The sequence below is a fragment of the Sorex araneus genome, chromosome X, assembly GCF_027595985.1.
Source record: "Sorex araneus isolate mSorAra2 chromosome X, mSorAra2.pri, whole genome shotgun sequence".
Lineage (NCBI taxonomy): Eukaryota > Metazoa > Chordata > Mammalia > Eulipotyphla > Soricidae > Sorex > Sorex araneus.
In genome coordinates this window covers 365763653-365835741 of record NC_073313.1, presented here as the reverse complement: position 1 = coordinate 365835741, position 72089 = coordinate 365763653, and positions in this window count along the sequence as shown.

The following is a 72089-nucleotide window of genomic DNA, read 5'->3' as shown; positions in this document are numbered from 1 at the left end:
TACCATGATACAGATTCTGTGGTCCTATAACTGGATCTACTTCCCATGAGTAGATGGTCACTGTTTGGGACTCTGCTTCTCCCTTCCTCTTGTTCTCTAGGCCCATTCTCTGTCTCTGGCCTCGGCATATGGATTTTTCTGTCAGCCTCCCAAGCCTAGTGTGTCTTAGTAGCCATTCCCATCATAGAGCCTTCTTGAACTCCCTTCCGCAGCCTTGACTCAGTCTTTCCCTCTGTGAGGTGATAATATCTGAATATGATTTCTCTGAAAATGAAAGTAGAATCATGCCCTTTAATCTCCTACCCTTGGGCTCCACCCAGCAGGAAAACCCACTGTTTCCAGAAAAAGGAAAGCTGAGAGGTGGGGAAGGGAAGAAGAAATTATCTATATTGTCCTCTGTGTCCTTTCCCCAGTACTTTTTGGCTTAAGTTATGTAATCTATATCCCAGCTCTGTTCCCTGGGTACCCCTGTGATGGGTGGGAAGAGAGTATTGGTATTGTGAGCTGGGTAAATCTATGCACATATCTAGAATAATGTATCATTTTTGTTTGGGGGACTGAAACTGTCATAAGTGGGGAGATGAATGGTTTCTAGTGGCCTTAACCACTGATCTTTCTACATATACAGATGCAACCCTACTTCTCCACCACAAAGAACAGTGGTAAAATATACAGAATCTGGATCCTGAGTGCATTTATCCTATTACTGATCATCATCATAATTATCACCATTATACTAGTGTTTTTTAGAAGGATTCGTGAGACACCTACACAGAAGCCGTAGAGGCAGCATGCAGGAAGGAAGAAGAGGCCTAAACGTGAGCATAAGAGGAAGACAGGCGCTTAGTTTTAATGACCTGGACACTACGACACCTAGGATTTTGTGAAAGTGCTCCTGCTCATCCCTGCCTCATTCCTCACCAGTTCTCTAACTCAGCCACCTTGACTAGCAAGAGAGCCTGTTTCCATAACCAGTGACAAGAGAAACCAAAGGGACAGTCACAATATATTGGGGCCTGGAGTCAATGCTTGTCAGCTGGCAAATTAAAATAAAATCCAATGTTTATTTTTATCTTGTGTGGTCCCGTTTTTGAAGCTTTCCTCTTTTGAAGCTTTCCTATATTGCTTTTCTCTTTCCTTTATGTCATATGCATGGTTTACTTAGAAATGTCCTTTTCGTATAGACACAGGAAGACAATTGATGTTATCCTATGTAACATGGGAGTTAAGGGACTCCAAAATAATATTTTCTTTTGAACATCAGTATTTACTTGAATTAAACCTCAGTTGCCCTTAGTTCCTAGCCCTCCAAGAGCAGTGTCTCGCAGAAGGACTGATGAACTGAGGGCAGGTTGTGAGCTACCCTTTCATCGAAATGTACCTGGCCAAGTGCCATATTACTTAACTCTAAGTTAAGAGCATGTTCATTGACAAACTGGGTCATGACCCCAAAGAGGTAACTGAATAAAGACCGTACTGGGGTTGGGAAGACTAACCTGGCCTGAGGACTGTGGCCTGGAATATACAATGGTATGTCCTCAGGAAGAACCAAATGTTAAGCTTGCCATCTCTTACTGTGCTCATACAAAAAGACATTGCTAAACAAACCATACAAATGACAGGAAGGGAAGAGAAAAGCAGGATAGGATTATTAGTTGTGCCTCAGTTGCTCTCTTGTACGAGTGGCTCAATAAACCTTAAGCTCCCTGTGGGAGCAGCAAAGTACTACCCAACAGAGAAGAATGAAAATGACAGGAAAATGGTGAGAGTGGAGGTGGTGGGATTGCTGGACTATAAAGTGTCTGTTTTGATTTCCATGAAGACGAGACGCAGTCTAGATTCCCAACAACAGGGGTAAGGGTGACTTTTTTTTGGGCACATCTGTATCAGGACTGTTTATTTTTGTTCATTTTTTGTGTTAGCCAATGGAATGCGGTGATATATTCTAGTTTGCTTTTCACTTACATAATAAGTAACTTACAGGGATTTTTTTCCATGTAGCTGTGGACATCTGTAGTCAGATGTCTACTTTCGTGTAGAAGCTATTTGTTGTAATTTGAAATCTATGCTGTTTGACATATGCGTTGTTACCCAAAGCTTCCACCACCACCACCCCCTGCTTCCTTATCCCATTTGGTAGTTATTTTCCTATAAGATGGTTTTCCAGACTTTTTCTTTGTACCTATATTTACCCCCATTATTCAGATGTGTATCTCGTAGGGAGAAGAACATTGGGTTCAAATGTCTGATCCAAATGCCACTTTGTGTCACTTCTTTGGTGAGTTTAGCTATTGATTTTGATGAGATTATTGATATCTCAAGATTTATCATCATTTATACTGCAATGATTTGTACATTCTGTTACTATTATCTCTGTTCTACTCATTCTTTGTTCTGGTGAGTTTTTATTACTTTCATATTAATTTATCTGTCACGATAATCTTGCATACACTAATTAAAGGATTGAATTATTATTTTTAAAAATTTTATAAGCACAATGATTTACAAAGTTTTATAGTTGAGTTACAGCACCAATCGCCCCACTAGAGTCAATTCCCTCTGCCAATATTCCCGAATTCTCTCTCATATTTGCCCTCTTTCTCTCAACTTCACCTCTTGGCAGGCAAGTATACACTTACTTCCACTTTTGATATTAGTTGAAGATGAAAATAGAGGAGAAATTTTAAGAGTGATATTTTCAGTAAGTTAAGATAATTGAGTTTTTTGGAGGGAGTAGACTTTGACAAATGTGGCTGAAATTGGAAGAAAATGAAGACAGGAAATAAAATCATTGTATCTGGCAACGTGGCGAGTATTGCTGACCTTGATCAGAACTGGAGTCAAATGATGGAGACTAAAGCTGGGTTAGAATGACTGATAGAGGAGATTGCAAATTTCAGCCAGGACTACTAACGGCTCTTACTGGAGTTGTCAGAAGTGATTACCAAGTACCTTGAGAGAATACTGAGTGAAGGAAAGGGCAAATAATTGACAAGAGTTAATAGGTAGGCTGTCCCTGAGGTCAAGGTGATAATGAAATGATAGATTGATAGGCTATCCATCTAAATCATTTGATTTTTGCACTCATGGAAAAACACTGTAATCTAATAGCCTCTCCTGTAACTCATCTATTTTTGTTACTAGATGTCTAATGATGTTAAGTTTGCCAGTTTTTTTCAGATCTAAAGAAGTGTCGGTGAAACTATATTGAAGTTGTGAACCAACTTGTGTTTGTCCATGCCTTAGTTTCTTCCAACCCTTGGTTCTCAAACAACTTACTGCTGAACTGCAAGCACAGGGTAGAATGAGTGACCCTGATTTGAGTCAGTTCATTTGCTTCCCTTGCTCCATACAGTTTACTTTCTGCAGGTCCAGGGCTCAAGATGATGTGTTACTTCATTCCATTTTCTCTCCTAGTGTCACTAAGGGACATGAAAATTGTACTTCTCCAAGTAAAAAGAAAAATATGGGACAGGAGTGGTTATTAGCTGACAGGCAATCTTTCCCTGCCCTCCTGGGAAGAACCTGGGGATTAGGAGCTGAGAGGGTCAAGATATCCAGACAAGAAAAATACAGGATGGACAGAACAGTAGAACACATAGCATTCAGAGTGAATTTTGCAAATCATTGATATGAGGCCAACCTCCCAATCTTGGTCATCTGCCAGGGGTTCTCCTACATGTTTATATGCTGCGGACTGGGTTGGGAAGCAGCTTCTGGATAATTATTAGAGTGTTTCAGTTCTCTTTGAATTTTAATTGCTCTCTCATGAATATTTCAAACAACCCCCAGCATCATTGAGACTAAAGAGTGCCACATATCCAGACAGAACACTCTACCATCAAACTTGAACTTCCAGAACCTGTGTCACTGGGAAAGTCTACGAGACCCTCTAGCACAGATTGGGAGGCCCAAGTTAAAAGCAAAAATAATATGTAAAAGTGCTGAATCCCTCAGAGTCTACTTGAATTTTGGTAGGGGAGAGGGAGGACTGTCTGAAACAGTGACTTTACTCCAAAGCTCATTTTCTTTTATAGTATGTAGTGAACACTCCGTGGGAAAGCCAAGGGTTGCAAGTTGATTGAGCTACATTATATGTTATTCTGCTTTGCAGCTGTGTATGCAGACAGTCCCTTGAACTCTCTCAGGAGTGGGAATCTGGCTCCTGGCCCGGCCAAGGTGAATCAGGTGCAGCCTTCCCTTCAGCCTCCCCCTTCATAGGGTCAGCTGCCTGTCAGGGCATGGTGCTCCCACAAGCCTAGTTTTTCCAATGCTCATTCCTTTGTCAGGGAAAGCAAGCAGGGGTTACAAGGCCTGTGCCCAACATAGAAGTCTATGAGGAAGGTTCCATCTCGTGAGGTTGACAATCCAAGTGTCAAACATGTTATGGTAGTAAAGTTTTCAGAGTTTTTCTGAACTTGACTAGGCTACACTGTATCACTGTGTCACTGTCATCCTGTTGTTCATCGATTTATTTGAGCAGGCATCAGTACTGTCTCCATTTGTCCCAGCCCTGAGATTTTAGCAGCCTCTCCTTACTCGTTTTTGCCAAGGATTGGAAGCTTTTTTCAGGGTCAGGGGATGAGACCTGTTAGTGTTACTACATTTGGCATACTGAATATGCCACGGGGAGCTTGCTAGGCTCTTCCATGTAGGGGCCATACTCTTGGCAGCTTGCCCGGCTCTCTGAGAGGCATATATATATTTCCTTTTATGTCGCATGGCCCCTCATGCATGATGTTCGGCCCAAGCATGTGGAAGAAAAATTAAATTGTTCAAAATTTAAACCAGTGGTCATTCCAAGAAATTGTTCACTTGTATCACTTGTGGTCCCATTGATCTTTGTGCTCGCGCGGGCGCCAGTGACATCTCCATTTGTCCCTGTCTCGAGCCAGTGTAGCCCAATGATACCTGCTTGCTCCAGGAACAGGAAGAGCCTCAAATCTTCCATTCAGAATGTTGATGAAGAAATCTGACCATCTAGTTGGTGGACGGCCACAAGGTCTTCTTACGTCCCATGGAATTCAGTCGGTAACAGCTCTAGTCCAGTAGTCGTCTCTGAATTACATTACATGACCGGCACATCTGCTCTTTGATGCCTTGGCAAAAGAGACAGCATCGCTGATTTTTGACCATCGATGGAGGTCAGAACTCTTCCATCTCTCACTTGAGTGAGACATGATATTCCCAGAATAGCTCTTTTGATTCCTCTTTGAGATGCCCTAATAGCGTTCTCATCCTGTGTTTGCGTAGGGCTCAGGTCTCTGAGGCATATGTTAGTGCAGGAAGAACGGTGAATGTGCCCGGAGTCGGAGGTTCTTCATTCTCTTGACCACCTCTTTGACTCTCTTGAATGCATTCCACGCTGCTCTCTTCCTCCTGCACAGTTCTGGCACCAAGTTCATTTCAAAACATGAATACATGAACACTTAATTATTGGTAACATTTCTGTACCAAATGGAACATCACATTTTATAAAGGAACTAAAAATCAGTGCTGACAAGCTCTATTAATATCAAAACTATAGAGATTGATAGATACACATAGATAGATATTAATAGCTGGTTAAGTCCAGCTGGTTTTGCCCCTGAACCCAGATAACTAAGTTTTCCAATCTATGTCTTACTGTGTTTATTCAAATAGCTGAAAATAGTAATAAGAAGTAAACTTAATTGTCTAATGTGTATTTGTAGTAGGGAAAAGAGAAAAGCAATATAGATGCTTGTTGCTTCTGAGGGAATTTCTCAGTATAGCCCCTGGGAGACAAGAGTGTCTCATTGAATTAGTCCCCACAAAAGAATAGTCTTTGTTGTGTGAATATTCTTTCAGTAGGGGGCACTGAGATAAGAGAAGCCAGAGACATGAGATTTGCTGGAGAGGCTCCTTGCTCGCTCTGGCAGAGAAGTGCCCAAGAAGCATCTCATGGCCTCTTTTATTCACTATCCTCAGTACACAGCTCTAATGCACTCAGTTCAGACAGCATTAATGGGAAAAGGGGTTACTGGAAGATATCAGGACAGCAAAGCTACATTGTTCTTGTCACTTTTGCAAGTCCAATGGTCAAAGCCTCAGGAAAGGAATCCAAGGACAAGCAGTCTGGCAAAATGAGCGACAGCCCTTGCACCTAGAGTGATAAGGGGATATGGGAGAATATCTGCATTCCAAAGCTGAGCTGGGTGAGGGATCAGTGAGAGAGGGAAGATTGCTCTATGTAACACTAAAGGCTACAAGGCAGCCAAGGGAAGAGATGTTAACCCTTTCCAAACCAGTCCGGACACACGACTCATGGCTCGCCCATTTTCATGGGGCTCGTGCTCCTGCCCACTTGCTGGTCAGTCTCCATGGGCTCATCCTAACAGTCTGGTTAGGCAGCCCCCTTAAACTTTACTGTATATAAATTTCGGGGCGACACTTCTTCCACACTGGTTGGAAGTTTATTTCTAAAATAATTTCAAAAGGTAAAATAGACCTAGAGCCAGTACAGGTTTGCCAGGATGGACATCCATAACAGTCCTTCCCAGAAATGCCCCATCTAGGTCTAGATTTATCCTAGATTACTATTTTATAGGCCCAGTTCTAATTTAATCATAAAGTCTCTTACTGAAAATGTGACCGCAGGAAATGAATCCAAGTTGGGATCCTTCTGAACAGGAAAGTGAATGTGATTCACAGCACACCTGCTCTCAAAGGTTCTTCCTAGCTCCTTGACTGCTCTTCACTTGCCAGTGCTGGAGTGACATGGTGCCACTGCATCCTGTCTGTGGTGAGAGGAGAGGGTTGTAGACAGGGGTTTCAAACCCTCCTATTGGGAGGCACCTATAAGATCCTCAGTGTCTGGACAGATCACAGGATTTGCTTCTCCAAAGAGAACCACAGAGAAGTTTTGTGTTTTCTATCTGTTGAACAATAGCTCATTATTTATCTTTGTGAACCATAAGACTGATGATAACATTATCATCATTGGAGGCCTCACTCCAAACTTTAGCATAGAGTCTTATTTTTAGAGTAACTTTTACATATGGGGGCACATCATGTTGGTGTTTGAAATACCTGGGGAGATGGAACATAAACAGGTCCTGTTTATTCCCAGGAAATCCCTCTTAGAAGGTCACCCATGTGTCTATTTACTGAGTCACAGCACAGGCAGTATAGAGTCTCTCTGCTATAGGAAATCAAAACATCTTTATTAAAACACCCGTATTAAAGCTGTTGTAATTTATGTACTTTTCAAATCTTTTCTTTGGCAGATAGTATACTTGTAAATAATATAAGTATATAATATAATAGGACTGGAGTGATAGTGTTAGGGTCAGGCAGATATCTACCCAGGGGAGGCGCGGAGGAACCAGAGAGACAAATCTTTCTGCAAACTCACAGGGTTTATTCAAGCCAGCATGCTGTGACCCTACAGCTTGCCTGAGAAGCAGGTAGGGTCTGAGAGCCTCGAACTCAGAAAGCAAGCCGTTTTTGTACCGTTTTGGAAAAAAAAGGGGGGGGATCACATATTGGATGAAAGAGAATCATACATATTGGAACAAAGGGAATAACACATAGGTCACTTAATTGCCTAATCTCAACATTTGTTAACTGTTAACTGTTTCCCCTGCGCAAATGCGCAAATATTTGCTTACAGTTACTAGAGCAATTTGTTGGCCCATTTGGTGACCATTTGCTGCCAAGAGGTAGGTCGTGAAAACATCTTTCAAAGCAGCCAAGCAGTTAAAAAGGCAAATTCAGAGGTTATCAGAAGAGAGGTTTTAACACTTAAACTGCCCTCCTCTTCAATCCCCACTTCTTGTTGTGAATATCTCTAATCTTAGAGATTGTGAAGGGGGTCGTCTCCCATTGTCTGGACATGCCACTAGTCAATGTCATTCTGATTCCAAGAGGGGAGACAGCTTTTTTATTCCATCCTCCTTCAAAACAGTTGGTGTGTTCAGGATCACAGTTTGAAGACCTCTCCACCGAGGTTCTCTGGTGGCAGTTTTTATCACCTGATTCAAACCAGATATCTCAATGCATACGAATGAGGAGTTCACTCTGGCAGTGTGCTCTAAGCCCTCATGGAGCTGGGCCTTGATACCTGTAAAGGCTAGTAATAACTGGAAAAGAGAGAGATCATACATTCTGGCCTACACTTCCTTTTCAAGGCTAAATTGGAACAGTGGCAGTTGACCCCCCAAAAATTTTAAAAGGGAACAGAGTTCCTCCATTAATGGAGTTCACACTCACAGCAGGGCAGTTGGGATTTTCAAGGTGGGAGGGGCTTCCTTAATGTAGCTACCTACTTCGTATTCCCCTAGAGATTCCATCACCTTTAATCCTTAAATAGAAAATGGTCGAAGTTCTGTCTTCTGGAGCTGCTTCCTGCTGACACAGAGACGCTGAACCTACCCTGCACAAGGGGTGAAATCTCAGACTACCTTAGTTTTTAGTGAACACCAGGAAATGAATTTGTTGGGTTCCTCAAGTTATCTGAAAGAAAAGATCAGATCAATTAGGCTGAGGGATGGCACTTGGAAATGATTAGATCCTGGAGATGTGGAAGGTCCTTTCTGACCTAGTAAGAAAAAAATAGTTTGCTATCTTAGAAAACATAAGAGTTAAAGCAACAGAAACCAAAGCAATGTAATGCCATACCCATTTCTATCATAAAAGCAATGGAAAGGAATAACTGCTTCACCCATGGTTGATAGAAAATGACTTCTTACATCCAGATTTTTCTAGTAAGATAGAAACACTAAGCTACTTCTCAGATAGGAAAAGCTATCCATCCACTGAAACTATCAGTTGGAACCAGTAGATATTTATACCTTGAATATGAGCGTTTGATCATTTGTATGTCAAGCTGCCAATCCTATCCTTGATAATTTACTTGAAGTTACAAGTGTTAGGAAAGGAGACCTGTGATTCATTAACAAAACAGAAAGCACAGTTCTGAGTTCCTTCCCATGAAAGATGGCATTCACTAATGTTGGAAGCTTAGTGTAACCCTTTATCAATTCCTTTTGAAAACTTTGTTCCAATGCCTATTGTTCCTCTTTTGCAGAGTATCTTAGATGAGTATTCTCTGGATGGGGTATTAAAACCATGATGGAACGAGAATTAAGAGCTGTTAAAATTCTAGTACTCTCCAAATGACTGTGTTCATAGAACTAAAAGTGAATACTTAGATGTCGACTCTTGGCACTGTAGCCAATTGACAGGTTGGGGGAAAGCAATTAATTCTGTACTTTGAGCTGAGGTTCCCCCCACTAAAGCTCTGGCTCCCAATACCCTGGTCAGACTAGTGACAGCATGTTCAATATTGAGTCCCAAAGACTAGGCTGCTCACTTTACAGTCAGCAAAACACATTTTACCTGAATTACTCAAAAGGGATACCTTTTAGATCAAGATTAGAATATATTTACTAGATCACTCTGTAGAATTTGAATCTGATTCTTTAAAAAGCAAATTACAGAAACATGGTTTTCTCTCCAACTTCATTTTAAAATTTGCCCTGATGGCTTAACAAATCTGACTTGTTCTTTTGCATAAATACAGCAAGATTAGAGAACTCTCCATTTGGGGTACCCCAGTTATTTACTGAGAAGTTCTGGGGGTTGGCTAAAGACAGGAGGCACACCAATAACGTCATTAATCTTATGTAGCATGTCAGAGTTACCCAGGCCTGGCCAAAAGTGTCCCACAATGAACTGGATGGCCTCAAGTCTTCAGGTTGAACTGGAGGTGGCCTTGGGCCTCGTTTTCCGTAGAGGCATCCTGGCAGAAAGGAGTCCCTCCCCTCCCTTCTTCATGGCTAGGAGAGATCCTAGTTTCCAGGAATTTTCTTGATGCTGAGAGTAGGCCAGACTGTGTCAGTCACACAGATTTCCGGATTCCTCATTCTCCATAGCAATGTTGATTTCCATTCTTTCCTTGAGCCAGCCTGCCTCTAGGGTCACCCTGAGGTTTGTAGGGTATATGAAACAGTACCTGTTAAATACATGCTCCTGTCATTTAGACCCATCCCTTGACTGTTTCCCTGGAAGAGGGTGTTAGGGTCCCATAACTGATTTTCCTGTCTGCATGAGGGGTAGACCCTACTACAGAGAGGAAAGACTTTTATCTGGATTTATGCATACCAACATAGTGCCATGAAGCATCAAAAACATACTGGATGTACAAAAGAAGAGAAAAGCAAACATTTCACTTTACTCACAGTGAGATGCAACACACCCATTTGTTGTGGGTCCTAGTCAAAAAATGCTAAAATCTGTAGAGGAAAAAGTGTACAATTTAACATCATATTTAACACATTCAATCCCATGTTGAAAATCTTGACTTCCCATTAATAAAAGCACTGTATTGGGAGTCAAATGTACAGTTAAACGTGTCTAATTCATATAATCCCATTTGAAAAACCCTTGATTTTCCGCAACTTTTGAAGAATTCAATTATCTAAGACTTGTACTGTAACAAGAGTCCAGATACTTCCAATATCAAAGATACTTCCACTATCTTTCCCATAGATCCGTAAATCCCAGACTAAGTCCTCAGGCCAATTCAGCCTGTCCTTCCCCATAGGAGTCCAATGTTGTTGACTCTTCCTCAGATTTCCTTGTGACTTCCAGCTGAGATCTGTTTGAGGTTGATGTTTGGAGGGTTGTGGAGTCTCAAGTGGTTTGGGGTCTGTATCAGGAGGATGAAGTTTATTCCAGATGAAGCCATAGCAGGCCCAGAGTCCATTATTAGGTGTTATCTGTTAAAATATAAGCATAGAGTCTTCCTACTACAAGGAGGTTTCACACTATTTCTTTTCTGTGTGTTTGTCAGATTTCAATGCAACTATAAGAATCAATTGTTTTCCCAAGCCCTTTCTCATTTACAAAGTTGCAAGAACCAGATTCCTGGAAGAGTTAAGAAACTGGATTAGTAAGTCTTATCTGCTGGGCAAAAGTGTGATTAGAATTCACTGTTGAGGTTAGGGAGGGTCTGCATATCCAGTCTGAATTAAGCAGAGCTTGCTGAGCTGGGAATGCAGGGGGATGGGTAGATCCAGGGAAAATCTTTAAAAAATTCTCAAGCTGACATCTGAGATTAACCCCTCATAACCCTGAGCTAAGTAGCTTTAAAATTTTTTGTTACCAGAAGTCTCAGAGATCAAATAAAACACAGGTACAAAAAGTTTTTCAACCAATTTTGCAACTCTAGAAAATAATATTTTAAACTGAAGCATTACTCCTTGAACCTGTTTTCATATATCACAATTATTTCAACTCACAAGATTCTCTAGGTCGAATAATTCTGATCCAGTGCAGATACAAATATATACATTGGTATAATAGCATAAGACCTCTGGACCATCAATTTTTGTGAAAAACCGTAAGACCTTCTTTGACTTAAGTTCAATAGTTCTCGTACCTTAGTTAGTTAAACTCATGAACTTTCTAATACAGAAAGAGCCTCCCCTTTTTTGTTTTTTTTTAAATCAACCTTTGATATTAGCATAGAAAAAAATCACTTGGACCGTCAATGTTTATGGAAACATAAGAAAACTGTTTATTTTGATGGTTTCTGTACCTCTGTTGCTTTAAAAACAGCTAAATTCCTCATTAAAATTGGCTGAGGCTTGTAAGATAAAGCTTTGCATCCTCTGAAATGTTATTTCACTTTAGTTTTAGACGCTACTTCTGAAGCTCTTCCTAGATAGTACAGATTACGAATTTCAGAAGAGTTACAACTGTTAATAACCATTAATGTTCTTCCAATAAGAAATCTAGATTGAGAAATTCAATTTCTTTGTAGGTGCCACATTCTGATTAGAAATCTTTTTAAACCTGATCTAGCAAGTTCCAAAGATACCTAGATCTTTTAAATTGCTGAGCTACATATCACTCTGATCTCCCTTGATTTTGTTTGCCCGGGTCTAAACAGTGCTCCTCGCTTCTCTGCCTGACCAGTCAGTTCCCTGCTTGTTAAAAACAGGTCAAGAAAGCGCTTTTGTTCATATACGCCGGCAAAACAAATTATGACAAAGTTGTTGAAACCTAAGGTTGTCAGATGTCACCATTTTAAGGTCAAGGCTACTTTTGAAGCAGGGAGCTAGTCTCTTCTTATCAACCATGGGTGTAGACTGCCTTCCTTTATAGGGAGAGAGGTTATGAGTCCTAGCCCGAACCTCAGACCAATGGGCTAGGGTTAGGGACAGGGGAGTTGATGTGTTTTGTCACATCTTGAAGTACAGGAAGATTCCTGCGATCACCAAACCTAGAAAAAAGCAGGACGCAAGTCCCCTTAGGGGACTTTAGAAGGAGAGAGAAATAGTAATAAGATCAGTAAGGCTGGAAGGATCCTCTGAGAATGAAGGATAAAAATCGGAGGAGGAAAAAGGCCAATATTGAAGAGTTGGCATTCGCCCGCCTGCCCCATTGGGGATGCCTGGGCCAAAAGGGCATAAGGGGAGAACAACAGCCTCTGCCTCATTTTGATCATCAGGGGATCGGGCGGCCCGCCCATGGGTCCCGTAAGCTGGTCCTGATGGGGAAACAGAAGAATCGGGAGGCGGTGCAGAGGCAGAGAAAGGGGGATCTGTTGGAATGGGAATCAGCGGAGGCAGAGATTGAGGATATGGAGGCGGCTCCTCAAAAAGGAGGAGGTCCTGAGACTCCAGCCGAAGGGGTTTTAGTTGAGGATATAGAAGTTGCTGTGGAGGCTGTAAAGCGGCCAATGTCAGAATCCAGGTAGAAGCAGAAGCAGGTATGGGAGTCAATATGCCAGAGGGGGGTAAGAAAGGTTTAATCCAAGAGGGTTCCTGGTCTGGATGCCCCTCTGGTCCAGGTTTATAAATGACTCCTTTCACCTGCAAAATAAGGGGGAGGTGAAAAGACCCCTCAGGGGGCCAGTTAACCTTAAAAGAAGGCCATTAGGCAGAACAAAGGGTTTGCCATTTACTTCTCTTAACTATGAGAGAGAGATTCTGAGCCCTTGAGCACATTTCAGACCAGTGAGAGAGAGTCAGAGACAGCGGGGTGGAGGATGACTGCCCCATGCTCAGGAGATCTCTGTGGAGAAGGATTCTGAAGATGATCCAACCTAAAACAAAACCAAATGCCAGAAGGAGAGAGAAATAGTAAAGTGGCCGATGTTCCTGGGATAGGCCAGACGTAGATCCTCTGGATCTACCAGAAAGGAGGCAGCCAGGCGTCCCTGGGCCTCCTCATCCACCCTTGGTGTGTCCCACAGGGCTGTAGCCAGTGTCACCTGGACACATCTGTCAGACACAAAGCTACTTCAGATCCCAGGAACGGTATACAGAATACACAGATACAGAATAATTGTGCACATAAAGTAACGGTACCGAAAAAAAAAAAATAGCCGCCAATATTTACACCAAAGAGAAGAACGAGGATCAAGCTGGTTGCTGATTAGTTACCGTTTACTCAATCTTCCATCTTACTCATCTCCTGCACTCCTAGCTCCTGTCTCTCTCTGGATCCTCCTTCACTGGTCTGTCCCCCTACTTGTCTCTCCCACCTTGCCCTCTAGGCTACACACAGTCAGGTAGCAAAATCAACATAAGAAAGCCCTTCCTGACTGCTAGCAGACCAAATACCTCTTAAGGTTTTTCTCCTTTCCTTAGCCCAAAAAATTATTCACATCTTAATACTAGTTATTTTTTTATGGACCTAGCAAGAGATACATTGAGGCATGCAAGGCAGCTCTTGGCAACATCTTGCTACAGACTCAGACAACAGCACTCAGGCCAGATTAATCATTCCTAACCCTATCTGGGTCTGAATCTAGTTATTACTTTTTGGATCATGACAGCCTTTGTCCATGACCAAGCTCTTCACTAATAGTTAAGCATTAGGTGCTTTGGCCAGGCCCATCTCGATGCCAGGGTAGCACATAACTCACTACTTGCCCTGGGTTCGTCCTGTCCCTCTTCAGGACCCTGCTTTTGGGGGTGCTAGGAAGTAAGGGCAGCTGAGGCTTAGGTCGAGAGAACAGATGGCCAGGAGGAAAATACCATGTAGTGTCAAATGACTCCCAGGTTACAAAAGCATAGCAGTTGCTACAGTCTTCCTGTGTTCATACAAAAGGACATGGCTCTGAATGAACTATGCAAAGGACTCAAGGAGAAGAGAAAAACAGTATATACAAGTCAACAGAACACTAAGAAGCTACAAATAAACACAGAGGAATGGGAGCACTGTGATGGGATTAACCCAATAAACCTAAACTACCTGAGGCTATGTTGTCTATAGGGAGTGATGGTGAAGATAAAGAATAGAAGCAACTGATAGGGATTTGGGCCCTTCCAGCACATAAAACTGTGTATGAATGACCAAGCTAGCAGAGAGGGAAAGGGACATAAGGAGCACAAAGAGCCATGTACCTAGGGGCATCCACAGTCTGACCACCTTTGATGATGTGCAGGTATCCATGCCGAACTCAAGGCTACAAAGGGGTGAGCAGGAACCTAAGGAGGACTAACAATGCCTTGAATTTGGTCCCTCTGGGCACCCAACTCTTCCTGACTGTGATTACTGACAGGAAGATCCCCAGGGGGGAGGCGAGTTGTCTAGCATATGCTTGTCAGTAGAAGAGCTGAGGGGTAAATCCCAGTTCCATATGGACGTTTCCCTCCCCCTCCCCCATAGGGTTCTCAGGGACAGTTAAACAACTCCCAGTGGCAGTTGCTTGGGATGGTTGGAGCGCCTCTCAGGGAGTTGCCTGAGATACTGACTCAGATCTTGTTCAACCCTGCTGGCTCCCTAAAGGAAGGTGAGACAATGTCATCACGGACTGTGAGGCTCAGTGTCGGTGCTCCACCCCTTATTTTCAGGTTTTCTGATGATTTTGCATGGCCTTGGGGAAACAAACCTGTCTTCAGCATCTTTCTTGTTAAACCATACCTATGATCCTTTTTCCTTTGCTTGCTTGAACTGATATTTAGTAGTAGTATTTCCCTTTTCCTTGTCATTCTGACTCTATTTATCCAAGTACTGCTTGACAAGTGTTTTCTGTGAAGACAGCTAGCAGAAAATGCTGTCATGGCAAAGAAAACTCAGGTCTCAGTGAATGCACGCTTTCCTGGGACTCAACAAGTGTGACTTTCACACTTTCATGATACTGGAAAGTATCATTTTTTTTTCTAAATTCACATCACTAGTCCCTTCTCTGTTTTATGCGTGTTTCTAAATACTTAAACTAGTCTTTAATGCTTTGATTTTAGCAATGATTATGCCAAGATGAAGTGAACTGCTCAAGTTGCTTGTGTTGGAGAATGTTTGCTCATGTGTGTGGGTTCATGAGCATTATGTACACATAAGAGTAAGGGCACCTGGACATCATAGGAGTTTAGACAGTCCTAATGTGGGCATGCTTTCACTTCCTTCCTTAGGAAGGATCTTGTAAAAAAGAGGCTTAATAATACCTTTTATCCCTGGAGAACTCAATGAATAGAAGACTTATGGAGAGCCTGATTTGTTCAACATACTAAAGTTGGTCGCAGGTGGGATGTTCTATGGATGTTAAGATGGGAAGAAGAGAAAAGCCATCTTTTTCCTTAGTATACCCAGCAGGAATTGGGATAATTTCCAAGAGTCAGGAGGGAACAATTCAAGACCACTGTGATGGGGGTGAGAGGTGGTAATACTCTTGAAAATCTGTAGCTGGGGCAGACAGCTCCTGGGTCTTTCCTGATAGCAGTGTAGGTTATGGTGCAGTCAACACTGATGCGGGAGCTGTGCAGATGTGTCTCTTTTCCCTTTTGGTTCAGTGTTTAGGATATTTTTATGAATTAAAAAATGTGTAAAAATGATACTAGAGGGGCTGGAGCGATAGCACAGCGGGTAGGGCATTTGCCTTGCACCGGCTGACCCAGGTTCGATTCCTAGCATCCCATATGGTTCCCTGAGCACCACCAGGAATAATTCCTGAGTGCAGAGCCAGGAGTAACCCCTGTGCATCGCCAGGTGTGACCCAAAAAGAAAAAAAAAAACAAAAAACAAAAAAAATGTTGCTAGATTCAGAGTTGGAAAATAGAAAAGTTTATTGTAATGTAGAAGAGAAAGGAAGAAACAAGTCCCCAAGTGGGGAGAAACTTAGTATTGGACTAAGTGAAAGGTAAGGTAATTTCTGATGAATTGCCAAATGCTTCAGAGGGTGCTATGGAGTTAAGGGTAAAGAGTCTTCCTGTAGACCCTTTTAAAGGTAAATTGGGATCTTTACATTTCTTGTCAATAGGCAGTATGTTAGAGAGAATGTAGGGAAGTTATAGAGGGTCTAGCTCATCTGTCTTTGTGGCCTCAGGTTTTGTGGGCTTCCATGAGCCTAAAGTCTTGGGCAGAATTTTTTTTAATTTATTGTATTGAATCACCATGTGGAAAGTTACAAAGTTCTCAGGCTTATATCTCAATTATATAATGCTCAAACACCCGTCCTTTCACCAGTGCCCATATTCCACCACCAAATATCCCCAGTATACCTCCCACCCCCCATCTCCCCAATCCGGCTGCATAACTGATAAATTTCACTTCATTTTCTCTATATCTTGATTACATTCCATATTTCAACACACAACTCACTATTGTTGTTGGAGTTTACCCCAAAAAATATGACCCTACTGACAAGAAAGCATTTGATAATTAGTTTTCCATTGATGAGAATGAAGAGATATGAAGTCTCTTAAACCACAGCCACGCGGTTTAAGATTTCTGTATTTTAGTAATTAAGTACAGGGCAATTTATATTGGAAATTGCATCATTTCCCTTCCTGGGGCACCATGGGGAAAAGGCTTAGTTCACAGTCTGGAGACATGGCTGCAAGCACTTGCTGGGACCAGAAGTACTGTAGCTGGTTTCTGGATCTTGGCCATTCAGCAGCAAAGTGGCCATGCAAGAGCATGGCCTCGGGGGTCAAATCTCAGCAGAGCGTGAGCTGGTATCGGCCAGGGCCCAAGACTTGGGGCAGAATTTTATGATCCTGGAGAAGTCCTGGAATGTTAACATAGGATGCTGGGGATGAAGTGTGTCCATAGGAGAGGGATGGGATATCTGGCATGAGCAAATTTTGGGTTCCGCTCTACTAGCACGGGAAAACAGATTTCTTCTTCAATATCCATCTGTTGCACCAGTCCTAGTGTTTTTTTGTGGACACTTCCTCTTCCAGCTTGTAAAATGTAAAGATGGACAGACACTGTCAGAGTACAAATTTCTGGGCTATTGGCAGGATCTCTAGAAGCCAGGGAATTTGTTACCTGTTTTTATTTTTTTAATCAATTTACTGTTACCAACGTAAAAGGGAGACTAAAATGGAGCAACAAGTCTAGTTTTTTAGAAGCTTATTTATTTTTTAGCTGACTTAACTATTTCCTTCCATAAGTATCCTGAACTTTCCCCAATGGCCCAAAATTCTGTCATGTATTAGGAAAATGCTCACACACTAGGGTTTCAAAGGGATATAGTTAAAGATGACTGATATTTAGTTTCATATACTCTAGCTGTAACTGCTTCTTCTGACTTCTGTAACAATTCTTGCTTTGCTGAGCTTGAGTGAATCTACAGAACACCAGGATGTGAGTTTGGGGGCTCAAACAAAATATGAAAATGCTTACGAAAGTCCTCAGGCAGCAGGATGTGATTTTTTCTAATAAAAGGGGAGTGCTTCTGCTATGGAGTTGCTGTTCTTGCTAAGGCAGAGAGTCTGCCAACTGCCAGCTGGTATAAATAAAGATTCAGCCCAATTTTTAATTTGGCTCTGGTGGTTTATCCATTGTGAACCCATAACACCAGCATTAAGAACTTGCTCGTGGAGCACCCCGGGCTTCCCTCCCCTCCGGCACGCCACCCCCAGCCCGTTGACCGCTGTCGGGTTGTTGGAAAGGGGCGTGGCCTAACCGCCAGGGGCGTGGCCTAAGAAAAGTGGGCGTGGCCTCATTGCCCCCCGCCGCTAGTGCGGCAGCAGGTAGTTTCCTCAACATCCTATCCAAGACTAACATCCTAGCTATTGGCAAGCAGTAGGACAATAATGCACAAGACTTCACATAAGGATTGAAGGAAACATCTCAGTAGGAGATCAGGTTCTACAAACGGCAAGTAAAAAGCCAACCACTATTAACTGAGCCTATCCACAATCCTTTTGCTCAACAAAAGGAGAGAGGGATACTCATCTTCAAGGGGCCTCTTTCATACCACCACAAACAACATGAAGAAACAGCGAAAATCCCCATTGCAACCAGAGGACGATCAAAGGAGTCCGGAAACCTCAATGGGCGCTTCCTACAAACTTGACCTCTATGAGAAAGAATTCAGAGTTGAAATCCTCAACATGTTCAATGAACTCAATGCAAAGATGGACAACTTCAAGGAAGACCTGGCAGAAACAATACAACAGACAGCCGACAAAATACGGGAAGAAATGAGAGCAGAAATAAAAAACCTTCAAAAAGAAATGAAGGATTCCATACATGAAATCAAAAACTCTCTGGCTGCCCTCAACAATAGGATGACTGCAGCCGAAGACAGAATCAGTATGCTTGAAGATGAGCTGCAAGAGGCCTACAGGCAACAACAAACCATGGCAAGAGACCTCAAAATAGCTCTAGCCAGAATCAGAGTCCTAGGGGATGAATTCAAGAGGAACAACATTAGAATCATTGGACTACCAGAACCACAGGGAACCGCCCACAACGAAAAAGACACAGTCAAACAAATCATTGCGGAAAACTTCCCACAGCTGGACAATGCGGGCATGCAGATTCAAGGCGCCCTAAGAATGCCAGCTAAAAGCGATCCTAACAGAAAAACCCCAAGACATATCATAGTTACAATGATGGACATCTTCCAGAGAGACACAATACTCCAAGCAGCAAGGTCCAAGAAGGAAATCGCATACAAAGAAGCACCCCTTAGGCTTACAGCAGATCTATCAGAGGAAACCCTCCAAGCTCGAAGGCAATGGTGGGATATAGTGAAAAAACTCAATGAAATCAACGCTTCACCAAGAATACTTTATCTGGCTAAACTCTCATTCAAACTAGAAGGAATCATACACTACTTTGGGGATTAACAACAGCTCAGGAGCTTCATGAACTCAAAACCAAACCTAAAAGAAGCACTAAAGGGGCTATTGTAAGACAAGAATTACCCCTACAAGCACAACAAACCCTTGCACAAAGACGGCACAAAATCCCATAACAATAATCTCCCTTAATGTCAATGGTCTGAATTCACCAATTAAGAGACACAGACTGGCAAAATGGATTCAGAGACTCAACCCAATATTCTGTTGCCTACAAGAAACACATCTGAATAGCCAGAACAAACACAGAGTCAAAGTCAAAGGATGGAAAACAATCCTGCAAGCAAACAACTCCCTCAAGAAAGCCAGGATGGCTTTACTAGTATCGGACAACATAGACTTCAGGTTGAAAAAGATTAGAAAGGATAGTGAAGGCCACTTTTTATTAATCAAGGGATGTGTACATCAGGAAGAAATCACACACCTAAATGTCTACGCACCCAATGAGGGACCAGCTAAATACCTACAACAGCTGCTAAGAGACCTTGAGAAGGACATCTCAAGCAACACAATAGTAGTTGGAGACTTCAACACCGCACTGTCTCCTCTGGACAGATCTAGAAGATTAAAACTCACCAATGATATACTGGCTTTGAAGGAAGAAATAGAAGAGAGAGGACTAATAGATCTATACAGGGCTTTATATCCCCCCAAAAAGGAATACACATTCTTTTCCAGTGCACATGGAACATTTTCCAGAATAGACCATGCGCTGGGCCACACAACATACCTCAACAGAATCAACAAGATAGACATTGTACCAACTATCTTTTCAGACCATGATGCACTGAAGATAAAACTTAATCGTGGACAGATGCAGAAAACCAAATCAAACACCTGGAAATTAAATAGCTCGATATTGAACAATGAGTGGGTGAGGAAGGAAATCAAGGAAGAAATCAAAAGGTACCTAGAAACAAATGAGAATGAAGACACGAGCTACCAGAACCTGTGGGACGCAGCTAAAGCCATTTTACGGGGAAAATTTATAGCTCTGCAAGCATATCTCAGGAAGGAAGAAAGGGCCCACACAAATAACTTGACTTCACAGCTCAAGACCTTAGAAAAGGACCAACAAAAGGAGCCAAAACCAGGCAGAAGGAAAGAGATAATAAAACTTAGTGCAGAAATTAATGACATGGAAACCCAAAAGACAATCCGGAAGATCAATGAAACCAATAGCTGGTTCTTCGAGAAAATAAACAAGATTGATAAACCACTAGCAAGACTCACAAAGAAAGAGAGAGAGAGAACCCCTATAAGCCGAATCAGAAATGATTCGGGGGACATCACAACAGAAACCAATGAAATTCAAAAGATCATCAGAGACTACTTTGAAAATCTCTATGCCACGAAACAAGAGAACCTAGAAGAAATGGATAAATTCCTCGACTCCTATTATCTCCCAAGGCTGAACCAAGAAGACATGGAGTACCTGAATAGTCTAATTAACATCAAGGAAATTGAAATGGTAATCAAAAGTCTTCCCAAAAACAAAAGCCCAGGTCCAGACGGATTCACTAGTGAGTTCTTCCAAACATTTAAAGAGGACCTTTTGCCAGTCCTTCTCAAGCTTTTCCAGGAAATTGAAGAAACAGAAACCGTCCCAAACAGTTTCTATGATGCTCATATCTCCCTAATACCAAAAGCAAACAAAGACACCACAAAAAAAGAAAACTACAGGCCAATATCCCTGATGAACACAGATGCGAAGATTCTCAACAAAATATTAGCAAATAGAATTCAACAACTCATCAAAAAGATCATACACCACAACCAAGTGGGATTCATCCCGGGGATGCAAGGATGGTTTAACATCCGGAAATCAATCAACATAATCCATCATATCAACAAAAGAAAAGATAAAAATCATATAATCATATCAAGAGATGCAGAGAAAGCATTTGACAAGATCCAGCATCCGTTTATGATGAAAACACTTGCAAAAATGGGTATAGAAGGGAGCTTCCTCAATATTGTCAAAGCCATTTATCACAAGCCTATAGCAAGCATTGTCCTCAATGGGGAAAAACTAAGAGCCTTCCCTCTGAGAACAGGGATGAGACAAGGATGCCCACTCTCTCCACTTCTGTTCAATATAGTACTAGAAGTACTTGCAATAGCGATTAGGCAAGAAAAAGACATTAAGGGCATTCAGTTAGGAAAGGAAGAAATCAAGCTCTCACTATTCGCAGATGATATGATACTATACTTAGAGAAGCCTAAAACCTCTACCAAGAAACTCCTAGAAACAATAGACTCGTATAGTAAAGTTGCAGGCTATAGAATCAATACCAAAAAGTCCATGGCTTTCCTATATGCAAATAATGAGAGAGAAGAAAGTAACCTGAGAAAAGCAATCCCATTCACAATTGCGCCTCAAAAAATCAAATACCTAGGAATCAGCTTAACAAAGGAGGTAAAGGACTTGTATAATGAAAACTATAAAACACTACTTCAGGAAATAAAAGAGGACACGAGGAAATGGAAAGACATCCCCTGCTCATGGATTGAAAGAATTAATATTGTCAAAATGGCAATTTTCCCCAAAGCATTGTACAAATTCAATGTGTTCCCTATAGGGAAACCCTTGACATTCTTCAAAGAAATGGAGCAAGCGCTCCTGAAATTCATATGGAACAATAAGCCCCCACGAATAGCTAAAGCAATCCTTGGGAAAAAGAAAATGGGAGGAATCAACCTCCCCAACTTCCAACTCTACTACAAAGTGGTAGTCATTAAAACAGCATGGTACTGGAACAAAGGCAGAGCAGCAGACCAATGAAACAGGGTTGAACACTCTGACATTCACCCCCAAATATATGATCATCTAATCTTTGATAAGGGAGCAAGAAATGTGAAGTGGAGCAAGGAAAGCATGTTTAACAAATTATGCTGGCAAAACTGGACGGCTACATGCAAAAAAAATGGGCTTAGACCTCCATCTATCACCATGTACAAAAATCAGATCAAACTGGATTAAAGACCTCAACATCAGACCAGAATCCCTAAGGTACATTGAAGATAAGGTCGGCAAAACCCTCCACGACATTGAAGCCAAAGATATCTTCAAAGCTGATACGCCACTGGCCAAGCTTGTGAAAACAAAGATAAATAAATGGGACTATCTCAAACTAAGAAGCTTCTGCAACTCAAAAGAAACAGTGACCAAAATACAAAGACAATCTACAGAATGGGAAAGGATATTTATGCATTACCCATCCGATAAATGGTTGATAACAAGGATATACAATGCACTGGTTGAACTCCACAAGAAGAAAACTGCCAACCCGATCAAAAAATGGGCTGATGAAATGAACAGAAACTTTTCCAAAGAAGAAATCCGAATGGCTAAGAGGCACATGAGAAAATGTTCAACATCACTAATCATCAGGGAGATGCAGATCAAAACAACAATGAGATATCATTTCACACCACAGAGACTGGCCCACATCCCCCAAAAACAAAAGCAACCATTGTTGGCGTGGATGTGGGGAGAAAGGGACTCTCCTTCACTGCTGGTGGGAATGCCGACTGGTTCAGCCCTTTTGGAAAACAATATGGACGATTCTCAATAAGTTAGAAATTGAGCTCCCATTTGACCCAGCAATACCACTCCTGGGAATATATCCCGGAGAGGCAAAAAGGTATAGTAGAGATGACATCTGCATTTCCATGTTCATTGCCGCTCTGTTCACAATAGCCACAATATGGAAAAAACCATAGTGTCCGAAAACAGATGATTGGCTAAAGAAACTCTGGTATATTTACACAATGGAATACTATGTAACTGTCAGAAAACATGAAGTCATGAAATTTGCATATAAGTGGATCAACATGGAAAGTATCATGCTGAGTGAAATGAGTCAGAAAGAAAGAGACAGACATAGAAAGATCGCACTCATATGTGGAATATAAAGTAGCTGAAAGGTACAAGCTTACAATGTTGTGATTCCTGGCAGACATTTCACTAGACTTAGTTACTAAAATACAGAAATCCAAAACTATGCTGCTGCTAGTGCGGCCTCCGGACCTCATATCTCTTCATTCTCAGCAATGGAAAACAAATTACCAAATGCTTTATTTTCAGCAGATCGACTTTAGGGGGGAGAAACTCCAAATCAATAATAGTGAATTTTTTATTGAAATATTGAATGTAATCAAAGTGAAAGTAAAGTGAAATTTACCAGTTACACATGCGGGGTGGGGGGCTGGGGAGGTGGGGGAAGGGGGGAGGTATATTATGATTCTTGGTGGTGGAATATGTGCACTGGTGAAGGGACGGGTGTTTGAGCATTGTATAACTGAGACTTATACCTGAAAGCTTTGTAACTTTTCACATGGTGAACTAATAAAAGAAAAAAAAAAGAACTTGCTCGTGTACTTATATTGATAGTGGCTTGTTTTGATGCTGACTTGTACCTAACATGAATTTTTGACTCTGGCTCTTACCAGCATGGAGTTGGTCCTAGCTTTAATCAGAGGGCAAAACTAGTCTCTTTTTTATCAAAGTTTTGGTTTTTGGTTAGTATTATTATCTACTACCATTTGAATGAAAAATATTTTTACATCATATTATATATGCTTGTGTACATTGCATATTATTTATGTTTAATTGAAACTAGAGTTTCTCCATTTGTTACTTATCATTACTATATGTAATACCTGAGATATTTTATAGTGTACTTTAAAAAAGGAAGCAGTCATCAATCTATTTAAATTTATAGCACATAATAGATCATGGCTGTTTTAATCTTACTGCCTCTGGGACTATGAAATATATAGGAGTGTACAGACCTTTCAGTCACCAAAATGACTTCTGAACTAGGCATAGACTACCTCTCTTAAACATTTGAGTTCATTAACGCTTACATTTCCCAAAAGAATTATCGGCCGAATTCTGCAAAAAAAAAATATGAATTAGCACGCCTCCCCACTCTAGGGCATGTTTAGGGGTTTTGTTCGGCTTTTAGGCTGCATCCAATGGACCCTTAGCTCTGCACTGCTGGAGAGGCTCCAAAGGACCCTATGGGGTGGTGGGGAATCCAGGTCAGCCATTGTAATACCATCGTCCTACCCAACATAATATGTCTCTGATTCCTGGGCATGTTTTCTTAAGAAAAGTTAGAAAATTTCAAAGAACAAAACCTTAAGAAGCGATTGAGCTATTGTTGGATCATTAATGCTGCAGGCATTGTGAAGGATGGTCTCCGTTCAACATTTCCAGGTTCTTCACTATTTTCAAGAAAGAAAATATTGAGGAATAAAGATGCTCAGACTCAGAATTGGAAAGCAGAAAAGTTTACTGGGAAGTAGAAGAGAAAGGAAATAAACATTTCCAATTGGGGAGGAACTTAGTATATGACTAAGTTAGCTATGGCTCTTTTTATGTGTTTTTTTTTTAATAAGAAAACTAGGTCTGTGTTACAGGGAAGTTAAAGATAAGATTAGACCCTTTTTAATAAAAATTAGGTTGTTTGCATTTTTTATCAATTGAAAAGAATGTAACAGAGAATGCAAGGATCCAACAGATCCTGGTATGGCCATTTACCTTAGGTATTTCCCATTATTTTAGCTTCCAGGGGCAGAATTTTAGGATGGACAATTGTTAACTTCCTGTTTATCAGAAAGGGCCAGTAATTCAAGGGAAGTCAAAAATGTAGGAATGGGGCAATCAAAATTGGGACTGCTCACAGCAGCTGGCAAGGATTAACTGAAGCTTCCACTTTATTGACAATGCCAGTGAGAGATGCAGAAAATTCTTTCCCTACTGGGTCTGTTCCTTAGGGTTCCTCGACGCACATTAAGATTTTAAGACTTTTTCTAAGTCGAAATTGAGTTTTTCTTCATTCAAATTCTCAGAAATTATACTCTGCTAAAGTCTTTTTTTCTACTCTGCTTCAAATCAGTCACCTGGGGGCCTATCAGAATCAGACTGGCGGTGCCCTATAATAGTGCCAAAGCCCAGAGCCCTCTCCCACTGTGAGATTGCTAGGGGGCATGACCTCCTGTGTGATCTCAGGACGAGCTGGCTTTCCCGACCTGAACCATGCAGAGAGATGTGTTTTGTCGCTTCACCTGTACCCACATACTCATATGTACGACAGATGCCCGTAGTAACGTTGGATCAACAGACACTCGTATACTTGACTTATATCCTCTGCTTGTGGAACTGAGACTTACATGTCAGAGAGAGGATCCCTGGCCCTGAGATTAAGACTCAGAAGTGTCCTCATAAGTATGAACAAAGAAATGGAGAGCCAGTCTTTGGTAGGAAGCTTAACTAGAGCAGAGGGATGGGGAAATTGGGACAGGGATGTGGTGGTTGTTCACTGAGATGGTGGTGGAGGAGCTTGGGCACTCTGGGGAACGGTGTGGGGAGGGTTGTACAATGCACAGAACCTCATCATTAACAATATTGTGAACCACAGTGCCTAAAATTTTTATAAACTTATGAAGTGCTTAAAAAGCATAAACCACATACAGAAAATACTATGTAATGTTTATCATGTCTTTCTTGCAAGTTTCTACTAATATGAATAAAAGAGAATTATAAATCTCCCAATGTTTTATTGCTTACCATCATTAAGAATCATTACATACTCCATATTCAAAGGTAAAAAATGAGCAATTTTGCTTATCGCATTATTTTCATATAAATGTGTTCATGCAAGATCACATGAATGCCAAAATCAATGAGAAAGAAAATATTTGTGAACTTGTGACTGCATTAAAAAATTCAGCTCTCCTTTAGCCATTGTTTCAAGTTGCTCCTAGAAATGCCTTAATGCTTTAGAATTCCTACCAACCCCCAACACAAACACCAACTTTATCTTAGCACTATGGTTTACAAAGATGTTCATGATTGTAAAGAATACAAGCTCACACACAGAAGGGTGCTAGAAACTAAGGGCAACTGAATCAAGAAAGCAGATGCCCAGGAGTAAATATTATTCGGAGTCAATCAACTCCCAAGTTACAAGAGCATAATATTAAGTGTCTTCCTGTGTCCATACAGAAAGGACATTGCTTAAAGATAAACTATGCAAAAGACATAATTTACAATACAAGTTCAGTTTCCTTAGAAGGCTCTGATCTTACAAGCTAACAAAATTTGATTAGGGAAAAGGTGATTAACTCGTTGGGAAGGAGGGTGCAGAGAAGAGTTTACAGATAAACAAAGGAGTCAGAGTGATTTGGGAACACTGTGATGGATGTGGCCTAATAAAGCTAAATTCCAGGCAGCAAGGCTGAAAAGACAAACCAAATGTTATCCTACACATGATACTTTGTTACAGACATTCAATATTCCATCATCAATCCCATCACCACAAATATCCCCATTATTTCCAATTTTCTTAACCACCCTTCAAACCTGCCTCCATAAGCAAGCCCAAAATAATTTACTTTATATTTGCTTGTTACCAATAGATTGCTAATGGAATGATCAAAAATATTTCCGTAGAAGAAACTTATTGAAAATTATTTTATGTCATGCCCAAAAGTAGAGTGAGAGTATGGGGAATATTGTCTGCAATTGAGCAGGGGAGGGTGGGAAAGGGAGGCCATACCCAGGATATTGGTGGTGGGGAATATGCACTGGTGGATGGATGGGTGTTTGATCATTGTGAGATTGTAACCCAAACATGAAAGCTTTTAACTACCTTACGGTGATTCAATAAAATTTAAAAAAATTAAAAAGAAAATTATTTTATGTCACCATAGAGACATTAATTCTTTGTCTGAGGGAATACTAAGTTGCTGTTACAAGCTAAGCCTTCTATGTTAATGTTTTCAGTAGTTGAAATTGGTTGGCTCTACATTGCAGCCCACCCAATCTGGTGTGCAGCTAAAAAATTGTCAGTGTTGTAGAGTTTAGAGCTTGGCTGCACATTCCAGGAAATCCAGAATTTTAACTGAGTGGTCCTGTTGGAGTTAAGTTTTTAACAGGGTTGTGTATGGGGCTATGAGCATGACCCCTGGGGATTCCTGAAGTTTCCAGGAAATCCAGAATTTTAACTGAGTGGTCCTGTTGGAGTTAAGTTTTTAACAGGGTTGTGTATGGGGCTATGAGCATGACCCCTGGGGATTCCTGAAGTAAAGGTAGATGGATCGAGGTAGCTCATTCTAACTCTGAGAAAGCCTGGAGTTTTCAGCCACAGGACCCCCATGTACCTGAGTTTTCAGCAGAAAAATTTCTCTGTGGAATTCACTCCTGAGGTGATGAAATCCAGCCAGAGGCACAATTGGTGACTAGTGTGGGTGGCTATAAGGGCTCTCTTTGGGTGGGCACTTACTTTCTCTGAGAGATCCCAGTTATCTCAGCCAGCAACAGTATCAAGAATGTTTTGTCGTGTTAAGGTCTTCTCAGGCCTTAGATACTGTGCTCACAAGGTGAGCGTTTTGCATCGATGGGTCTGTTCTTCTTTCCCCAGAATTCCACTGCTGTGGGGAACCTTTGGTACCTACCTTTCTGTGTGAACTCCATCTGTTATTATTTCCTTAGCTTACAGCTGAGGATGCAATGCCAGGTTAAGAACCCTTCCTCTCTGTTGTAGTCAACCTAGAATTCCTGCTCTAGTGTACTCAGTACTGAGTTGCTTCCAATACTCAATCCTCTACTAGCAATCACTGGTCATTTATAATTTTGGAAGTTCATACAAGGGAAGGTTTGGTGCTTTTTTTTAAAATTGTATTTTTTGGGGAAGGCATAGCTGGCAATAATCAGTGTATCCTCCTTGTGGATAGGACCATATGTGGTGCCACAGCCTGAACACAGGGTGACAGCTTGCAAGGAGGATTCATTTTCTTTTTCTTTTTTTTCCTTTTTTAATTTTTTTAAAGAAATACCATGAAATAGAATTACAGATTTACATACTTTCGTGATTACATTTCAGTCATACAATGGGCAAGTACCCATCCCTCCACCAGTGCCCATTCTCCAGCACCAATGTTCCCAGGTCCCTCCCACCACCCTCCTGCCTCTATGGCAGGCACATTCCCTTTTACTCTCTATCTATCCTTTTGGGTGTTGTCACTGTAACTGTCATCCTGTTGCTCATCGATTTGTTTGAGCGGGTACCAGTAACATCTCTCATCGTGAGATTTTGCTGTTACTGGTTTTTGGCATATCCAATACGACACGGGTAGCTTGCCAAGCTCTGCCGTACAGGTGTGATACTCTTGGTAGCTTGCTGTGCTTTCTGAGAGCAACTGTCATCCTGTTGCTCATCGATTTGTTTGAGCAGGTACCAGTAACATCTCTCATCGTGAGATTTACTGTTACTGGTTTTTGGTATATCCAATACGACACGGGTAGCTTGCCAAGCTCTGCCGTGCAGGTGTGATACTCTTGGTACCTTGCTGTGCTCTCCAAGAGGGGCAGAGGAATCAAACACTGGTTGGCCATGTGAAAAGCGAACGCCATACTGATGAGTGTTATGGTTTGCAAGTCAGGTAATACATGGCCATCATGTTCGGTCTATAATCTACTTTCAGCACACATCTCCCATCCTGAGTGAGGCCTCCAAGCATCCTTTGCTTGGTATTCCCTTCTATATCTCAGCTGCCTTTTCCCCCAGCAAATGAGGCCAGCTTCCAAGCTATGAAGGAGTCCTGCAAGGAGGATTCTTAACCCCTCTACTTACTCTCTGGCCCTGGTGCTCATCTTATTATCTAGAAAGTGTTGCTCATCCTTCTTCTAGCTACCTCAAATTTCTGCTAATGACATATTTGTCTTTCACAGCTGGGTGCTGCTGCTTTTCAAAGGTGAAAACGGTAAGATTTGTGAAGGGTGCGCTGTGGTAACACAGAGGAAGCTAGAAGAGGAGGGAAGAGTGTCACGCACAGACTGTGGCCACGGCTCATTGAGGCCCATGGAGCTGTGGCTGTGCCTGGCGTGGATGCTGCTACTGGGCTTGGGTAAGTGTCCCGCAGGGGTCAAGGAAGACATCTCTGCTTGTGGCCACTCTGTTTGGACTTCTTTCTCTTCTTTCTCTACATTGCTTACATGTAGAAATGAGTGAAACAAAATTTTGATATTGATTTTATACTCAATACTCAATACTTTAATACATTGGTTTATTTATAATTTTCAGAAGAATATTACAGACTTTTTGTGCATTAAGTATCTATATACAGGGGCTGGAGAGGTAGCACAGTGGGTAGGGAGTTTGCCTTGCACGCGGCCGACCCGGGTTCAAATCCCAGCATACCATATGGTCCCATGAGCATGGCCAGGGGTAATTCCTGAGTGCAGAGCCAGGAGTAATCCCTGTGCATCGCCGGGTGTGACCCAAAAAGAAAAAAAAAGTATCTATATACACATTGATATATTACTATCGGCAGATAATGCTAATCAGATATTTTTACAATTTGTGTTTAAAATTTTCTTATGTAATAACTGCCAAATTTTGAGGATTCCAAATCTATCTTGAAAAATAGCAGAGAGAGCCAACATTCTTCCCTTGTGCATTCAATATATTAATGATTAATGGTTGATTTATTTGTTTATTACTACATTCTGGCAGGTTTTCACTAGCTCAACTTATTCTGAATTTTTATTATGAATGTGCCTTAAGTCAATGTAATTAGCCCCTTGAACTACCATCCAGTGGGGGTCAGTTCCAAAGAATGAGACTGGCAGAAGATGATCAATCATATAGGAACTGTTCAAGTATTAGGACTGTCTGCACAGCCTTCATTGATCTCACAGGCAAGACTTTTATTGAATACCATAATGCTCCCACCTTTCCCACCTCACTCCCAGGCTCCCAATGCTATGAGCCATTGTTTAAGTTGACAGAGACATTAAGAAAAGTTAGTAAGCACATCAACATTCAATAGGTACATGAATTGCTAACGCTACAGTCATCTGACTGGCTTTGTGAAATATCCTGAACTGTTCATTGTAGGATAAAAATACTGTTCACCGTAGGATAACATTGCCAGAGGTAGCTTAGGTTTATTGGGTTATCCCATCAATCTAATGCTCCCTAAAGGGAGCATTTCCCTTTCCTCTGTGTTCATTTGTATCTACTTTCTTTGAGCTCTGTTGACTTGTAAATATTGTTTTTCTCTTTCTCCTTAAGTCTTTTGCACAGTTTGTTCAGAGCAATGTCCTTTTTGTATGGGGACAGGAAGATAGTAGTGAATGCTGTGCTTTCATAACCTGGGAGTTATTGGACTCTACATGATATTTTCCTCCTGGGCATCTGTTCTCTCGACCTAAGCCTCAGCTGCCCTTACTTCCTAGCACCCCCAAAGGCAGGGTCCAAACGATGGACGGGATGGACCAGGGCAAGTGGTGAGCTATGTGCTACCCTGGCATCAAGATGGGCCTGGCCAAAGTGACTAATGCTTAACTATAAGTGAAGAGCTTGGGTATGGACAAAGGCTGTCATGATCCAAAAAATACTAACTAGATTCGGACCCTGCTAGGATTCGGAATGATTAATCTAGCTGAACACTGTAGTCTGAGTTCCCAGGCAAGATGTTCACAGGACAGCTGACCTACGGTAAAAAATTACAAAGGCGACGCGCATGGGAGGGGGAGACGCAATGATGTGTGGTGTTGTTCTGTTGTCCGTAGGCTCTCGGGGCAGTTCTCTCTCGCACATGCCACTCGCGTTCAGTGTTCTCGAGCCACTATTATTGACTGGATCGGGATGGCTCCTCCTTGTGTTCTGCTTCTGTGTGTGCTGCTATGCTCTCTTCTGTCTGTCTCTTTGTCTTTGTCTCTGTAGTCTCTCCTCTGGTCTCTTCTGGCCTCTCTCTGTCTCTGCTTCTGTGTCTTCTTCTGTCTGTGTTGTCTCCTTCGCTTCTGCATCTTCCCGTGTGTCTTCCTCTGTCTCTTCTCTGTCTCCTCTTTCTTCTTCTGTCTCCCTGTGTCCTTTTTCTGCCTCCCTCGTCTTCTTCTGTCTCCCTTGCCTTCTTCTTATGTCTCCCCATCTTCCCCACAGTCTTAGTTTATATAGCAAATTACATAGGGTGGTGACACAAAGGTGGATTGAACATTCACAAATCAACAAAGAAGGGTAAGACCATTTCTCATGGAGATTAACAAAATCTCATCTAAGGAGATTACTAGGAGATCCGTTCAAGGGTGGGGTCCAACAAGGGTGTGTCAGGGTGTGTCCCTTTCTTCCTTCCTCAGCTAGTAAAGTGCTGTAATAGTTATAGTAAATTTACTCCTAATATTTCTAGCAACGTCATTCTGTATGGACACAGTAAAAGATTCATCAGACTTAAAGTTTGGTTCTTCCTGAGGACATTCACTATATATTCATGATCACAGTACTCAGGCCAGGTTAGTCTTCCTAACCCCAGCAGAGTCCTAGTCTCATCATTACTTTTGGATCATAACAGCATTCATCTATGACTATGCTGTCAACTTATAGTTGAGTATTGTGGCCCTTTGGCCTGGCCCATTTCGATGCCAGGGTAGCTCACAGTTTGGCCTGGGTCCATTCCATCCCTTGTCGGGACCCTGCTTTTGGGGTACTAGAAACTAAGGGCAACTGAGTTGAGAAAGCAGATGCCCGGGAGTAAATATTTTTGGAGTCAATTGGCTCCCAAATTACAAAGCATAACATTAACTGTCTTCCTGTGTCCATACAGAAAGGACATAGCTTTAAGGTAAACTAAGTTCCCTGTGGCAAGGCTAAAAGGACAAACCCCATGTTATCCTACACCCTACAATGTATCTATTATTGAGTCCATACCAAAATTAACTAGTATTAAGATGTTGATTGAGTTTTTGGACTGAGGAAAGGAGAAAACCACCTTAAGAGGTATTTTCCCTGGGGGCAGTCAGGAAGGGCTTTGGAATACCTCTAGGTGGTGTTTCCTTTGAACCTGGTGGGCCCTCAGGAAGGGCTTGCTTATGCTGATTTTGCTACCAGACTGGATGTAGGGGCCCAGAGGGCAAGGAGGAGAGTCACAAGTTGGGATGGAGAGACTAGTGGGGAGAGGGAGAATCCAGAGAGCTGGGATGAGGAATGAGGGGCTAGGAAGAAAGAGTGTGTGAGCTCAAAGAGACTGGAATAGGTGAGTGGAGAGAACGGAATAAACGACAACTGATCAATCAACTGGCTTGGCACTTGTTTCCTCCTCCATCTGCCCCATGGCCAGGGACACCCTGGCTGGGTGAACAGCCCAGGACTAACCCTGAACCTGGGCTCTCCTGAGAATTTTTAACAGCTGGCATCCCTGGGTGGGCACGAACCAACCTTTCTATTTTTTTTTCTTTTGGGTCACACCCTGCAATGCACAGTGGTTATTCCTGGCTCATTCTCTCAGAAATTACTCCTGGCAGTGCTTGGAGGACCATATGGAATGGTAAGAATTTAACCCTGGTTGGACACGTGCAAAGCAAAAACATATTGTGCTATAGCTACAGACTCTATTTTCTGGACATAGTTTTAGTTGCCCTGTTATCTACCCTGTTCTTCTCTGGTTATAAGTTTGCAATCCCATTGTATTTGAAGACCTAAATTGTTTTATCCAGGGGAATAGCTGAAACATGGTGTTTTTTTTTTTAATGTGTGTGAAGGGGGTGACTTTTCATGGATTGCATATTGTATCTTGTGAAAAAAATACTTGAGCAAACTCTGTTCCTTTGCTCTCTCAATTTTTAGTGGGGTTGTTAGGGTTTTTTGTTGTTCTTGCTCTTGTTCTTGTTGTTGATATTTGTGAACAGTTCATAGATCCTAGATATCAACCCTTTAGCTGATGTGTTGATGTGCATATTTTCTCTCACTCAGCGCTCACTTAGTTTTAGCCTGTCTTTCTTCTGCAATATAGTAATTTTTAAATTTGACGTAGTCCCATTTGTTCAAAAATTTTTGCTTTTTAGCCTTTTCTAAAGGCTCTGTACTTTCCCAAAGGCATTGAAAACTCCTTTGAGGTCTATGTCTTGGAGCATTCTGCATGAATTTTTCTCACTGTACTTAATAGATTAAGGTTTGGTCTCAAGGTCCTTGATCCACTTTTAAATAGACTTTTCTTTAAGGTGTGAGATATGGATATAGTTTTAAATTCTTGCATGTGGTTATCCAATTCTCCCAATACAATTTGATGAAAAGCTTGTCCCATTTCCTGATTCATCCTCTCAGCTAGTTTGTAAAGAAATTAAATATAAATTACTGTATCACTGTCATCTTGTTCTCATCGATTTTCTCCAGTGGGAAACAGTAACATCTCCATTTGAGACTTGTTACTGTTTTTTGTCATATGGAATATGCCATAGGTAGCTTGCAAGGCTCTGCTGTGTAGACGATATACTCTCGGTAGCTTGCCGGGCTCTCTGAGAGGGATAGAGAAATAGAACCCGGGTCGGTGGTGTGCAAGGCAAACACCCTACCCGCTGTGCTATCACTCCAGTCCAAATATAGATAGATAGATAGATAGATAGATAGATAGATAGATAGATAGATAGATAGATAGATGAATAGATAGATAGATATTAGATTTATGCTTAGATATTATATTCAACACATTAGTTAAAGAATCTTTATTCCAGTACAACACAGTTTTCCAGCACAAAACAATAAGATTTAATTTGATTACTATGGCTTTATGGTATAGTTTCAAGTTAATTCAAGTTAGATAGTGAGATACCTCCCAGTTTCTGTGTTTTCAGTATGGTTTTGGCTATGAGAGGTCTTTTATGATTTCACACAAACTTTAAAATTGAGTATTTTAAGTCCCTGAAGAATGTTGTCTAAATTTGGATAGGCATTGCATCAAATCTATTTACAGATAACATGTTAATAACATTGAAGACCCTAAAGAGTCCACTCAAAAGCTCCTAGAAACAACAAACCAATACAACAAAATTGTTGGCTACAAAGTCAATACACACACACAGGGCAGTTGCATTCTTATATAATAATAAATAATAAATAACATATTACATAACAATAAATAATAACTAATAACAAAACAAACAGTATTTTTTACTGTCTTCTTTGAAAAGATGACTTTTACCTGGGCTCATAGTGCTATATATTAGTGTTAAGTATTTTTTTATATTCTTGAATTCAGATTTTATTTTTGTTCTACATTGTTTGTTTGAATCTTCTAACACATTAGTAAAGCCATAGTGGCTTCAAAACATTTAAATTGTTTCTTTTAGATCTCTGATAATTTTATCATTCAGTAACTTATAGGTTCACCAAATTCTTTTGTATTCCAGTAGTATTTCTGAGTAATATGTGGGCTGCGAACCAACTGAACTATATATATATATATATATATATATATATATAGAGAGAGAGAGAGAGAGAGAGAGAGAGAGAGAGAGCGCACAGGATCCTAGTACAGGTCTAAGTCTAGATTTTCTTTCTCCATTGTTAAAATATTACATTTTCTAGATAACTAGACCTTTGAAGTAAGTCTGAAAGTCAGACACCTTACTTGTTCTCCTATTTTTTTCAAAAGTTGTTTCCAGTTATTTATCCTTTTCATATATCATCCCATTGATTGTCTCAATTTTCTCGAGTGGTCTCAGTAACGTCTCCATTTGTCCTAGCCCTGAGATTTTAGCAGCCTCTCTTTACTCGTCCTTCCCAATGGTGCCTCACTGGAGGCACTTTCAGGGTCAGGGGAATGAGACCCATTATTATTACTGGTCTTCTCATATGAATACGCCACGGGGAGCTTGCCAGGCTCTTGCCAGGCTTTCATGAATGCGGGCAGGAAACTCTCGGTAGCTTGCCAGGTTCTCTGAGAGGGAGAATTAGGCTATAAGATGTCATTTAGCCACAAAGCGGCTTCGAGCTTTCAGGAGCTTAGTTTTATAGTCTCTGGATGTTGGCTGTTGATTGGATTACATGGCGCCAAGGGTGCAGTTTCTGGGTGAGATTGCCTAGCTACTGGAAAATGGGGGAATCTGGGCAGAAGAGGCCCAGTCCCTATCCGAGCAGGCTTGGAGATCTCAGCCCCGGGTCCCACACAACTGGGTTTCTCTGACACTTCCTTCATGCATGAGGCTTGTCCAAACATGTGGAGGGGGCCCTTGAGCATGGCTCTGGCTGAGTTCCAGAGGTCTTCAGCTGCCAGGGCTCTGCGCAGGTCAGGGAGGGAAACTGATACCACCCCCTCCGAGGGGCCCCGGTGAAAACCAGAGGATGTTTATAAAAGTTTTAAAAATATTTCAATTGTATATAAAAAAGATCAGGCCGCTCCCTTATACTCAGCCAACCTGGGTTTGATCCCCAAACCCCATATGATTGCACAAGTCTACCAGGAATGATCCCTTGGTGCATAGCCAGGAATAAGCCCTAGGTATTGCTGGGTGTGGTTTAAAAAAAATGCCCCTATCTCCTAAAATCCCAAAACTCCAAACCTGGCAAAAGCAAACTAGCTATGCAAATTATCTATTTGCCTTTCCTTTCTTGTTCAACAGGCTTACACTTGTTAATTTTACCATGCTGTACTGTTTCCTCTGCTGAATTTTCTGTTCCTCTCTAAACTAGACATTCCTAAAAGGCAGGGAGAGCTCTCATTTCTATATGTATTCTCTATTCTCTATGTATCATGAAGGAACTAATATTCTGTGTGTTAAGAAATGATAAAATATTGTGAGGTCATTTTAATGTCACAAAAGAGCTTAAAAGGACCTGGAGTCCACAATAGTGGTTGTTGTTCAATTTTCGTAACTGTACAATCTTAGCAATGTTTATTTAAATCCTTTAAAAATCCAACTGCCTCACATATAAGAGAGGAATAAGTAATTCACAGGGACTTAGAGAACTAACTGAATTCCATAAGCTATACAAGTAAGAATTACTTGTAAGAATTACCAAAACTTTAAAAACGTAAGAACATTAAATGACAAACTAACCATCCAAATTTTTATACTTTTCATATATATTCCAAAATATGTTTGCCATTGAAAATAATCCCGCTGGGATTTTGATTCGAATTGTGTTGAATCTATGGATTAGAATGAGGAAAAATAACAGCCTAACAATATTGAGTTTTACGTGAATACATCAATATATCTACATGTATTTAGATTTTTAATTTTCTTATCAGTGTTTCACAATTTTCAGCATAAAATTTGGCACATATTTTATAATACATGACATGATACTTGGTACTTTGTAAATTGTACCATTTTTGAAATATAAACTGTTACTACATATAAAAAGAAGATTTGTGTGTATTGATTATAATATCCTGTAAGCTTGTTGAACTCATTCAATAATTCTGGTAACTACCTGCTCCTAATCCAGCTATTTGTATGCAAAAGCAGCCATGCACTCTCAGAATACATGACTTAGTTTCCTTTTAGTGATTATTCTTAGATAACTTCATCTTGGGCTTAAACTGTCTTTATAATAATGTGCAAGAAAACACACGAAGATTAGCAGAGAAATGTTGCTACCTGGGTCCTAGAATGGGTAATGTTGTTTCTGGATCCTATATGAGATCAAAAGAAAATTGATGTGATTTCCACACAGTAGAACTGACAGAATTGTGCATTTGATACTTTTATCTTTGTTTTTTATTGAGCCCATAAATGGTAGTGCTATTCCTTTCTACCTACCTATTTTCTTTGTTTTGAAAGGTGGGGTATTAGTTGATGATTAAGAAATAGTTCTATGATACAATTACTGGTAAAATTTATTTATTTTTATCTATTTATTTTACTTTTGAGGGGCAATAGCGCAGTGGGTAGGGTGTTTTTCTTGCACGCAGCCGACCCGAGTTTGATTCCTCCATCCCTCTCGAAGAGCGCAGCAAGCTACCAAGAATATCCCGCCTGCACGGCAGGGCCTGGCAAGCTACCTGTGGCATATTCAACATGCCAAAAACTGTAACAACAAGTCTCACAATAGAGAATTTACTGGGGCCTGCTTGAGCAAATCGATGAAAAATAGGACGATAGTGCTACAATGTGCTACGGTGCATTCTTACATACCAATAATTAATCAGAGCAGAAAGCGATCAAAGAGGCTATCTCAGTAAATTAGCTCCCCAAACATGAAATACCTGGGAATCAACTTGACAAAAGAGGTGACACTTGTACATTGAGATCTTCAAAGCACTCAAAGGAATTGAAGGTCATAGGAAATGGAAAAATATTCTATGCCCATGAATTGGAAGAATCAACACTGTCAAAATGACCATCTTACCTAAACAGACATTCCTACCTTTTTATTGAATTCTCAAACAGCAGCACGTATTTTAGTGTTGAGGAACAAATTGAGGAAAGTGACATAAAGTGCCTGTATATGACAGTGGGTTCCTGTTCCATTGTCTCTAGATAAAGTTTTGCATTTCAACCTGGATATTCTGCATTAATAGGAGACACTAACAGAAGTCATTTTGCCAAGAATAAAGATGATTTTTGAGGAAGATGATGTGAAGTTTCCTGAATAAGGGATAGTAATGGAACCTAAGGAGAGTTGAAAAGCAAGGAATGAAGGCTGAAAACAGGGATTGGAATTAATTACAGCTAAATAATGATAACTGTTGTTCTTTTTTATAGGGAATACCCAGGACCCAACTTTTTCTGAGACCTCAACAGAAAAGGAACTGTGGCCAAAGGTAAGGAAGGCATGGTTCTAACGGGACAGCAGGGAGAATCCTTCAGAGTTAGGAAAAGTTAAGACTTCTGCAAGTGAAGCAGGTTCCTCCCTAAAGCCACCTGAGAAGGAAGTGGAAGAGCTGCTTCTCCCAGGGATAGACCTGCAGCTTGGTAGACAGGGGCAGCATAACCATTTATCCTAAACTCATTATGACTCTTTTCATAGTGCGTGGACTGGGATGTTTCAAGGAAAGAGTTATCACTGGGCTTGTTATCTCAGTAGATCTTGAAACGATTTCTGTGAATTTTCTGCATGCTTCTGGTAAAGTTTTACTAGAATATGGACAAGACAAAAGTTGATTGGACAGAAGGACAGGGGCAGACATAGAAAGAAGGCACTCAATTGTGGGTCATTAAAAAATTCATAGCATGAGGCCCCGCTTCCCGCCGCCTGAACTCCCCGAGACCCTGCAGCCGCCCCACCCCGGGTCCTCCACGCCCGTCTCCTGACCTGGCCCCCTAACTGTGGCCCGCCCTCGCAGGAAGACACTGGGGGCGTGTCCCGTATCTTAGTGGGCGTGGTCTAAAGTGGGCGTGGCCTCCTCTCAGAGCGGCGGCCGCTAACGCGGCGGCAGTTATTCTTTGTAACCTCAGCTCAATCGGTACTTGTATTTCTTTGAAAATTCACTTTTGCAATCTCAAACACGCAAAATAGCCATTAGCTTAGTCTGACACTATAAAATCTGTCAGTTAATAAGAAAAATTTAGCACGATCAGAGCCCCTTCTTTACACAAGAAGAAAAAGGAATAAATAACTACAGAGTTCCAACTCTATACTTCCGTAACAATATGAGGAAGCAGCGAAAATCCCCTCCACCAAGAGAGGGAGAAGAAAAAATTCCAGAAACATCAATGAGGCTACTCACATCTACGACCTCTCAGATAAACAATTCAGAGAGGAGATCTGTAGGAGAATCGACCTACTCCAAGCAACCATGGAACAGACATCCAATAAACTAAGGGAGGAGATGAATGAAGCACTGGAACGGTCCACCAAGAAAATACAGGAAGAAATGAGAACAGAAATCTCAAACCTACGAACGGAAGTCACACAAATAAAGGAATTGGTAGACGAATTAAAAATCTCATTAGATGCCCTCAACAGTAGAATGACTACAGCTGAAGACAGAATCAGCGACCTGGAAGATGAGCTGCAGAAAGCTTATAGACAACAACAAATCATGGCCAAAGACCTCAAAATGGCTATAGAGTGAATCGGAGCCCTGGGGGATGACTTCAAGTGAAACAACATAAGAATCATTGGAGTACCAGAAACACAGGGAAGTAACCCCAATGAAAAAAACACAGTCAAAGACATCATTGCTCCCCTCCCCGCCCCCTGCCCACCGCGGCTCGGGGCTTCTCCTGAAGCCCCTGCCTGGCACCTTTCCGCCGCCGCCGTCGGATCCTGACCAATCTCCATCCTGCAGGTAAACAGGCAATCCCTTGGAGAGCCTGCCTCAGCGCGGAGAAGCCCCCCTCCCCGCCCCCTGCCCACCGCGGCTCGGGGCTTCTCCTGAAGCCCCTGCCTGGCACCTTTCCGCCGCCGCCGTCGGATCCTGACCAATATCCACCCTGCAGGTAAACAGGCAATCCCTTGGAGAGCCTGCCTCAGCGCGGAGAAGCCCCCCTCCCCGCCCCCTGCCCACCGCGGCTCGGGGCTTCTCCTGAAGCCCCTGCCTGGCACCTTTCCGCCGCCGCCGTCGGATCCTGACCAATACCCACTCTGCTGCTTAGGGGCGTGTCCTCATCTCAGGGGGCGTGGCCTAAAAAGTGGGCGTGGCCTCTTTTCGGAGCGGCCAACGCTAACGCGGCCGCAGTTAGTTTTTTTTACCATTCCATGCCTTCTCCTTTGGCCACAATTGATAGAATTCATTCCTTCAAAGAACTCCCTGAGGCCCTCCCTTTCCCCCACTTCCCGCTGCTGTCTGCGTCTCCCGAGTTTCTGAAGTCACTCCCTGCTCGCCCGGCGCACCCTGTCTCCCGAACCGGCTTGTAACTGCGCACGTCCCCCCCATCAACAGGAAGACACTGGGGGCGTGGCCTGTGTCTTATTGGGCGTGGTTTAAAGTGGGCGTGGCCTCCTCTCAGAGCAGCCAACGCTAACTCGGCCGCAGTTATTCTCTGCTACCTCAGCTCAATCCGTACTGTGTATTCCTTTGAAAACTCACTTTTGCGAGCTCAAACATTTACGCAAAATAGCCATTAGCTTAGGCTGACAGTATAAAAGCTATCAGTGAATAAGGGAAGTCTAGCACAATCGGAGCCCCTTCTTCCCACAAAAAGGAAGAGGAATAAATAACTCTAAGGTTCCAACTCTGCACTTCCGTGACAATATGAAGAAACAGCGAAAATCCCCTCCACGAAGAGAGGGAGAAGAAAAGATACTAGAAACCTCAAAAGAGTCTCCCAACATCTACGACCTCTCAGATAAACAATTCAGAGAGGAAATATGGAGGAGAGTCGACCTACTCCAAGCAACTATGGAACAGACATCCAATAAATTAAGGGAGGAGATGAATCAAGTGCTGGAACGGTCTACCAAGAAAATACAGGAAGAAATGAGAGCAGAAATGAGAGCAGAAATTTCAAACCCTCGAACGGAAGTCTCACAAATAAAGCAATCGGTAGATGAAATAAAAATCTCACTAGATGCCCTCAACAGCAGAATGACTACAGCCGAAGACAGAATCAGCGAGCTTGAGGATGAGCTGCAGAAAGCTTACAGACAGCAACAAATCATGGCCAAAGACCGCAAAATGGCTATAGAGCGAATCAGAGCCCTGGGGGATGACTTCAAGAGGAACAACATAAGAATCATTGGAGTACCAGAACCACAGGGAAGTAACCCCAATGAAAAAAACATAGTCAAAGACATCATCACTAAGAAATTCCCAGAGCTGGAGAAGGCAGGCATCCAGATACAAGAAGTCCGAAGAGTGCCAGCAAAAAGAGACCCAAATAAAAAGACTCCAAGGCATATCATAGTCAGAATGGCGGATGCTGTAGATAGAGACACAATTCTACAAGTAGCAAGGTCAAAGAGGGAAATCACATACAAAGGAGCACCCCTCAGATTTACGGCCGATCTGTCAGAAGAAACCCTCCGAGCCCGAAGACAATGGTGGGACATAGTGAAAAAACTCAACGAAATGAATGCCTCACCAAGAATACTTTATCCAGCTAAACTCTCACTCAAACTCGAAGGAACCATACACTATTTCTCGGATAAACAACAGCTCAGGAACTTCATAGACTCAAAACCAATCTTGAAAGAAGGTCTAAAGGGGCTACTGTAAGACAAGGAGGAGCCCCATAAGAACAACAAATCCCACAGAAAGATGACACAAAACCACATCACAATAATCTCTCTCAATGTCAATGGCCTAAATGCACCTATCAAAAGACACAGAGTGGCTAAATGGATCCGGAAATTAAACCCAACATTCTGTTGCCTGCAAGAAACACACCTGAACAAACAGAGTAAACATAGACTCAAAGTCAAAGGATGGAAAACAATCCTCCAAGCAAACAACCCCCTGAAAAAAGCTGGAGTGGCCATCCTGGTATCCGACAACATAGATTTCAGGATGAAAAAGATCAAAAGGGACAGCGAAGGTCATTTTCTGTTTATCAAGGGATATGTACAACAGGAAGAAATCACACGCTTAAACGTATATGCTCCTAACAAACGACCGGCTAAATATTAAAACGACTCCTAACAGACTTCAAAGAGGACATCACTAACAGCACAATTGTAGTCGGAGACTTCAATATCGCCTTATCACCTCTAGATAGATCCACAAGAACAAAACTCAACAAGGAAACACTGACTCTGAATGAAGAAATTGAAGAGAGAGGCCTAATAGACCTATACAGGGCCTTACACCCCAAAAAGAAAGAATACACATTCTTTTCCAGTGCACATGGAACATTTTCAAAAATAGACCATGTACTGGGCCCCAGAACATAACTCAATAGAATCGGAAAAATAGAAATTGTATCAACCATCTTTTCAGACCACGACGCGCTGAAGATAGAAGCTAACCACCCACAAATACGGAAAATCAAATCAAACACCTGGAAATTAAACAATTCCATGTTGAACAATGAGTGGGTCAAGAAGGAAATCAAGGAAGAAATCAAAAGATACTTAGAAACAAATGAGAATGAAGACACGAGCTACCAAAACCTATGGGATGCAGCTAAAGCCGTGTTAAGGGGAAAATTTATAGCTCTCCAAGCATTCCTCAGGAAGGAAGAAAGGACCCACATAGATAGCTTGACTTCACGACTCAAGACCCTAGAAAAGGACCAGAGAAAGGACGCCAAACCAGACCGAAGGAAAGAAATAATAAAAATTAGAGCAGAAATTAATGACATCGAAACCAAAAAAACAATCCGAAAGATCAATGAAACAAAGAGTTGGTTCTTTGAGAAAATAAATAAGATTGATGAACCGCTAGCAAGTCTCACAAAGAAAGAAAGAGAGAAAACTCTAATAAATCGAATCAGAAATGAAAAGGGGGACATCATAACAGAAACCAGTGAGATTCAAAAGATCATTAGAGACTACTTTGAAAGTCTTTACGCCACAAAAAAGGAGAACCTAAAAGAAATGGATGGATTCCTCGATTCCTATAATCTCCCAACACTGAAGAAAGAAGACCTGGAATACCTGAATAGACCCATCAATGTTAAGGAAATTGAAACGGTAATCAAAAACCTCCCCAAAAACAAAAGCCCAGGCCCAGATGGTTTCACTGGCGAATTCTTCCAAACATTTAAAGAAGACCTATTGCCTGTTTTCCTCAAACTTTTCCAGGAAATTGAAAAAACAGGAACTCTCCCAAACAGTTTCTATGAAGCACATATCTCCCTAATACCAAAAGCAAACAAAGACACCACTAAGAAAGAAAATTACAGACCAATCTCCCTGATGAACACCGATGAGAAGATCCTCAACAAAATACTAGCAAATAGGATCCAACAACTCATCAAAAAGATCATACATCACGACCAAGTGGGATTCATCCCAGGGATGCAAGGATGGTTTAACATTCGGAAATCAATCAACATAATCCAGCATATCAACAAAAGTAAAGATAAAAACCATATGATCATATCAATAGATGCAGAGAAAGCATTTGACAAGATCCAACATCCGTTCATGATGAAAACGCTCGCCAAAATGGGGTTTGGAGGAACTTTCCTCAAGATAGTCGAAGCCATCTATCACAAGCCTACGGCAAGCATTATCCTCAACGGGGAAAAACTAAGGGCCTTTCCTCTGAGATCAGGCACAAGACAAGGATGCCCACTCTCACCACTCCTCTTCAATATAGTACTGGAAGTACTTGCGATAGCTATTAGACAAGAAAAAGAGATCAAGGGCATCCAGATAGGAAGGGAAGAAATCAAACTCTCACTATTTGCAGGCGACATGATACTATATCTAGAGAAGCCTAAAACCTCTACTAAGAAACTCTTAGAAACAATAGACTTATACAGTAAAGTTGCAGGCTACAAAATCAATACCCAAAAATCCATGGCCTTCATATATGCAAACAATGAGGCAGAGGAAAGGGACATGAAAAAAGCAATCCCATTCACAATCGTGCCCCAGAAAATCAGATACCTCGGAATTAGCTTAACCAAGGAAGTAAAAGACCTTTACAAAGAAAACTACATAACGCTACTCCATGAAATCAAAGAGGACATGAGGAAATGGAAACATATACCCTGCTCGTGGATAGGGAGAATCAATGTTGTCAAAATGGCAATACTCCCTAAAGCATTATACAGATTCAATGCGATCCCTTTAAGTATACCCATGTCATTCTTCAAAGAAATGGATCAAGCAATCCTAAAATTCATATGGAATAACAAACGTCCAAGGATAGCTAAAACAATTCTTGGGAAAAAGATGATGGGAGGCATCACCATCCCCAACCTCAAACTTTACTACAAAGCAGTAACAATCAAAACAGCATGGTACTGGAACAAAGGCAGAGCCGTAGACCAATGGAACAGGGTGGAATATCCCTACACACAACCCCAAATGTATGACCATCTAATCTTTGATAAGGGAGCAAGAGATGTGAAGTGGAGCAAGGAAAGCCTCTTTAACAAATGGTGCTGGCACAACTGGACAACCACATGCAAAAAAATGGGTTTAGACCTTGACCTGACACCATGCACAAAAGTCAGATCAAAATGGATTAAAGACCTCAACATTAAACCACAAACCATAAGGTACATTGAAGACAAGGTCGGCGAAACCCTCCACGATATTGAAGATAAAGGTATCTTCAAAGGTGACACGGAACTAAGCAATCTAGTAAAAACAGAGATCAACAAATGGGACTACATTAAACTAAAAAGCTTCTGCACCGCAAGAGATACAGTGACCAGAATACAAAGACTATCCACAGAATGGGAAAGGATATTTACACAATACCCATCAGATAAGGGGTTGATATCAATGGTATATAAAGCACTGGTTGAACTCTACAAGAAGAAAACATCCAACCCCATCAAAAAATGGGGCGAAGAAATGAACAGAAACTTTACCAAGGAAGAAATACGAATGGCCAAAAGGCACATGAAAAAGTGCTCTGCATCACTAATCATCAGAGAGATGCAGATCAAAACAACTTTGAGATACCACCTCACACCACAGAGACTAGCACTCATCCAAAAGAACAAAAGCAACCGCTGTTGGAGAGGATGTGGGGAGAAAGGGACCCTTCTTCACTGCTGGTGGGAATGCCGACTGGTTCAGCCTTTCTGGAAAACAATTTGGACGACTCTCAAAAAATTAGATATTGAATTCCCATTTGACCCAGCAATACCACTGCTGGGAATATATCCCAGAGAGGCAAAAAAAGTACAATCGAAACAACATCTGCACATGTATGTTCATCGCAGCACTGTTTACAATAGCCAGAATCTGGAAAAAACCCGAATGCCCCAGAATGGATGACTGGTTGAGGAAACTTTGGTACATCTATACAATGGAATACTATGCAGCTGTTAGAAAAAAGGAGGTCAAGAATTTTGTAGTCAAGTGGATGGGCATGAAAAGTTTCATGCTGAGTGAAATGAGTCAGAAAGAGAGAGACAGACATAGAAAGATTGCACTCATCTATGGTATATAGAATAACAGAGTGGGAGACTAACACCCAAGAACTGTAGAAATAAGTACCAGGAGGTTGACTCCATGGCTTCGAGGCTGGCCTCACGTTCCGGGGAAAGGTCAACTCAGAGAAGCGATCATCAACTACATTGTAGTCGAAGGCCATGTGGGGGAAAGGAGTTGCGGGCTGAATGAGGGCTAGAGACTGAGCACAGCGGCCACTCAACACCTTTATTGCAAACCACAACAGCTAATTAGAGAGAGAAAACAGAAGGGAATGCCTTGCCACAGTGGCAGGGTGGGGTGGGGGGGAGATGGGATTGGGGAGGGTGGGAGGGACACTGGGTTTACGGGTGGTGGAGAATGGGCACTGGTGAAGGGATGGGTTCCCAAACTTTGTATGAGGGAAGTATAAGCACAAAAGTGTATAAATCTGTAACTGTTAAAAAAAAAAAAGACATCATTGCTAAGAAATTCCCAGAGCTGGAGAAGGCAGGCATCCACATACAAGGAGTCCGAAGAGTACCAGCAAAAAGAGACCCGAATAAAAAGACTCCAAGGCATATCATAGTCAGAATGACGGATGCTATAGATAGAGACACAATTCTGCAAGCAGCAAGGTTAAAGAAGGAAATCACATACAAAGGAGCACCCCTCAGATTTACAGCAGACCTGTCAGAGGAAACCCTCCGAGCCCGAAGACAATGGTGGGATATAGTGAAAAGACTCAACGAAATGAATGCCTCACCAAGAATACTTTATCCGGCTAAACTCAAACTCAAACTCGAAGGAACCATATACTACTTCTCGGATAAACAACAGCTCAGGTCCTTCATAGACTCAAAACCAAACTTGAAAGAAGGTCTAAAGGGGCTACTGTAAGACAAGGTAGAGCCACATAAAAACAACAAATACCACAGAAATATGACACAAAATCCTATCACAATAATCTCTCTCAATGTCAATGGCCTAAATGCACCCATCAAGAGACACAGAGTGGCAAAATGTATCCAGAAATTAAACCCAACATTCTGCTGCCTGCAAGAAACACACCTGAACAAACAGAGTAAACATAGACTCAAAGTCAAAGGATGGAAAACAATCCTGCAAGCAAACAACCCCCTTAAAAAAGCTGGAGTGGCCATCCTAATATCTGACAACATAGATTTCAGGTTGAAAAAGATTAAAAGGGACAGCGAAGGTCATTTTCTGTTTATCAAGGGATATGTACAACAGGAAGAAATCACACTCTTAAACATATATGCACCCAATGAGCGACCAACTAAATATTTAAAACAACTCCTAGCAGACTTCAAAGAGGACATCACTAACAGCACAATAGTAGTCGGAGACTTCAATATGGCCTTATCGCTTCTAGATAGATCGACAAGAACAAAACTCAACAAGGAAACACTGACTCTGAAAGAAGAAATTGGAGAGAGAGGCCTAATAGACCTATACAGGGCCTTACACCCCCAAAAGAAAGAATACACATTCTTTTCCAGTTCACACGGAACATTTTCTAAAACAGACCATGTACTGGGCCCCAGAACATACCTCAATAGAATCGGAAAAATAGAAATTGTATCAACCATATTTTCAGACCACGATGCACTGAAGATAGAAGCTAACCACTCACTGACATGGAGAATCAAGTCAAACACTTGGAAATTAAACAATTCAATGTTGAACAATGAGTGGGTCAGGAAGGAAATCAAGGAAGAAATAAAAAAATACTTAGAAACAAATGAGAATGAAGACACGAGCTGCCAAAACCTATGGGACGCAGCTAAAGCCGTGTTAAGGGGAAAATTTATAGCTCTCCAAGCATTCCTCAGGAAGGAAGAAAGGGCCCACATAGACAGCCTGACCTCACGACTCAAGACCTTAGTAAAGGACCAGAAAAAGGAACCCAAACCAGATCGAAGGAAAGAAATAATAAAAATTAGAGCAGAAATTAATGACATGGAAACCAAAAAGACAATCTGAAAGATAAATGAAACAAAGAGCTGGTTCTTCGAGAAAATAAACAAGATTGATAAATCGCTAGCAAGTCTCACCAAGAAAGAAAGAGAAAGAACCCTAATAAATCGAATCAGAAATGAAAAGGGGGGCATCATAACAGAAACCATGAGATTCAAAAGATCATTAGAGACTACTTCGAAAGTCTATATGCCGCAAAACAGGAGAACCTAAAAGAAATGGATGGATTCCTCGATTCCTACAATCTCCCAAGACTGAACAAAGAAGACTTGGAATACCTGAATAGACCCATCAATGTTAAGGAAATTGAAACTGTAATCAAAAACCTCCCCAAAAACAAATGCCCAGTCCCAGATGGTTTCACTGGCGAATTCTTCCAAACATTTAAAGAAGACCTGCTGCCTGTTTTCCTCAAACTTTTCCAGGAAATTGAAAAAACAGGAACTCTCCCAAACAGTTTCTATGAAGCACACATCTCCCTAATACCAAAAGCAAACAAAGACACCACTAAGAAAGAAAATTACAGACCAATATCTGTATAAAAATAAAAAGAAAAGTCGCGGGCGAGGGAAGGGACGCCTCACCGCACCGAGCCAGGCACAGGGCCTATGCAGCAGCTGTCTCTCCCGTCACCCGAGTTCGGTAGCCTCCAGCCACTTCCCCCACCCCGGGGAGGATGATGGCGAAGATGTGGCAGGCGAAAGAAGGAACGGAGCCAAGATCGTTGGTCTCACTTGCAGTTTATTCCAGTCTTCCTTCTATACACTCTCCATCCTCTCTACACCTTTCCGTGCCCCTCACCTTCTCTCCAAACCCCTTTTATTGATCATGGCCCTTCCAAAGGGTGCAACACATTGACGTCACCAAAAGCACCAAAAGATCTTACAGCAAGAACATTGAGGCAACATAATTCTCTTGTATCTGCAGGCCCTTAATCTAGGCCCCCAGAAAGAAGATACAAAAACAAAATGGAAGCCTTCTTTGGGCTGAAAGCACTTGGATTTACATCCCAAAGACCAGGCTGGGCTGCAGCAAGAAATCTACATGTCAATTACAAACTAGACAGCACCTGAAATTTACATTCCAAAGACTAGGCTGGGCCAGAGCCTGGAATCTACAATGTCAAATCAAGCCTGACTAGCACCTTAGATCTGTGGGTCAAAGATCAGCTAGCTTTCTGTGACAAAAAGATTCTGTGACAAAACTCCAGAAGGCAGCTGGAAAAGGGGAAATATTCCAACAAATATCCCTGATGAACACCGATGCGAAGATCCTCAACAAAATACTGGCAAATAGGATCCAACAACTCATCAAAAAGATCATACAACACGACCAAGTGGGATTCATCCCGGGGATGCAAGGATGGTTTAACATTCGGAAATCAATCAACATAATCCACCATATCAATAAAAGCAAAGATAAAAGCCATATGATCATATCAATAGATGCAGAGAAAGCATTTGACAAGATCCAACATCCTTTCATGATGAAAACCCTCGCCAAAATGGGGTTTGGAGGAACTTTCCTCAAGATAGTCGAAGCCATCTATCACAAGCCCATGGCAAGCATTATCCTCAACGGGGAAAAACTAAGGGCCTTTTCTTTGAGATCAGGCACAAGACAAAGATGCCCACTCTCACCACTCCTCTTCAATATAGTACTGGAAGTACTTGCGATAGCTATTAGACAAGAAAAAGAGATTAAGGGCATCCAGATACGAAAGGAAGAAATCAAACTCTAACTATTTGCAGACGATATGATACTATATCTAGAGAAGCCTAAAACCTCTAGGAAGAAACTCTTAGAAACAATAGGCTTATACAGTAAAGTTGCAGGCTACAAAATCAATACCCAAAAATCCATGGCCTTCATATATGCAAACAATGAGGCAGAGGAAAGGGACATGAAAAAAGCAATCCCATTCACAATCGTACCCCAGAAAATCAAGTACCTCGGAATCAGCTTAACCAAGGAAGTAAAAGACCTCTACAAAGAAAACTACAAAACGCTACTCCATGAAATAAAGAGGACATGAGGAAATGGAAACATATACCGTGCTCGTGGATAGGGAGAATCAATGTTGTCAAAATGGCAATACTCCCCAAAGCATTATACAGATTCAACGCGATCCCTATAAGTATACCCATGACATTCTTCAAAGAAATGGATCAAGCAATCTTAAAATTCATATGGAACAACAAACGTGCAAGGATAGCTAAAACAATTCTTGGGAAAAAGACGATGGGAGGCATCACCCTCCCCAACCTCAAACTTTACTACAAAGCAGTAACAATCAAAACAGCATGGTACTGGAACAAAGGCAGAGCCGTAGACCAATGGAACAGGGTGGAATATCCCTACACACAGCCCCAAATGTATGATCATCTAATCTTTGTAAAGGGAGCAAGAGATATGAAGTGGAGCAAGGAAAGGCTCTTTAACAAATGGTGCTGGCACAACTGGACAACCACATGCAAAAAAATGGGCTTAGACCTTGACCTGACACCATGCACAAAAGTCAGATCAAAATGGATTAAAGACCTCAACATTAGACCACAAACCATAAGGTACATTGAAGACAAGGTCGGCAAAACCCTCCACGATATTGAAGATAAAGGTATCTTCAAAGGTGACACAGAACTAAGCAATCTAGTAAAAACAGAGATCAACAAATGGGACTACATTAAACTAAAAAGCTTCTGCACCGCAAAAGATACAGTGACCAGAATACAAAGACTATCCACAGAATGGGAAAGGATATTTACACAATACCCATCAGATAAGGGGTTGATATCAATGGTATATAAAGCACTGGTTGAACTCTACAAGAAGAAAACATCCAACCCCATCAAAAAATGGGGCGAAGAAATAAACAGAAACTTTACCAAGGAAGAAATACGAATGGCCAAAAGGCACATGAAAAAGTGCTCTACATCACTAATTATGAGAGAGATGCAGATCAAAACAACCACAAGATACCACCTCACACCACAGAGACTAGCGTACATCCAAAAGAACAAAAGCATCTGCTGTTGGAGAGGATGTGGGGAGAAAGGGACCCTTCTACACTGCTGGTGGGAATGCCGACTAGTTCAGCCCTTCTTGAAAACAATATGGACGATTCTCAAAAAATTAGAAATTGAGCTCCCATTTGACCCAGCAATACCACTGCTGGGAATATATCCCAGAGACGCAAAAAAGTATAATCGAAATGGCATCTGCACATGTATGTTCATCGCAGCACTGTTTACAATAGCCAGAATCTGGAAAAAACCCGAATGCCCTAGAACGGATGACTGGTTGAGGAAACTTTGGTACATCTATACAATGGAATACTATGCAGCTGTTAGAAAAAAGGAGGTCACAAATTTTTTATTTAAGTGGATCGGCATGAAAAGTTTCATGCTAAGTGAAATGAGTCAGAAAGAGAGAGACAGACATAGAAAGATTGCACTCATCTATGGCATATAGAATAACAGAGTGGGAGACTAACACCCAAGAATTGTAGAAACAACTACCAGGAGGTTGACTCCATGGCTTGGAGGCTGGCCTCACATTCTGGGGACTGGGCAACTCAGAGAAGGGATCACCAACTATAATGTAGTCGAAGGCCATGTGGGGGAAGGGAGTTGCAGGCTGAATGAGGACTAGAGACTGAGCACAGTGGCCACTCAACACCTTTATTGCAAACCACAACAGCTAATTAGAGGGAGAGAACAGAAGGGAATGCCCTGCCACAGTGACAGGGTGGGGTGGCGGGAGATGGGATTGGGGAGGATGGGAGGGATGCTGGGTTTACTGGTGGTGGAGTATGGGCACTGGTGAAGGGATGGGTTCCCGAACTTTGTATGAGGGAAGCATAAGCACAAATGTGTATAAATCCATAACTGTACCCTCATGGTGATTCATTAATTAAAAATAAATAAAATTATTATAAAAATATTCATAGCATGAGATCAATACCCAAGGACAATAGAAACACAGGCCAGGAGTATTGGTCCACATTTGGAAGCCTGCCTAAGGTGTTGGGGTGAAGGCAATTGGGATATAGAATAAGCCAATATGAAGAGTAGAGGGGAGGGGAGGCATGGGAAGGGGTGAGGATAAGAGAGCAGAGGAGAGGAGGAGAGAAGAGAGAAGAGAGAGGAGAGAAACGGAGAGGAGGGAATGCACAGGAGGGAAGAGGAGGGGTGGGAGATCAGGAGGGAGAAAAGGGGTCCAGAGTGGAGGGGAGGGGAAGGAAGAGGTGAAGGAAGAGGAAGAGATGAGATGAAAGGCGAGCAGAGGAGAGACGAGAAAAGAAAAGAGAAAATACTGGGAAGAAAACATCAGAACTCCCTTCCAAAGCCTTCTCAGGGAGTCAGAGAAACAAAGAAAGAAATCTAAGCACTGCAGAGGCCCTAATTTGGTCCTTGTCATCTCTCAAGTTCCTCCTCTGCTCTCAGATTCCTCATGCTTTTGGACACACTGACCTGGAGAGATCAATGTTTCCTAATTTTCATTTTCCTGCTTCCAGCAACAGATATACTTAATGAATCATATGCTTTGTCTTATATAAAAATAAATTAAGAGAGTGAAAAATACAAGCAAATGTAATAAGATGAATGAATATTTTATTTTAAATCTAACATATTAGGTCTCTTCTGAACAACTTCTTTTTCAGTTGTCATAATATATGCATAACTTCAAATTGACCATATTAGGCACCACTGAATATTTAGGAGCCTCAATTACAATAACGTTGCGTGAATTTCTCTCATGCAACCAGAACCCTGGTTCCATGCCAGGACCTAGTATTTATTTTTCATTATTTATGCTCCCTTGCTCTTAACTGAAAAATAGAGTAAGTTTTATAACTTCCCTACTACATACTAAGATTATTGTGAATAGGCAAATGTTCATTTTTTTTGAAAACTGGTTAAGAGTAAGAAGAAGAACATGACCAACAGCAAGTATTTATTCCTGATCTTGAGTCCAATGAGAACCCTCGAAACAGTCCTATCCACACGTGTGCTTTCTGTTTCCATAAAAATCAACAATGTTGATGTATCCAATATTTCTTTTTAGTTGCAGATATTGAACTCTTTGCCATTCTCTTGCAAGCCAGAAATGTTGAGGTCAAACATATCCTCTGTATCAGGTATGGGTCACTGAGTCATGATCTGATGTTTGTCACCTCTCCAGAGCAGTCAGTGGAGGTTCTCACCCTAATCTCTCTTGTACCCTTTTAGGCTTTCAATCACCTTTCTTTTCTTTGTCTCTCCCACTTCCTCTGTTTTTCTTTCTCCTCCCTCATTTATTCCTGCACATTCCCCCGAAATCTCTCCGGCCCGCAGAGAGACAACAGTGGAAAGCGCTCCTAATTGGGTGGGTTCTAAGAGCAGTCCCGATCTGAAAATAAAACTGGTGAGGTTAGTAAAAAGGGGCTCAAGACAACACGTGCTGATCAAGAGTGGCTTTATTGGCAGTCATGCTGGTTTTATATATTTCTTAGCAGGGGGTTGGTACATGAGTTGTCAATCATCATGGAAGTGTCTTCTCAGACCAAATAAGGAAAAGTTCGGGGTATATTTGGTGGGCTTACAATATTCTCCAAGAGTCGGTTGAGAAATAGTGGGGAGGGGAAGACACAGGTTTATCTGGCAGGAGCATCTGTCAGGAGGAATGTACAAGGCTTTTAGTGTAGAGGAAGGCACTCTACTTTACGAGCTTTTTGGGGTCTTGTGGTTAACTGCCCTGGGCTACTTTTACTACTTGAGTTTAGCAATTTCCTTTGTCACAAGGGCACCTGTGCATCAGGTTATGCAAACGCTGGTAATGGAATTTTCCGGTTTGTCCAGGGTAAAGTTTTCGGGGCCCTCATTTGTTCGGGTTCCTGAACAGTCCCCAAATATTCCTGTTGTAGAACACAGACCATCCCAACTTTTAGAGGTAAAACCAAAATGCCACTTAAGTGGCTAGCCTGGCTGAGGGCCACTTCTCATGCTCACTTATTGTGGGTAACAAGTGTCATGAAAGCTGTGGTTTGTGGCGTGGTTGCTCATGTGCTTTCTCTGTCTTTGTAGCATAATCCCAGTGAATTCTCTCCATATTGTTGCTCTGTGGATGATATATGTAGGCTGTGGTTGATGCTCTTAAACTTGTCAACTTTTATGGTTTTATCCTTGGAAGGGCCTTGCACAAAAATGATGCCTAATGATTTTTCATATTTCTGTGACATTCAGCTTTCTTCTGAAGGACACTATTCTTCCTGGCATGTTCTTTGAAGTACATAGGTAGAAAAATCAAGGAATAATTTTGTTGAGAAATTATGGAAGAGACTAGGATGGGAAGGAGCGTATGACAATGATGGAGGCAAGTGGACACTCTGGTGGAGGAGGTGGTGCTAGAATGTATATGCATGAAACCCTACCACTAACAGCACAGCAATCACAATGTCTTAAATTTAAAAAAAATTAAAAATAAAAACTATTCTGCAGAAAATTTATCTTTAGTTCCTCATTACACCAAAGGGCAGAATCAGTAGTTTCTAGGAAGACTGAATTACAGATAAGTCTGCTTGTCTAGGAGAGTCTCTATGATTCCATTGTTTCTGGTGTCTTTGTGCTCACAGAAATCGACATTTTTTGGCCATGTAGAGTCTGCCATAGTCTTCTTGTTCCCTCATGATTCCCTTTAAGTTTGTTATTCTCACTGATCTAAAGAGGTTTGAAATATAAAGCCAGGAAAGGAGGGAAGCAAAAGGTAAAATAGGACCAGGAAAGAAGAATGATGGGGCTATTTGGTGACCTGCCGTGGGCAGCTATTTGACTACCCTAGCTCAGTTAAAGGTGTGGTTTCCAGAAGGAGACTTGACCTATTTGAAGCATGGTTCCCAAGATGGCCAGAGTCTGTGTACTTTTCTGCTTTCCCATCCCACGTCCTTAAGATTCATCCTTAGCAGTTTCTCCAAGACTGGGGAGGTGGAGCTAAGTTTTGGAGAATTAATGACTGAGAACTCCTTACATGTTTCCTGCCCTCACAGTCAATATGCTGAGACCTTCAGATGTTAAATTTGTGGCTTCCATTGGCATTAAGGGAACTGTGAGTATTTCTGGGAAATGGAGATGGGCAACAGGTTTTGGACTAGTAACCCTTTGAATGGACTTTCTTGGAACTAGGCAGAATGCTTCATTTGGGGAAAGAAGACATGAGTTATAGAATCACCAAGTTCAAAGTTTTATTTTTTCTGTATTTTCCAATCATATATTTAATCATTTTTAAATAAGAATAATGAAAAAAAAATTAAGTTTCTATAACAAAGTTCAACCCTTTAAATGTCAATGATCATACAGAACTGTTAAAATTAATTTTAATTGAGATATCTGTCTTGATATACAGATATAAGGGATTTTCAAAGAAATCAGCTGGTGTTATGGTGGGGAGTGCCCAACTCACAATTGGACATTTCATGTTCTAGGAATTTTGAGAGAGATCATTTCTGTCAGAAAGAGTAAAAATAGTGGAATTCAAATCAGTTACTATCTTTGTAGCACTTTGTAGTTATAATTAGTTAGATTATAACTAAAAACATACCTAGAAAATTTCAAATTGCAAAATATCTACTAGATATATTATACTTCACTGTATAGTGAAGTTCTGTACCCTTGTATCAGGTATTATTTGAATAAAGATGAGAATCTGAAACTTTTCAGTCTTAAAATAGTACTTAGGACAAAATATCTATACAAAAATATTTACGAGTACCCAGATATGTGGTAAAGCAACAGGCACACAGGGGGCTTGAGAGACAGTCTAGTGCATAGGGTGGTATCCTTTCACGCTCCTGACCTGGGCTCAATCCCTGAAACCCCATATTGTCTCTTGAGAACCATCAGAATTGATTTCTATGTGAAAAGCTAAAGTAACTCCTGGCTATCTCCAGGTGTATATCCCCAGCAATAAAAGAAGCAGACAGACAAACCACTTCACCTTCCTGCTTACATTCTACTAGTTACGGGTAATAAGAAACACTAAACAGATTTAGTTTCAGACCATGGAGTTTCAGACCATGCACACAATTGTGTGTGTGTGTGTGTGTGTGTGTGTGTGTGTGTAATCCTCATCAGGCTTGATGATACATTACAATGTAAGCCTTCTAGCCCTGGGGCTCTGTGCTAAGGGAAATATTCATACCCTCTATGGCTCTGATGTTATTAACAGCTGATGTTAGGGAAAGCAGTCTTTCTTCATTGCAAAGCAAAATGGAGGGCACAACACTTCTCTAAATCATGGTTCCATGTCAGTGGAAGCTTTGGTCTTTGGAATCTGAGCCACAGTCTTCCCTGCAAGGGTGATTCAAGTGTTTTTTTCCTACAGTATGCATTTCCTGTTATGGTTGGTGTGATGGAGAAACTGAATAGGTGAGTTACCTGGATCCAGGCTGATGGTAGGAGGTATCGTTATGCCATATTCTCTTGATTGGTTCCCTGATGAGGAAACCCTAAGACCAGAAAGTTTGTTTGCTTCAAACTCCCTAGGGTGTATTGGCAGAGCAGGAGCCAATCTCCTACAGTCCTGGCCAATACTTTGGGTATCCTGTAAATTCCCTGATTCTTCTAGGTAAATCATGGAGGAAGGATAAGGGAAGGATATGAGGGCTATGTGCCCGCAGAGTCCCTGTTCTCTCTGGGGCTACTGCAGGGTGAGGAAAGTGTGATTTTTATGCCACATCCAGATGAGCATATCTTTCAACTGGGTCAAACTACAGACGTTTAGGGACACAGTCAAGGGGATATTATGCAACGTATCACTTTATCAGATGATTTCTGTCTTCATCTGATATGTATCTGACTCTAGAAAGGATGAACTCAGCGCAGAGCCAGGAGGAGCCAGTGCTACCCAGGGCACAGATCATAGACACCAAAGGGATGAACCATTGGCAGGCAGACAAGCACTGTCTGATGCTCTTGTTTTTGCCTCACTCGCAGGACTGAAGAAACCCAGGAGCTATGCTTGGTAGTGGGGAAAGGTGAGCTTTATATTTTCTTAGTCATCAAACCTATTGTATGTGTTTCATTAGATATAACAGCATTTGATTATTGACAAGGATGGGGACTGGAGAGATAGCACAGCGGTAGGGTGTTTGACTTGCACATGGACGACTTGGGTTCAGTGAAACAGCATGCAATATAAAATGATGTGATTTTGGGGAGCACTACAACTCTTTGCCAAAGATAAGCAGAAAGGGGAATGAGATATCTGTGGGTAAGCTTGTAGTGATGAAATTCCATCAGTCTGTACAGTCTGAGCTATTGTTATGCTTCCTTAAATGTCACATCATTTTATATTGTGTTTTCACTATGAAGAAAATATATTTAATGGAGGAGAAGTATTTAGTTCTGGGATGAGAATGAAGCAGACAGAATCACACAGAACTTAGGTGTTTAGGCCAGCTGTCCAGGCAAAGCCACCTGTCTTCCCGTCCCCTCTTGCCCACTGCTGCAGTTCTCAGAGAAGACCCAATTCAGCTGCCTTCTGGAAAGTGCACACACAAGCTCCCAGGAGTTTCTTGATAGTGGAATCAAAGAATGGGGTCCTGGGCTCTGTGTAAACACCAAGCCACTAGGAAGGCCTCCAGCTCTCTCACTCCACCTGCGTGTAGGCTCGGGTCACTTACCCACCCGGGTCAGCCGATGCCATGTGTGGATGAAGGGGGAAATTCGGGCCAGGCTGGTTGGTTATCAATTGCCGATTATTTCATTCTCCCCAAACACCTGTTCCAACCTCACTAAGCCCCTCACTCCTGTCTCCTCCTGTCTCCCATGCTCATCTCTCCTCGCTCCCACTCACCACAGCCTAAGTCTCTCTCTCATCTCTCCCCACCTCCCCAGCACTCAGGGTAGCACAACAGCACAATCAATGTATGAAAGCCCTTCCTGATCACTGATCAGGCTCAAGGCAGAATATCACTTAGGAGTTTTTCTCCTTACCTTAGTCCAATAACTTGATTAACATCTTCATCAACATCTTAATTCTATCTCTTAATTATTATCTCTTAAGTCATTTTGTATGGAAACAGTAAGAGATACATTAACCTTGTAGGGTAGCTCTCATGGGAACATCTTGCTATAAATCTCAGACTACAGTTCTCCGGCCAGAATAATCTTTTCTAACCCTAGCAGGGTCCTAATCCAGCTGATACTTTTTGAATCATGACAGAATTTGTCCATGACCATGCTCTTAATTTATAGTTAAGTATTATGGCACTTTGGCCTGGCCTATTTTGATGCCAGGGTAGATTACAGCTTGCCCTGCGTCCATTCAGTCCCTTGTCAGGATTCTGCTTTTGGACCTAGGAAGTAAGGGCAACTGAGGCTTAAATCAAGAGAATAGATGCCTAGGAGTGAATATCATTCAGAGTCAAGTTACAAAAGCATAGCATTAACTGTCTTCTTGTGTCTATACAAAAAGGACATTGCTCTGAATTAACTATGCGAAGAATTTAAGGAGAAAAGAAAAACAATATTTACAAGTTAACAGAGTCTGATTAGGAGATAAAGGTAATGGACCAGTTGGAGAAGCAGGGCACAAAGAAAGAGGTTACAAATAAACACAGAGGAATGGGAGTACTCTGATGGAAGTAACCCAATAAATCTAAGCTCCCTGTAGCAAGGCAGAAAGGAAAAACCAATATTATCCTACAGACCTGGATTGGAGCATCTCCCTTCAGGCCATTCCAGGATCTTCACTCTCTGCTCATGACCAACAACACTGATACACTGCTACTGACATTGTTATTTCTTATTGCCCCTCTTTTGGTTAGCATAGAAAGTCTTTTCCTGTATTTTTGAGAAATTCCTACCCTGTTATCACTAATAGCATAAAGAGATAATAGCTGACTCCTGACTCAGCTACTCTTTCCTTCCCAAGTTGAAATAGATGACAGCGAATAGTTTAGACACCCAAGAGCTTGGTCCAAACCCTACTAGTTGGAAGAGCTGATAATTTCCTAATATCTCATAGCCTCAGTTTTGCCTTTACCCAGGAGAGGCATATAGCACAGGTCTTGGCTTCATGCTTGAAAGATGATAATATCTTGCCTAATTCACTGTAGGATGCTTTTGGGACTTTGACATCAGAGTCCATATTGGGTCAGAGGGTAATACTTCCAAGAGGGATGTCAACTAGGAGATTAATCTCTGCAGGTAAGTCCCAGTGTCAAGCCATGTTCTCAACATACCTCTCTATAGTCCTTTCAGATATCATCCGATTCTTCAATCCCACTGCTCTGGACCCATTGTGCATCCCTGTGAAGAAAACTACACCTTTGACAGATGCTGAGTAAGTCATTTTTCTGGCTGTCTTCAAGCTGTGAGCTCCTGCTGGTTGACACCATGTATAGATAAAAATTTATAGTAGTAGGAGACATAGTCAAGTAGGGCTAAAATTAGGATTGATGAAACATGTAATTCAAGAGTCAAGATACATGTACTCATGTGAAGCTGCCCTTTGTTTGATCTCTGGCACTGTATATGGTCAACTGAGCATTTCAAGTTGTGATAGCTAAACAGATATTCATAAATTAAGCCCTGAGCATTACCAGGTATTACCTAAAGCCTATTGACCAAAATACATGAGAATTACAATCTTACATGACAGCCAGCACCTCAGAAACTAGAGTGACATAATACTGCCCTAATCTCAGAGATGATCGATGATCGTAGACTAGGGTGGGTCAATAGACTTCCAGTGCTCAATAAACAAACCTAAATTTATTGTCTGTTCTTCTACTGTCTCTCTGCATAGATACTTTTGGACTCAGGCTACAGAACTAGTGAGGAACATGAAAGCAAATGTGGTAAGACACCCTTGGTCCCCATGTTCAGGCAGCCTGAGTTCGCTAGAACCAAAGGACATCACACACTGGACTCCACAGTCTTACCATCCAGAGTTCAGCCTCAGTTTAGCCTGTCTCCCCAAACCCCTCCCTCACCGTTCTCTGGATGCCCTAGAAAATAGGGCTCCTTACTACATTCAAAGAAGTGAACACACTCAGTGTCTTGGTGATAGTATAGGAAACTTGTCCTCAAATTATATGGCATTGGGTCAAGATCCAGAATTCTCTGTCCAGTAGCTGTGTAGTGTGCAATTAAGGTACATGGGCTCTGTAATTCTGTTTTCCCAGCCATGAAATGGCTGCTCTTGGCCAATTATCAATACAAGGTCTCTTTTTCTACCAAGCTGGTTTTAACCCAATCCTGAGGTAGGATCTCTGGACTCTAAGGAAGCAGCCAGAAGAGCTCTGGCATTAGACCTGGTCATTTCAAGTTATGCATGGACAGTGAAAATTTTCTGGAACTATGCCCAAAATAATTGATTGCTCATGAACAAGATAATTCCAGAATTTTTAAATTAATCATAATATTCTGGAAAATAAGTGTGAAGTCTAGATTTCAGCATGATAGTTTCACAAGTGGTGAAAAATAAAGCTCCAAGTTGACCTGTGACCTAGTATATTCATAAAGTTTGTTAAAACTGGAATGGAACTATCTGGAATTATAGCCCCATAAATATCCAGGATACCAGGTGCCTCTTAAATAAATGAAAATCTCCTTTGCCCATAAATTCATCAGGTTTATTATAGAAAAGTTAGAAAAGATATAAAGCAAAATTATTTTAAAATTGTTGTTATATAGAGATTATTGTGGTTGACAACTTGTTATATGTTTCATAACTTTGAATCACATAGATAGCACTGCAGCACTGTTGTCCTGTTGTTCATCAACTTGCTGGAGTGGACACCAGTAACATCTTTATTGTGAGACTTGTTGTTACTGGTTTTGGCATATCAAGTATGCCGCGGGTAGCTTGTCAGGCTCTGTCGTGTGGGCGGGATACTCTCAGTACCTTGCTGGGCTCTCTAAGAGGGACGCACGAATCGAATGTAGGTCAGCCGCATGCAAGGCAAATGCCCTATCTGCTGTGCTATTGCTCCAGCCCAATCACATAGATATACATCTATTTTTTATAAAGAAAAATCTAGGACATAAGGTTACTTTTTACAAAATGCATTTTTTCATTGCAAAATTTTTTACAATTTCTTCATTTCCCTGAATGATCATAGTAATTTTGAGTGTGCATCAGAGGCATCCAGAGTTTACTTAGAAATTCCCCATTCCAGATATTACTTCTCCTTGCAGATTTTTCACTTATGAACATGTTTTTGAACATTGTCTTTCTTTTCATTATCTTTCTCTTCCTCCCTTCTTCCCTCCCTCCCCCTCCTCTTCCTCTTCCTCCTCCTTTTCCTTCTTCTTCCTTCTTCTTTCTTCTTTCTTCTTCTTCTTCTTCTTCTTCTTCTTCTTCTTCTTCTTCTTCTTCTTCTTCTTCTTCTTCTTCTTCTTCTTCTTCTCCTTCTCCTTCTCTCTTCCTTTCTCTCTTCCTTTCCTCCTTCCTTCCTTCCTTCCTTCCTTCCTTCCTTCCTTCCTTCCTTCCTTCCTTCCTTCCTTCCTTCCTTCCTTCCTTCCTTCCTTCCTTCCTTCCTTTCTTTCTTTCTTTCTTTCTTTCTTTCTTTCTTTCTTTCTTTCTTTCTTTCTTTCTTTCTTTCTTTCTTTCTTTCTTTCTTTCTTTCTTTCTCTCTAATTTTTGGCCAGACTTGGGCATTCTCAGATTTTCTTGGTTCTCTAATCAGAGGTCATTCTAATCAGAGGCATTCTCTTGGTTCTCTAATCAGAGATCACTCCTTGTAGGGTTCATTGAATGATATGTGGTACTAGGTATTTAATCAACATTACTTTCAAGGCAATCACCTTAGCACTATTATATCTGTCTGGTCCCAGAATATTGCTATTTTATTTAACAATGTTCTCAAAATTTTCACATACCTGTTTGCTTAAAGGGGTTCTTGATGAGATTCTACAGTGGGTAAGTTTATTTCCTTGCATTGGCCAAGTTGGATCTTTGTCATCCTACAAGGTCTTCCCAAGCTATATCAGGAATGAGCCTTAACCACAGTCAGGAATAAGCCCTGAGAACTGCCTAGTTCACCTCCCAAAACAGAAAACAAATTCTTATGAGAAGGTAGATTATTACATCAGAGGAGTTTTTAGTTTTTCTTATGTTTTGTGGAATTTTCAGTTAGAATCAATTGAGTATACTGTCATCTAGATACAATTTTATGTTTTCGTTGCATACTTCTTTCATTGCATAAAAAATTATTAACATTATTTTATGAAGGTGGGTTCTGAAACTGATAAAAAGAATGAAATCTGGACCAAGGTTTCACTACTATCAATTTTGATTTCATTACTTTGTCTCACTATTTTTCAGCAACTTGACTTTCACAATGACTGGAAGTTAATCAATGTGTTCATCAGTAATGCAAATGAGTGTTACTTGTGTCCAGTTGATGGCCAGGTAAGCTTCAGGTTCAGAGGAGTAGAAATGCAAGTGTGGAATAGGCAGCAGAGTGTATGCATGACTCGTATTGACAGCCAACATCATGTAGGTGGAATTTTCCAGAATGAAGGCAAATAAAAAATACATTTTTTCTTAGGATTAAGAAACTAAACATAAATTAATGTCTCCCTTAATCTCTCTCCATTTCTCCCTTCCTTCTTCCTTCCTTCCTCCGTCCCTCCATATCTCCCTCCCTTCCTCCCTCCTCCCTCCCTCCCTTTTTTTCCTTCGTCCCTCCCTCCTTCCCTCCCTCCCTCCCTCCCTTCCTTCCTTCCTTCCTTCCTTCCTTCCTTCCTTCCTTCCTTCCTTCCTTCCTTCCTTCCTTCCTTCCTTCCTTCCTTCCTTCTTTTCTTCCTTCCTTTCTTTCTTTCTTTCTTTCTTTCTTTCTTTCTTTCTTTCTTTCTTTCTTTCTTTCTCTTTTTCTTTCTTTCTTTCTTTCTTTCTCTCTTTCTCTTCCTTCCTTCCTTCCCTTTCTTTCTTTCTTTCTTTCTTTCTTCTTCTTTCTTTCTCTTTCTTTCTTTCTTTCTTTCTTTCTTTCTTTCTTTCTTTCTTTCTTTCTTTCTTTCTTTCTTTCCTTTCTTTCTTTCTCTTTTCTTCTTTCCTTCCTTCTTCCTTCCTTCCTTTCCTTCCTTCCTTCCTTCCTTCCTTCCTTCCTTCCTTCCTTCCTTCCTTTCTTCTTCTTCCTTCTTCTTCTTTCTTCCTTTCTTTCTTTCTTTCTTCTTTCTTTCTTTCTTTCTTTCTTTCTTTCTTTCTTTCTTTCTTTCTTTCTTTCTTTCTTTCTTTCTTTCTTTCTTTCTTTTCTTCATTCCTTCTGTCCTTTCTTCCTCCCAGAACCCTGGTCCTCACACATGCAACATAAATTCTCTAACTGTGAACCTCATCTATGGCATTCAGATGCAAGTATTTTGACTTACAATTATTTTTTGTATTGTGAACAGAAAATTGAGGTGTTGCTAAGCTAAGTTGAGAACAGACTTTCCTCTGTTACCGAGGAAAATCCATACTACTTAAATACTATTTTTTTTCTTGTAACTGTTATTATAGGTTCAATTTATAATCTGTCCTATGATATTTTCAGACTAATACTTCCTTTATTTTTACTGAATCATAGAAATCATTGGAAGAGGTATTACAAGCCTGATGAATAGTTGATCAATAGCATGGACAAGCTCCTGGTGGGGGACGGGGTACCATATTAAACTATATTTGTGGTTGAAAGAAATGAGTGTCACAGACTTGATGTTTCATATAAGAGCACCAGATCACTGATCCAGCATGATGCAGTTTGGAGCTACACCATTGCCTCCTGCATGAGACCAAATGGGTAACACCTAACTGTTCAGGGATCACTCTTGGCAATGCTTTGGGATCAAACTTGCATCAGTTGTATTCAAGGCTCCATTGCTCTTAGATATTGTCCTTAAGAGCCAATGGACTGAAATAGTATGAAAAGACAGAGTGGCTGAATGTGTCAGCAAATAGGAATGGCATCTTCTGCTTCTCCAAGAGACACTTTTGGGGCTGAGCAATAGCACAGCGGAATAGGGCATTTGCCTTGCACATGGCTGACTGGGGTTCGAATCCCAGTAGCACATATGGTCCCATCAGCACTGCCAGAACTAATTCATGAGTACAGAGCCTGGAGCAACTCCTTTGCATTGCCGGGTGTGACCCAAAAAGCAAAAAAGTAAAATAAAATAAAGAAAAGAAAAGAGATACTCTTAAGGGGGCTGATTTGAAAGGGCCGGTGTGATAGTACAGTGGGTAGGGTGTTTGCCTTCACGAGGCCGACCCAGGTTCAATTCCCAGCATCCCATATGGTCCCGTGAGCACCGCCAGGAGTAATTCCTGAGTGCAGGAATAACCCCTGAGCATCACTGTGTGTGACCCAAAAAGAAAAAAAAAGCGAGACACACTTGATGTTGACTCAGCCATAGGCCCTCCTCAGCGGCTTCACAAATAAATCGCAGAGGAGATGCAAGCCAAGCAGCGAAAGGTCATGGAAACACCAAATTCTCCTGTTGAAAACTTTTGGGCACCCTCAGGTGGAGGGTAGGCCGAGTATCCGCCTTGCGGAAGCCAGGCAGGGGCATCAGTATCCCACTGCTGTGGCCACACTGATGGCTCCACTGCACCACTGCACTAAGACTCTCTGCACAGACACCAAACGGAATATAATTTCAGTTACCCCAGTGGCCTGGCTGAGAACTCTGGTGTCTTACTAGAGTCAAACTGGGCAGTTTTTCCCCTACTTCCCTCAACCACCTCCTGTATCTGCCACCATGTCAATTCATTGTCCCCAACGTGGATCCTGAAGTCTCTGGCAGGCAGCTGCGTATTTGGACACCACATAAATACCCAGTGCTGAAATTCCAGTAGGAGCACATCAAATTAGGTGGGGAATTGACATAGAAACCAATTAAACTCAACAAAAGAAAACAATGCAGAAGTGTCAACTAGCAAGGAATAGCTTGGTAAATTTTTTCTTAAATTTTTATTAAATCACCATGGGGAAAGTTACAAAGTTCTCAGGTTTATATGTCAGTTATACAATATTCAAACACCCATCCCTTCACCAGTGCCCATATTCCACCACCAGAAACCCCAGTATACCCCCGCCCCCACCCCCTACCCCCTACTGTATAACTAATGAATTTCACTTCATTTTTTCTTTACCTTGGTTACATTCCATAATTCAACACAAAACTCACTATAGTTGACATAACTCTCTCTCTCTCTTTTTTTTCCTTTTCCTTTTCCTTTTTTTTTTCTTTTTTTTCTTTTACCCCCTCATCCCCATTCCTGCACCTCATAGTATGGTGTACGCCACGCAGCGTCGGCCAGTGTGGGGCTTTTGCTTAGTTCACAGTCCAGAGGTGGCTGCTACATTAAAAACCTTCAATATTTCAACAAAAACTTACTGTTATTATTTGGAGTTTTCCCCCCAAGTCAGACCTGTTCAAATGGAACCGTTTCACATTGCTGACAATTATAAATGTTAAGTCGCGCGGACGCGGCAGCGTCCGCGTGGTTTTGGATTTCTGTATAAAGTCCAGGGAAAATTCTGCCAGAAAATACATAGCCCAGCTCACAGTCCCAGTGCATTGCTGTAAGAAGTCTCTGAATTCAAAGTCTTTAGGCGCAGAGGGTCCGATTCGAGCTCAGCTGCTCCGGGTTTATCTGGGCCGAGGGCGTGCCGGTTACGCCCCCTTCCCATGAGTTCCTGGGAGCCCCCAAAGTAAAATCCGAATACCTGTGGGTCTGGAGTCACAGAAGATGGCGCCTGCCACATGGGTGCCGCCAGCCCGCCGCTTTCCGTGCAGGAAGACAGGGTGGGGAGGAAAAAAAATCCATCCCCGGCAGCACAGAGTTGTAGCCCAGTTTGGTGTCCCAGTGCATCGCTCTCGGATGCTGCGCTGGATGCCCGAATGTGTTACATCTTTGGAATCAAAATCTTTAGGTGCAGAGGGTCCGATTCGCACTCAGTGGCTCCGGGTTTATCTGGGCTGAGGGCGTAGCTTGGTAAATTTTTAGACAAGGATTTAGCAACTTCATGATGAGATACAACAATAATTTTCACATAAAAATACATCTTTTTACATTACTTATTTTTTGTATAGTAGCTTTGTTATCTAATCAATTTCAACTATAGAATTGTATCAATAATTGTGTCTTATTAGATATGTATTGGTTAAATATTTTCTACCCCATTGTGTGGGCTTTTTGTATATTGGACACTGTTTCTTTTGAGGTGCAGAAACTTCTGAATTTAATGTAGTCACATTTGTTTCTCTCTGCTTCAATTTGCTTGGTCAGTGACTTTTCATCTTTGAAGAAAACTTTAGCTCAATGTTATGGAGTGTTCTGCCCACATTTTCTTCCATGAATCTTATGGACTCAGGTCCGATATTGAGATAGGCAAAAGGCAATGCTGAGTAGGCTGATTTCACAGAGTTTCTTGGCCTTAACCACTAACAGCCATTTCCTGAAACGATCCAGAGGAGAAGAAGACAATTACAACCAAGTAGAATGGGTAAACCCTCTTCTGACATGAACTTCCCCACACTGAGGGGTTTTTAGGGCTCCCTCCACAGGGAATTGATAAGGGTCTGTGTGTGCATTTTTTCACATCAAAGTCAGAAGAGACTTAAGCCAGGAGCTCCCACTCTGGAGCAAGAGTGCTGCTTTGTGTCCCAGCCTGCAGGCAGGTTCATTGGAGGCAATCAAGGAACTAAGTCAGAGCACAGCTGTGACCCTGTGTTTGGCTCTAGGATATTGGCTCTAGGATATTTGTGTTTGGCTCTAGGATATTGTCTCATGCTCTTTTGTTAAAATCTAATTGATTTATATTATTTATTTAATTTTTGGTTTTGGGGTCACATCCAGCGATGCTCAGGGGTTACTCCTGCCTTTGCACTCAGGAATTACTCCTGGCGGTGTTTGGGGGAACATATGGGATGCCAGGGATCGAACCCGGGTTGGCCGCATGCAAGGCAAATGCCCTACCTGCTGTGCTATCGCTTTGGCCCCCAAATATGATCCTGTATCAGTTACATGATGGGGTCGGTGAAGGTGGGCAAAAGAAAATACAAAGCATATGTCCCTATGAGAAAACAGGCACATTTATTGACTTTGTAAATGCCATGAAAAGTGTCAGCATTTGGAGTGTGTTCTAGAAGAATGATCAAGTAACATAAAGCTAAATGTATGTTTTGACTGAATAAATCTGATGACATTCTTATCAGGGAAGATGTAATATGATGATAGGTACCTGGATGAAAATAGAGTTTTGAAAAGAAAGGTGGGCATTCATTGGAGAAATGATGCTTTTCCTTATTTTGGGTTGAAGGATGATTGATATGAGATCTAACAGACAAAGGACAGTTTATAGGAGTGACCTATTTGTTCATACAGGACAGATAAATTTGTGATCAAAGCAGCAGCGTCTCAGCATCAAGGAAGTCTGGGTGGACTCACTGTCTCTCTGTTGGCCAAAACCTGGGAATCAGTGAGGGGAGCAATCTAAAGCCTTGTGCACACACTTTGGGGGAACCTTCAGGGCCTCCTGATTTTCTGGGGAAGATGGATGCCTCCAATGTGGTGAAGATGTGCAGTGAAAGCATTTTTCAAAAGAATTACTGACTACCAGGTACTCTAAGATTAAGTCCGGTCTCCTATCTCTGGATTTTAGATTCAAAAATGTCCTTTGCCTGGCATAAAATGTGCCCATTGAATAAGTTTGTTATTGTCCTTTTCAGAGCCAGATAATGAGTAACTTAGAAACACGTAGAAAAGTCTGGGAAGTGTACGCATGCTTGTGGGAAAAGGGTCTACATGACCTTTTGTCAACATTCTGTTAGTCCAGAGTAGGAGTCAAGTGGATGGTCTTAGCCACCTGTGAGCCCACATCCCAGTTCCCACAATCCTGTCTTATCTGTGCTCAGCATGTTTGTCCTCCCACAGAACGGATTTGTGACCAGTGCCATGAGTAAGCTGAGACAAACCCTGGAGTACCTGTATCAGGAGGTGAGTTGGGTCATCCTCTCCCCCATCACTCTGGGGCCCCTTATCTGATTGTCCTTGCCAGCACCTGACAGAGCCACGAGGGTTGGTGGGTGAGATCTTCCACTGCTGGGGAAAATAGGGCTGCCAGGAAGGAAGTAGATATTAAGGGTAAGAGACAGCTCTGGAGAAATCCCTTTTCTCTCCCTTGAATAAGAACTCTGGTCATTGACACAGTCATAGGATCTCATTTGGGTCCCAGCAATTGACCCCTATCCTAAGATCTCTCTCTCTCTCTCTCTCTCTCTCTCTCTTTCTCTCTCTCTCTCTCTCTCTTTCTCTCTCTCTCTCTCTCTCTCTCTCTTTATTTCTCTGGATAGTGACTTACAGGTGAGCTCTTAAATCCTTACTAGCATATTTTACAAGAATTACCATAAGGGGTGTGACAGTTCCTCATTTTTATGGGATCCCTATAACTTTCATGTCACCAGCACCCCCTATTTTATCTGCAAGTAGACACTCTGTCAGTGAGAACCTCCCACCCCACCGAACAGTGAAAGGGGAGGGACTCAACGGGGAGGTAGTGAATACCAACTCTTTGAAGTGTGGCCACCTATCTCCGCTGCAGGGCCAGTGCATGTGACCTAATCTCCCCAAGAGCATGATATTTAAATAAAGTCCCATCAAGCCCAGGCATCCCTGAACCTGGCATCCAGCCAGAAATTCCTGAGCTACCCAAGTAGAGCTTGGTGTCTTCCAATCCCAAGCCTCTCCCTTGTCTACTTTCAGGTTCCTAGATCATTTGTAAACCTGGTGGATATCACTGATACTCTGGAGTTCTCCGCCTTGCCTAATATGGGGACTCGGGACAGGTAAGAAGGGAAGTCTAGTGGAACCAGCCTTTTCTGATGCCTGTCACGCCACTTGTTAATGCGTTCTTCACCTATATTAATTGTTCTTTCATATCCAAAGGTGAGAGCATAAAGTGTTGGTGGATCAAATATTCTACCGCTTGGAAATTCAACTCCTGCGTGTGATCAGTAGTAATCAGAAAAGATATACCCCAAGTTTATCTTAAGAGAACTCAGAGATTGAGTATCTGAGATATGGCTCTGTTTAACAGCACTTTATTCAGACTCTGGGTTCTTTCTTGGTATATAAATTTTTAAATCAAATTGCTAGTGGAGTAAGGAGAGATAATTGGGAAGGAAAAATGAAGGAAGACAAATCTGAGAAAGAGAAGCTGAGCGGAAACTGAGATGCTGAGATAAAAGAAAGAAAGAAAATTAAGTGTCTGCTGTGGTTGGTATAATGCCAGAGCCAAAATCCCCCACCAGCCTTCTCCTGAATTATCTACAAGTTTGGTCAGGGTGTAGCTCATTAATAATTTACTGCTTCACAAATATGCAGCTGTAGATTTCACCCTATCTGCCCATCTGCATACACACCTACTGTATCATTGTAATCGCAATTGCTCATCAATTTGCTAGAGTGGGCACCAGTAATGTCTCCATTGTGAGATTTCTTGTTACTGTTTTTGGCATATAAAATACACCACGGATAGCTTACCAGGCTCTGCCGTGTGGGCGAGGTACTCCCGGTAGCTTGCCGGTCTCACTCTCAGTGATGGAGGAACTGAATCTGGGTCGACCGCGTGCAAGTCAAACGCACTACCTACCTGCTATGCTATATTCCAGCCCCTACACACACTCACACACAAAGATACAATGACTTGAGAATTTAAAAACTAATTGTGGTGGTTATAACACCAAAGGAGAGACAGATTTAAGGAGATAGTCTAGCTTTAGCATACATGAAGCTTGAATACAATCACTGGCACCTAATAGTTCCCATAGTCCAGGGGTATTTGATCTCTGAGCAAAAATGTTGGAGAACCTGAGGAAAAACAGCTGTGTCTTTCACCCAGAAAGTAACAGTCAGCTATCGCAAAAAGTTAAAATTTCAGAAACATTACTTCTGGATTCTGGGCATGCGTTTGAAAGATTTTCTTTCCAGAACTCAAATTGTAAGCATTTCTTCTTTTCAGAACTAGAATTTAAATACAATAAAAAAAACTATGATTTCTGTCTCTACAGAGGAAAAGCAGCTCTTCTAACAAATATCATTTGTAGAGGCACCTGGGTTTGGGAGCTCCAAATGAGAGGACAGGCTTGGATACAGTGGGCTTTGAAGAGGAAGGAAGTTGATATAAATGGAAGAAGAGAACTTCAGATTTATTCTGGTTTTGGGTGGTGTGAGCACAATTTTAGAAGGAGCTGGATCAGGAGAATGAGGGGAAATTTTCACATGCATTCTCACCCACCACAGGGGATAGCAGATGGAGAAACCTCCCCATGATAGTCCATCCTACCATGCATATACTTCCTTTTACCTGCAACTTCACAGACTTCTACTTCACTACTGCTCATACCAACCTCAGTGTCCCCAGTATTTCCTTGCCAGCTGAAACCCAGGTCCTGGAAGTCTGAGGGCCTTTTCTGAATTCTTTCTGCATGTTTTACTTTGTTGATGTTGATATTGAGGGTATCAATTGTCGGAAGACTCAGGGACCTTTGAATGGTTCTCCTTGGGTTCTGACTGCCTCATTCAAGACTATAGGGATTTATCATTTATATTCTCACTTTATGCTCTCTGCCCCTCATTATGCATGGTTTTATCTGCAGCAAAACCAGAGAGTCCTGCAGGTGTTCAGAGGAAACAGTCCAATATAAAGCTTTTGCACAACGGTCCTATCAGGTGAGCTCACTCTGGGAGACTGATGGCTGGCTCAAAGATGCTGGTGTCGTGGAGCAGATCGGGGATGGTGGGAACCATTGGAGGAAGGTTATCCAGAATCGGACTTTCTCATAGAAATCCAGGACAAGATTCATGCACCAGTGAGAGATGCTCTTATTTTCCTTCCTGATAACAAATCATACCTCTGTGGGCATAATGGTGAGGCCACTATTGGGTGTTGGAGTTGGAAGTTATGGAAGAATATTGGGTTAAAGATGTTGAAGAACATTGCTATTTTTCTGAAAATTTTTGCTCATCATCCACACTTGTACCACTGCATCTGCAGCTGGTGGCCAGGTTTCTAGGCTGACTTTGTACCCTTGATTGCAAATCAGAGTCAAGTCAGGACTCATGGAGGTGTGTTTACTAGTTTAGAGAACAGAATCATAGAGACTGAATGGTCTGTTGACATCACTGTCCCAGTGAGCAAAGTGCTCCAAGTGTACTTTCCAATAATAAGAGTGTACTTGCCAATAATGTATATCAACATTATTCCTGTTTAAGGAAAACTTAGTGAACAAAGTTCTAGACCCCCTTCTCTCAACCTATAGAACTTATTTTGAGTGCTTAAGTAGCAAATCCCTGTATGGAGCTGAGCTCTTGAAGAGACTGTGAGCCTAGTCCAGGGATGCACTATTGCTTCCTTCTTAAACTTCCTTAGAAAATATTCCAGATCTGTCTGGTACTAACTGAAGGTCATCCTTAGATAGAAAAGCAACCAAACTTAATGTCTGGAAGATATTGTATGACAGACATGAAGAGATTTCTGGACAACATAGAATTGGGAATAGCAATTGTGATGAGCTCTAGGTATGGGGATCAGTGAATAAGGTGCCCTCAGGGATTCTGTATTCATGTCCTTTTGCTCTCTCCTGCAGGACTCTTGGGAAAAGGTCCTGGCCTCCAGCAAGTACAACCAGGATGAGTCCTTTGCTCTGGTGTTTCAGCCTGTTTTCTATGAAGCAGATCAGTCCCCTCTCTTGGTGAGAATCTGCCCCATGCCATGGTAAAACCTGCTTTCCACCAAGTGCAGAATATAACCTTGTGGAGGGAAAGGGGGTGACTGTCTGTTTTCCTTCCCTGTATGAATCCCAGTGGGATGAAGAGCTCTGGGGACACTTCTTAGTAGCAGGACAATCTGCAAGACTTTCCTGATGTCTGCAGTCTGGATTCAAAGGAGAAGAATGCTAATCAAATATGTTCAGGCATGGCCCTGTCTCTTCGTGTTCTATTTATTCCCCTTAAAGGGAGCCCCATGATACCAAGGAGCAGCAACATGGTTATTTCTGCATGTCCTAAAGAAATGTCTGCCTTGTGGAAGTGGTGGGTGGAGAGAAAGCAGCAGGATGGATCAGAGCTACTCCAGATACCAGGGAGAACTTCAAAGTGTGGAGATGCCCCTCATCCTTGGGAGGGGCGTGTGCAGGCTTCTTATTTGGTTCTCTTTCAGATGGAGCAGTCACTGCAAGACCCCACTGAGCTGGGCGTGCACCTCTGGAACAGCATGGTGAGAGTTTGGGGTCCTGGAAATTCATCAAGCTGGCAAGCAGAGGTGGTTGAGCTGTAGAAAACGAAGCTACCAGTGCCCTCACCTCTGTGCCCACTGCTCTGTCTGACAAGCTCCAGGATGCCCGCATGACCAAGTCATGATGCCTCTTGGCTACCAGGGTTCACACACCCATTCCCCACACCAGCGATAGCCCAGTTGTGCTCACCTTCTTCAGGGGCAGGGCTGGGGAATCAGGCGTGTGTTTCCCACATCTAAGCCATGTTTCTCATTCTATGGGACCTATGTAAACTGGGAGCAGGGAGTGGTTCTCCTAGTAAGTTCTGTCCACCTAGATTTACTCACTAGTCCTGATGTTTTGTTGAGCTTCTTCAGAGGTCCTGGCTGGGACCTAGGATTGTCTATAGGCTTTATCATAAAAACCTGTGCCATTCCCATCCAGTCTGTCACTAACTTGGAAACTTAAGGTTTCAACTCCCATTCTGCAAATACAAGATCACACACTTTGACATAACCCTTCATAGGTCAACTGCGTTGTTCCCTCCTGGTTCGAGGAAGAAATCCACACCTGCTTCCTGTCTATTCACACTATATCTATTTCCCAACTCTAACACTCACAACCACTAGCCTGACTGGTAGTAATCCATGGATATGCCACATGTGGAGCCTCACAGGATACTAAAAATCACATTTTACATTTCTTGCCCCCTACCACCCAATCATAATAACATCCTTATTTTAGACTTCCCATGAGGAAAACTTGATTCTATCTCTCTCCCTCTCACTGCCATATCTTTTTTAATCTATTCCCCTCAGTTTCTCTCTCTCGCTCTGTCTCTATACCTCTGTCTCTGCCTCTATCCTCATTTGATATGCACTGTCCTGCATTATAAACTGTTGCGTCTTAATGTGGACTGACCAGTAGGATGGGCAGTGAGGAATCCATCCCACGGAATACAGATCAACGCAATCTCTTACTTTCCGAAAACATTTGACTTGCACAAGTCTCTTACTCGGTGGTTGTCTCATAGGTATGATTCTATCTCTCCCTCAAAA